The sequence below is a fragment of the Xiphophorus maculatus genome, chromosome 2 (genome assembly GCF_002775205.1).
Source record: "Xiphophorus maculatus strain JP 163 A chromosome 2, X_maculatus-5.0-male, whole genome shotgun sequence".
Taxonomy (NCBI): Eukaryota; Metazoa; Chordata; class Actinopteri; order Cyprinodontiformes; family Poeciliidae; genus Xiphophorus; species Xiphophorus maculatus.
The window spans coordinates 24,697,006-24,769,094 of NC_036444.1; the positions used below are offsets into that span (position 1 = coordinate 24,697,006).

The 72,089-nt window shown below is 39.6% G+C and overlaps 2 protein-coding genes across 2 annotated transcripts; both read left to right on the top strand.

Annotated features, from left to right (window-relative positions):
- The first annotated feature begins 8,669 nt into the window (after positions 1-8,669).
- lrriq1 (leucine rich repeats and IQ motif containing 1) lies at positions 8,670-49,452 on the top strand. Its single transcript, XM_023347476.1, has 24 exons — positions 8,670-8,887; positions 9,667-9,757; positions 11,047-11,207; positions 11,370-11,444; positions 11,709-13,193; positions 13,317-13,469; positions 13,557-13,707; positions 13,839-14,032; positions 15,241-15,368; positions 15,530-15,603; positions 17,282-17,375; positions 22,745-22,900; positions 26,587-27,003; positions 30,078-30,240; positions 32,049-32,174; positions 33,210-33,299; positions 34,293-34,381; positions 35,658-35,729; positions 35,840-35,928; positions 36,833-36,931; positions 44,958-45,063; positions 46,228-46,288; positions 46,426-46,522; positions 49,319-49,452. Exons 1-24 carry the CDS (start codon positions 8,792-8,794, stop codon positions 49,450-49,452), a joined length of 4,401 nt encoding a protein of 1,466 aa, XP_023203244.1. The 5' UTR covers positions 8,670-8,791.
- Positions 49,453-57,892: 8,440 nt separating this feature from the next.
- alx1 (ALX homeobox 1) lies at positions 57,893-63,804 on the top strand. Its single transcript, XM_005810328.3, has 4 exons — positions 57,893-58,082; positions 58,274-58,578; positions 58,797-58,925; positions 62,836-63,804. Exons 1-4 carry the CDS (start codon positions 57,893-57,895, stop codon positions 63,181-63,183), a joined length of 972 nt encoding a protein of 323 aa, XP_005810385.2. The 3' UTR covers positions 63,184-63,804.
- Positions 63,805-72,089: the final 8,285 nt, after the last annotated feature.

Consider the following 72,089-nt stretch of genomic DNA (forward strand, 5'->3'; position numbering starts at 1 on the left):
AGCCTTCAGGATGAAACGTCTTAAAATTCATTGCATGTCGTGCCCAAGACCTGCTTTGAAAACGAGAGAACACTGTGGTCTGTGAAAGGCAATGCGCAGCTCCAACCTGATTTGATTAAACAAAAGAAAACAGTGGATGCTGTGGTAACAGTGACGTTGGCTGTTGTGTATTCAGAGTGAGACCCCAAGGCCACGCAGAGTGCTGCTAGATTTGTGACGTGCAAAAGGAGGGAAACACTGCTTGATGATTTATCTCCTTCTACCTTCGTGGAGCCTTGTTGTTCTGGTTTATTCTGACTTTTTTTTTTTTCTTATTTAAAAATTAATTTCTCTTTTGAAAAAGAAAAAGGAAAAATCTCCAATCAGGGGTTTTTCTGATGGGTGGTTTATCATTTCTCGCAATACATTTCTTATCGTGATAAAATTTTTATTTATCCTTGTCAAAATAAATTCCAATTATGTTTAAAAACCACTAAAACTGTCTCATATAAACAAGATTCTTCAAATGTCTCAGACTTCTTGAAGCTGGTGAGAGCTGTGGGAAGGATCTGCTGTAGTGGTCTGTATTACAGCGACTTTGAAAAAACATCTGACTGAAGACTCTTGTCAATGTTCTACGGTCATGAAATGAACCAACTAACAATCCTGAGGTCATGACACTGAAACTTTGTGTTGGTGTTTTTGTGACAGCTGGCTGACTTAGGGTTCTAAAGTACGATTTTATTATCTGTTGCTCCGGTCGGCGCTTTTCTGTAAGAGTTCGATGCTGCTGCGGCTGTTGTGGGAGAGCTGGGTCTCCGCAGTTTGCCTCGGCTCACTGACACCCATTCCCATTCTGTACAGTGGATTTTCTGTTCACTGGGTCGCCACACAAACACCCTGTAGAGCTTGTGACATTATCTGAAGACTTGCAGAACTCAGTCCTTTTGTGAAGAATGCGAACAAGGCCACATTTAATTTGGCCCCTGGTGATCAGTGTTACCATTGATAGGCTGAGTTCGGCGGGCTGGGTGTGGGGGTCGGGAGTCCTGCATATGATTATGGACTGAGGCATAAAATTAAGCAAATATTATGGTACAAAGAATAAAAATGTTTCCAAAACATTACCGTCAATCAGTTTGTTCATATCATATGGTACATAGAGTAATGCTTTGTCCTCACTGCATGTCAGTAGATGACTGAAAAGCTTCTTTTGCTGTTTTGCAATCTCCATTCATACATTTTTTGTTGATTGTTTCAAGTTGCAACATTGGGTATTAATTAACTTTTACATGTAAATACATGAGATTTTAGCCATGTGGCTAATTTCCATCTCCTTTGGCAGGTTGATGAGTGTGATATTTAATAATAATGATGGAAAAAAAAAGACAGACAACTTAAAAAAACAACAACTTTTCATCAAGAAGAAGAGAGGGTAATTAAACTGCAATTTGTAGTCTATAATTGCAGCCAAAACAGAACCGTATACAGTTAAACTACACTAACAGCATGGCGTACAGTCATTAGGCAGTGTACAGTTAGCGTATAGTTAGTTAAGTTAGCCAACAGTTAGCTAACAGTATGCTAGCTGACAGGTGTTTTATTGTAAACAAGGAACCTACATGAACAAAATAGAACACTAAAAATTAACACCACAAATACAATTTCCAAAGGCCTTACATTACAGAACATAGAACAATAGTTTACAGTGTAAATATCAAACTGGTGCTTGAGGGTTGCAGTTCTTCAAGGGGTAGTTATTATTTGAGTTGCTGTAGCATTTGAGCATAGTTTTATAACTTCAATGTAAATATTAATAGAAGATAATAAAATCTGGAAATTAGATTTTTGTTGTAAGTATTTGGTGGTGTGAATATAATATTTACCATAAATGCTAAAAAGTTAACATATCGAAATTCTATTTTAACATGTTTACATCCATCCCAAATGACACAGCATTTTCTGTCAAAGCAATATTCATATTCTTTTGATGGAAAAAAAGAAAAATTGACATATCCTTCCAGAATATTTTGGTGTAGCAACAATCTAATGCTAACAGGTAGAGTACAGTGAGTTTAGCTGGGTGACACAATTAGCTGAACATGCTAAATGTGTGACTAGTAAAATGATCCTGTGGCCTAAGTCACTACAACAAACAAATCTGCTGTATCACTTTGCATGTTAAACAGATTCACGTGCTTCTTTGAGGGTTAAATAAATAGTTTTGGCCCATTGTTCATTGTAATCTATGACTGCAGTGCATTTAGACGACATTGTGTCCCACCCTTCTACAATCTGTGCCCCTGCTTGCCCTCCCGCTAAGTGAAAATAAAAATCTAGACACTCCCTCTGAAGAGAACCTCTAGCCGCAGCAATCCCACAGTCATTTAAATCAGATTTAGATGTTCTAAGAGCAATCTAGCAGCTTAGCGCTAACTTTATAAGACAATCCAAATCTGCATTCATGTCCAGCTGAGTAACTGCTTCGGTCAGCCCACTGTGGGGCCAGTAATCTCACTGGAGACGTTGAAGGTGAACTGGATGAACCATACGACATATGAGTCTGATCTAAAGCTTTGGAAAGTTTTAAAGAGTGAATCAAAACCATGGAGAAAATGCAAGAAGTGATCTGGCTAATTAAACAAATAATGTGATTCATGCACCGCTTCCCCAGGTTCTGCCCTTCTCATCTCATGCACGTAATGTGTGTAAATACGTGTTGTGTGCGATCTCTTTTGTTCTCAGAAGCATGTAATGTGGATCAGAGCATTGAGAGTTTAAAATGCCAGCTTGTAATTACAATCACCTACTTGACTGACTGAATCAGACTGAGGTTGCAAAAGAGACTAGCACCGTGCAAAACCATCCATGCCCTCTGAACTGCTTCACTTTTTTTTAAATTATTTTAGTGGGCTTTTCCGTGACAGACCAACAAAGTTATGTATAATGGTGATGTGGAAGAAATCAAATTTTTAATTTTTATGAAAGTTCAGAAGGCTGTCGGTTGTTTTTTTTAGGGGTATTAAATTACAAGGGGCCAGACTTTTCATCTCCACTAAACTGATTTAACTAATACAAATAGTTTGCATTAGTTATCACCTAAAATACAATAAAATACAGTGAAGTTTGTAGTTGCAAGCGTGACAAAAACTATGAAAGCATTCCAGGCACTCTAGATGTCAAGGCATTCAATTTTTGGTAATTACTTTTATGGATCATTGACATCTGCACACTTTGCATCCACAGAGCATGCAAAGTCCTGCGCATTGTGCAGAAACCCAAAGCTGGAGGTATACATTCTAGTAAAATTTTGACTCCCCTCTTTCGTCAAGCCCTTCAGATGGAAATGATGGGCTTAATATGCCCAATGAAAGTGGCTACAGAAGAGTAACAGAAAATCCTTGGTAGAGTCAACACACGGCTGCTGTCCAAACCACCGCTGCCTTTCGGCTCGAGAGGTCATTGACTGGTGTAATCTGCTGTCTAAATCTGCAGTTTGGCCCTGTCTGGTCGCTGTCTGGGTCCTGTGCACTTGGACAAAAGTGACGGACACCTTGCTCACCGACAAAGGCCCCGGCTCTAATTGGAGCAGACAAGGCTTGCTGATGGAGGCTTTTTAGGCAACTGAACTTGTTCAATAATTCTTAGAGGAGCTGATGAAACATAAGAGACACACAGTTGGTACTCCAACAACAGCAGCAGCGCCGAACTGTCCTGTATCTGCACATCAACTGCAGGACAGAAGTTGTGCTTTGACCCGTACCGCCCTTTAGCAAAAATAATGCCTCTACTGAACCTTTGAAGACTCTGAAAGTGTTGACATTGAGGGGACATAAGGATTGGTTGATGCTCCTCTTGCTGTCATAGAGAATTGTGGCTCAGGCTTTGAAGGCAAACGCGAGTTTGAGCTTTCGACTCTCTTCTGCTGTGGTGCTTTCATCCAGGAATGTCACAAGCCCAGGAAAAGGGCTTTTTTTGTTTCCAGACCAAACGCTCCGGGAAGAACAATCTGTTCTTTTTTTCTTTTTTTTAACTCTGAGAAAGGAGACTGAGTCCCTTTTAGAGAGCCACGACAACTGTGTATGGTATAACCTGTGTGGGCCGATGGAATCGCCTCAAAGTGAATGACTGGGGAATCAGCGCAGAGCTCTCACCACAGGGGAGCACCAGGTCTTTGTGATCACAAATACCATGGAAAAAACGTCCGCATTGTTCCCACTCTACTGGATTTTTGTTCTTCTGTTCCTGTGATTCACCCACAAAGACTTAGCCTCTCTGACCTTCCTCGAGCCTCACAAAAATGCCCACACAAGTCGCTGACACTGCATTTTATTGTCACTAAGTAACTTGACCAAGTCACATTGCATGTTTCGCCAGAATACAGCGTCCTCAATGTAATACTTATAGCAATTTTCTATAGTCACACATACAACTCAAAGTACTTTATAGTCACATTACCCAATTGCATTCACTAACACGCACATTCATTAGGCAACTTTGGGTTAAGTGCTTTGCTTAAGGACGCATCAAGATGGGAAGGACGCTGGAATACAACCAACAAACTTCCGACTGCAAGACTACTTCTCTGCCTACTGATTCACACTAGTGCCCAGCACAAAAATCTCGTGTAGTAAAATTAGCAATTTGTTTCTCTCAATATTTACAGTCATAGAAATAGTGAGAAGTAAGACTGAATGAGAACCAAAGTTTGTTTAGCCACCATGCTTAGCAAGCATGGTAAGGAATGGCAGAAAAATGTAGCAAAGACTGCCATCTTGGGGTCACTGAAGTAGCCGCCCATTTATCCAGTCGGCTATTGTCTATACCCGGTTATCACTGCAGAGTCGTGGGGAGGAGAGATGTGGGGATGGCTGGTGCCAATCTCCAGCAAACAGTAGGAGAGAGGCAGTGTACTGTGGATGGTACAACCTGTGTGGGCCGATGGAATCGCCTCAAAGTGAATGACTGGAAAATCAGCTCAGAGTTCTCAGCACAGGAGAGCACCAGGTCTCTCCAGAAAATCCTTGGTAGAGGATACAAAGAAATGCAAAGCTAAAGTAATGTTATGAAACCCTGACCTAGTTCAGTTAAAATGAATAATTCTACCGGCCTCTAAAAATGTTAATGTTCCAGATGTACACAAACTTACACAGATTGCCAGCCCACCCCAGGGCAACACAGCGACACTCAGGACAAACAACCATGCATCTACTCATACCTAAGGAGAATTTGGAGTGTGTAACCTAACAGTTATGTTTTTTGGACTGTAGGAGGAAGCTGGAGTACCTTGAGAGAACCCACATGTACACATGGTGAACCTGCAAACTCTATGCAGAAAGATCCTAGGCTGGGATTCCCATTGCTAGTGGAGCTTCTTGCTGCAAGCCAACAGTCCTACTAACTGCGTAACCATGCAGCTGTCCATAGCAACTATTAGACACTATCTACACACCAAGCTGTTTTTTTGGGGAGGCATGCCAAGAAAACGCATTTTCTGTACTTCTGTCACAAACATAACCATGTCCTGTTTACTAAACACCAATACTGGACGAATATGTGGCAAGGCAGCCCATGTCCTCTGTTCAGTATTGGGGCAGAATCTCAGATGACCAAACATACACAGGCAACCGCTTGCGATGACTGTCAGACCTAGGTCCATCAGGAACTTGTGGGGTGAGCTGAAGAGAATAAAGCTTAAGAGAGAACCTAAGACTGAATGATCCACAGAAAATGACCCCTCTCTCTGTATGCTCCAACTTTATGGGATGTTAGAAAAGTAGCTGTTGTACTGGCATAAAAAGGCTGTATGATCAAAGTATTAACAACTGCAGTGCCAGTAGTTGTGCCATGAGTGATTTTGTAAGGATTCTGGGACCGTAAAAAAAAATGTAATTAACAAAATGTAAGAGAATGCTATTAGAGTTAAAGAGTGTATCTTAATCAGGAGTTGAAAACTGAGGAATGATTACAATCTTCTGCTGACATTCAGCCTGGAGAATGTTTACCACATATATCCTTTTACATTTTATATTTAATGATCAATAACTATTAAACAAAGAAATACAAAGCTAAAATAATATTGTGAAACCCTGACCTAGTTCAGTTAAAATTAATAATTCTACTGTTCTCTAAAAAAATGTATGTTCCAGATGTACACAAATCAGTGATAATATACAATAAGTAGCAAGTAGGAGGAGTGTGTGTGTGAACCCAAACAGCAGTTTCTCCACTAACTGTATGTTCTGTCTTTCACTTAAATTATCTCTGGAAAATGTGATTTTACCTCAATCAGCTTCCAAAATCATTTGTTTTCTCACTAATGTGACCCTGAAACAATTATTTCCGCCACACGGTGAAGACATTTGGTTTGCACTGAAACTCTCCAAACATCAAGTAACCAGAGGTAGTCAAACCACTACCTCTATTGTTGATAAATGGAGTCACACTTTCGAGCTCCTTTGTGGTCAGTCCACATAACATTCAAAGTACAAAATTAAAATATTAAAAATGTTAATCACCAAGCTTTGGCAGTTTGATTCCCCTAAAAATATTACAGCTAAAAACCCCCCCCAAAACTTTTATGCTTAATGCAATTCTTGTTGCCAGGAAGCAATAAAAGAAAAAAACAAAAACAAAAAACAATGCGAAAATCAAAATCACTGGATGGAAAGGGAAACAAGCAAGAAAACATCAATAAAACAATACGCCTCAAATCCCACCTGGGTAAGTAATTGGACTATATACTAAAGCAGCTGCATGTTCACATATTTGTTGCAGGACAAGTACATTTCCCCCAAACTGTTTTCAAGACCATTTCCACTTTTTTCTTTTTTCTTACTCTTTTTTTTTTTAATTTTTTCATTGCAAACAAAGAACATATGTGAACAACATAGAACAGTAATAATTACAAACAAATACAACATAAATGGGCTTTACAGAACATAGAACAATTATTTTACAATGTCAACATCAAATCGGTGCTCGAAGGTTGCAGTTCTTTAAGGGCAGTTATGATTTGAATGGTTTTAGCATGTGAGCTGATTTTCACGGATTCTAAATAGATATTAATAGAAGATAATAAAATCTGGAAATGAGGTTTTCGTTGTAAATGTTTGGAGGTGTGAATATGATATTTACCATAAATAATAAAAAAGTTGACAACATATAAAAATTCTGTTTTGACAAGTTCACATTTCTCCATCCCAAACAAAATATCCTTATCTGTTAAAGTAATATTGAGTTTTTCTTGATGAAAAAAAAATTGACATATCTCTCCAGAATATTTTGGTATAATTACAATCCCAAAAAAGATGAACAAGCTTTTCCTCATTACTTTTACAAAAAGTACACATAGGGTCCAAATCCCATTTATATCTTTTTATCAAAAATGCTTTAACAGGATAAACATTGTGAATAATTTTATAAGAAATTTCTCTTCCTTTATTGTTTATTAAGTATGTTTTTAGGAGTAACCAAGTCCACTTCCAATTTATATTTTCAAAAATGCTGGACCAATAAAATATACAAGCTGGTGAAAAAACAACATCTCGTAATAGAATATTTCTTAACATTTTGTTGGTTGTTTTTTTACTTTAAAAAGGGCAATCATAATCAACATAAATGGAGTTTGGATCAAAATTTGGCACTGAGTGAATTGGATCTGGAGGTAAAGATGATAAAAGCTTTAATGACCCAATGGGGATTGCGTCAAACACCACAGCATATTCTTTAGGGGTGACAGGAAATTGGAAATGTAACATAAAATCAGAATAAGACAATAAATGACCATTTGGATTTAATAATTGGCTTACAAGTAATATTCCCCTATCAAACCATTTTCTATAAAAGATTGTCTTATTTTTGTATTTAATGTCTTCATTATTCCAGATATAGTATTTATAGGGAGAAAAATTGTGTTTGTACAAAAGTGACCAGCTTAAGAGCATTTGTTTATGAAACGTAGATAGTTTTAGGGGTATTTTGGGTATACTGTAATTGCATCTAAGAAGAAAGGGTAATCCTCCAATTTTGTCAAAGTTGTAAATGGGAATAGGATTCCATATAGAGTTTGGGTTTTTTAGAAGATTTTTTTAATATTTAATTTTAAATGAATTGTTTAAAGATGTGAAATCAAGGGCTTCAGTTCCACCTTTTTCAACTTTATTCATTAGAATATTTTTTTTTGATAAGATGGCATTTCTTTTTCCATATAAAATTAAAGTTTATTTTATTAATATTGGTACTGGTTTGTTTGGGGACATCAAGAGCAAGGGCCGGATAAACGAGTCTAGAAATGCCTTCAGCTTTGATTAATAATGAACGTCCTAAAAGAGAGAGATCTCGCTGGAGCCATAGATTAAATCTTTGTTCAACTATTTTAATTATGGGGTTAAAATTGTCTATTGACCTTATATTTTGATCTTTAATTATTGTGATTCCAAGATATTTAACTTTGTCTTTTATAGAAATATTGAGGAATGTGCCTTTTAAATTAGATTTAATGGAAAGTAATTCACATTTATTTAGATTTAGAGTTAAACCAGAAGCTTTGGAAAAGGTGTTGATGATTTCAATAGAGTTTTTTATTTAAGACCATTTCCACTTCCACTTTGGACCGTAAGGTGAAGTGACGTAGCGTAGGTCGTGGCGTAGCGTCATTTCCATGGAAACCGCTTCAACACATGAAAGAAGGTCATGTTCGTTCAGCTATATTCTTCGTATTATAGCTGGGGACTATTTATTGATAACTTGCTACTTATTGTACACAAGACACGTACGGAAATTGGTAATTACGTAAGGCCATTTTACTACTATGACAGAGAACAAGGACGTACGTGAAGCTAACTTACTAAGGCTTAATACAAATAAAACTAAAGGAAACCCGGGCAGCTTCTACAACAGCGAGCTGGTGAGTCTAATTAATATGGACACAGCTGGTTTGATGAATGTTTAACTCGCTAAAGTATTCACACCCCTTGAAATTGTTCGCATTTCTTCTATTACACAGATTTCATGTGATAGACTATCTATCTATCTATCTATCTATCTATCTATCTATCTATCTATCTATCTATCTATCTATCTATCTATCTATCTATCTATCTATCTATCTATCTATCTATCTATCTATCTATCTATCTATCTGTCTGTCTGTCTGTCTGTCTGTCTGTCTGTCTGTCTGTCTGTCTGTCTGTCTGTCTGTCTGTCTGTCTGTCTGTCTGTCTGTCTATGTATATATATAGTTATAGATAGCATAGATAGATAGTTATATATAGTTATAGATAGCATATATATATATATATATATATATATATATATATATATATATATATATATATATATATATATATATATATATATATATATATATATATATATGCCAGAAAGTTAATACTGCCCATGCCACCACTCTCTTCAGATTTTAATTTATAAGAAAGAAAACTCTAAACCATTTGTTACTTTCCTTACACTTCATTATTAGTCATTCATTGTTAATCAGTTACAGTTCAAATGAGTTGAACTTAAACTGGGATAACAAAACATCAGTACTGAAGTCATGCAGAAGTTTTCAACGGCAGATGAATTTTTGTTAGAAATATCTATCAAGTTGACTTTGAACCCAGTCAGATTTGCAGATTGTGAAGAGGAGACAGCGTGTGACTAAACAAGATGACTATTTGATTCCAGGATGATTTTCCACCTTCTCTGATCAGCTACTTTGAGATCTCAAAAAGCCGAGCAGCCGCCTGTGAGAAGCTGATCCTCGGGGAACTCGAAGGTATAGTTAGAAAGAAATTCATTAATGGTCTTTTTTGGGAACACTTTACTGTGAAGCCATGGCAGAAATGGATTTTCAGTTTATATTTATTAAATATAAACCCTCATACTTAATATATTTCAGATGAGGTATTATTCCTGATCAAACTACAATGTACATTTTTGGTTCAGTTAACAATCTTGTGAACGATTAACACAAATGTCCACAAGGGGTCGCTGATGTCCTTTTTTAGCTACCTTACAGACGGCAGGCTGCACAGAATCAGGAAGCCTAAAACGAAGATCGAATCTTTATCAGAGCATCCAGATATTTCGGAAATGTGCATATTACATATGATATATATTTGAGCTGATTATTGCAAACCATTAATCTACACCATCTGCAGACAGACATTTTACTAAACTGGATAAAGTGCAGTGCAATTCCTAGGTGAAGGTGTATATTCCCTATGCACAGAAGAGGATTAGTCCCCCAAAAAGTTTAACCATTTTCTTCTCAGGATTCTGAGAAAAAAGTTTGAATTTTCAAGCAAACAAACAAAAATAAAAAGATTAGCGTCAGAATGTTGTGATTAAAGTCAAGTTTATTTTATCCTCAGTGGCCCTAATCCTTTTCCGTACTTATATGTTGTTTTCAAGGAGGTTTGCAGTGAAAGTTTACTCAAAGCAAAATGTAAATAAGAATGTCTATATAGATTGATCCAGTTGATCATGGGAACAATATTTTACAAGCTAGATTACTATTTTTGATTGTTGCCATGCCCGTTAGAAGCAAGAAATCCCACAAACAGAGCTTCTCTGAGAGCAAATAGGCTGAAGCATCTCAGAAAGCGGCACATCTACAAATATTCAAAAGCAGATGATAAATAAAGGGATTGACAAAAGGAAAGAATTCCTACTGCATTTCTTAGGTTTTGGTTTTGTTTGGCCCTGTGGGAAATTCATTCAATGCTGCTGAATTACAACAATTCAGCACAGAAAACTAGAAGTTCCTCTTGTACAAGACTGTTGGTCAAGTTACTGTGGCACAGCCAGTTATTAGGCTTAGGGGGCAAGTTGGTTTGGTTTTCACCATTTAATCCCTGCATATGTAAAAACAAACAAGCAAACCCTGATTTCACAGATTATGCAGAGGTTTTTTTGTGATGTGATCTTTGATTTAAAATCTTTGCTGTGATGAACTGAAACATGTACACGTGACAACAAAAAAAAAGCACAAAGGGATCTATTACTTTATTTAATTAATTTTTTTATTTTTACAATACTGAACATTTAATGGACTTTTCACAGACCATAAAACAGAGACTGAGAAAGATTTTCCGTTGAACGTCGGCGACCGTCGGCCAGAGCGGGAGAAACCTCACCATGAGCAGCTGCAGAAAACAGAGCAACGGCAGCAGAGAGAGACAGACTTCCAGGAAGAGCTGAGGAGGATCACAGAGGCTGAAAAGGTGAGCCACAGCGGACGCGCTCAGCTTCAGTCTCATCATGCAGAGTAAAGATGGATGTTGGTAACACTGCCAGTGTAGAAGATCTGTAACCTGATGCAGATTGTTGGTTTTTGACTTTGACATTAGCCAACGGATGGTTTGATATTTTTAAATAATCCACAGTTTCAGCAGATGGAACTTGAGCTCAGGAAGAGAACCGCTCAGGAGAAACTTGAACAGGAGCTGCAGCTTCAGCAGGTAGGTCTGCAGGTCGCATATGCTCCTGTTATGAAGATTATATTTTAAGTTTTTTTACATGTGTATACCGAGGCGCCAAAGTATGTGGAGTTTAATTCAACTAACCTAAACCTCACCACTCTTTTTTTTTTGCAATTAGTGGGGGTTTTTCCCCATTGTTGCCAAGCAGAAATTGTTTACCCTTTCAATGTAGTTTGTAACATGATGAACCAATCTACTGCTCTACTGACTTTGCAAATTGAATAACCTCTACTTCTTTACCAGGAGCTCCTCTGTAACTTCAAAAAGCAAGTGGAGAAAGAGAGGATGATGATTGAAGAGGAGGAAAGAAGAAAATCGGAGGAGGAAGCGAAGGTAAGGGAGAAGGAAGAGAGGAGAAAAAAGGAAGAGGAGAACCAAAGGAAAAGACGGGAGGAAAACCAAAGAGGCATCGAAGTGAGGCTTCAAAAAGAAAGCGAGAGGAGAGTGGCGGAAGAGACGAGGAAACAAGAGGGAGCTGAAAAGAGAAAACGCAAACAGGAAAAAAACACTGAGGAAGACGGAATAAGGAGGGAGAAGGAAGAAGTGAGACGACTGGCAGCACAGGGACAGTGGAAAAAGAAGGAAGAGGAAACAAAAATGGAAGAGAAGAGATGTTTTATGATAACTGGAAAGAAGGTGATGGAGGATGAAGTGAGAAAAAGGGATCAGGTAACGCTTAAGGATGAACTGAACACAATGCAAGAGAAGGATGATGAAGAAAAGAAACTAGAGGAAGATTTAAGATTTAGTTCCCTTTGTGAGGTTAGGGTGAATCAAGAAGAGATGAGGAAGGAAGAGGAAGATGAAGAAAGAGAAGACAGGAAGACTTTAGAGAAGGAAATGCAACACAGAGAAAGTGAAGATAGGAGAAAGATGGATAACTGGAAGAGTCTTTGTTTTGAAAGTGAGCGCCGTATAAGAAAGAAAGAGGAGACGGGAAGAGGCAAAGAGATCAGACAGAGGTTAGAGATTGTTACACAGAGAGGAGGAGAGGAACGAAGAAACACAAAACAAGAAACCAAAGTTCAGCAAGAAATGAAGGGAAGTAAAGGATATGAACGAGAGAATAGAGAACGAGAAGATTTGGAAAAAACAGAGGATGAAGAGAAGATACAGGAAGAGTTGAAGGATCCTGTGGAGAAAGATGACCACCAGATGAAAGACAATGGGACAAAAGGTGAGGAAGTGGACAGAGCTGAAAAAGACGAACAGGTAGATACAGCTGAAGACAGAGGAGATGTGGAAGCAAAAACAGATCTGCAGCCGATTAATGGCAATAATCTGGAAGAGAACAAGGGAGAAAATGACGTTTCAGAATCACAGAATTCAGGCAGAACTGGTCAGCGGGCCTCCCTAATGCCTGATCCAACACCTAGTGAGGCCACAGCAAAACGCAGCATCTGTGAAACCCCCCCGCTCCGTCACCCAGACAACAACATCTCAGACACCTCCACATTACAAACTGTTGGCCAAATACATCCAGAGTCACAGCCTTCTGCCTCTTCCTGCTCTCTGCCCGCTTCCCTTCCTGAGTGCACGGAGCTGAAGAGGTTGTCCTGGATGGAACACTGTGTGTCCTGGTCTGAATTGTCCCTCCAGAACAAGAGGAAGGAGAGGGGTTCCTTCCAGAGCCAGAGGAGGACGAGGAGGGCAGGTGGACTTAGCGCTCTGGTCCCTCTTAGTCCACGCACCCTGCTTGAGTCCACAGACACAAAGTCCCTGCAAGAGGTAACAGTGATGCTGACACCAAATAGGACCAATTTATATCCAAGTGCGTGTTTCAGGTTTTAGCAAATGTGTGCTGAAGTTTATGCTAGCTAAATCCCTGCAATGTGTCATCCTCTCTGTCAGGTCACCACAGTGGTTTTAGAAGACCTGGCGCCCTGCAGCCTGTCCACTCTTTCCCAATGTGACCGACTGCAGTCCCTCACCCTCTGTCGCTGCGGCCTCCGGTCTTTGGAGGGCATCAGCCAGTTGCAGGAGCTCTGCTACATGGATTTAGGCGTGAGCGTAGACTCCAGTCATTAGAATTCACACCAAATGAGTCAAGTGTTTTTAGTAAAAGCTGTGTTTGATCATTTGATATTCCAGGAAAATGAGATCTCCTTCTTGGACTGTGAACACATGGGCAGTTTGAGAGTTCTCCGGCTCGCCCACAACAAGCTGACGTCCATCCACGGTTTAAACGGCGCTCATAGTTTGGATGTTCTCGACCTGTCTCACAACTCCATCACTCGCATCGGTGAGAAGAAGAGAAACTTCCACAAGAGGGCAGGATTTCCCTTCTTTTACACTGAGAAGGGATCGTCAGGCTCTATTTGCTCTTCCTGAGCTTCTGTCTGCACAATTAGCTTCTAATTTTCTTTTTTCTAGCTGGTCTGGAGTCTATGAGGAGGCTGCAGAAGCTGTTAGTGGCTCACAACCAGCTGATTAGTACCAAAGGCCTTAAGGATGTTTATACTCTCCACCACCTGGACTGCTCTCACAACCATCTGGCGAACGTTGAGGGTCTGGAGAACAGTGCTCTTCTCCACACTCTGGATCTAAGGTCCAACAGCCTTACTGAGGTATAAACAAGCCCTGGTGATCAAAATAAGTGATAAACAAATAAAATATAAAAGAAAATAATCTCAAGAGAAGGCACCTTTGAATAAAAATGTCCTCAGCTGCTTTTTTAAAAGGTCAAGATTTTGAAGATAACTTTAAAAAAGAGGAGGTCTGGAAAGAGCGACTTCCTCCGACTTTTAAACCAGTTCCTCGGGAGTATGAGTAGTTTTTTGCTTGTGGGGCAAGTCCACAAGACTTGCAGCTCAAGTCTTAGAATGTCTTTTTTAACCATTCAGTGACTTAGTGGGGGTTTGAATGTTAAAACCAGTATAGTCTTTAATATGGATTCTAAAATGAAAGGGTAAACAGTGCAAAGATGTTCAAACAAAAGTGTGTGCTCTTAAGTTTGTTCCGGTTTAGACTCTTGCTGCTGGGCTGTTGGACCAGCTGAAGGTGATCAAGGGCCTTTTTGTTTTTTTAATTTATACATGTGATACAGTAGAAGAGAGGAGTGGAAATAAATGCATAAATCAGCAACTAAAGTTCCAGTTTGAAACCAACCTTTTTAGTTTGGAAATAGTTCTTAACTGTTTTGGACAATTTTGTTTTAAATGACTTTCAAGAGAGACTGATTGTTTAAAAAAAAACTTAAATTTGGCTCGACAGCCAAGTTAAAGAGTCTGACCTGCTTGTTATTTCTTTTAGGTGCTGAAATAATTTATTTTGAAAAACAGAAAGGAGCAGTACAGCTGAATGTCATCTGCATAAAACTGAATCTGAAGTAAATGATCTGGCCAATTAGGCGAGTATACATGTACATATTCTCCTCCAATTGGCCACACTATATACATATATAAAATAAGTGGTGTACAGCTCAAGATTTTACAGGGAAGGTACTATTTCCCTTTGACTAGACATGAAAATTGGGGATGGGAAGCTTTTTCATTAACATGTGTTTTCTCTGTAAATGAGGTTAAATCCAGGGCAGTTACAGGAAAGTAAAGTGTCAAAATAAAGACCTAGCCTGCCTTTCAGCAGACTGACTAGGACAGCCTCCTCAGTTGGAGCCTGTGCCGATGACAGTAACCACAGCAGGACTAAAGCAACTGGCATTGATGGATGGGGTCGGCTAGTCGCTGCTGGATCAGCAGCAGCAGCAGCAGCAGTGTAAAGTTAGTCTAACCTCGCAGTGTGACTGGAGGGAACTGACAGCTTGTTTCTCTGTCAGCCTCCCAGCCTGAACAACCAGGTTCTCCTCAGAGAGCTGCTTCTGGACGATAACAGCATCTCTTCCCTGCACGGCCTCGCTGGCTGCTGGCTTCCTCTGCTGCTGCGTCTCTCTGTCGCACAAAACAGGTTCACGGTTTGTTTTCTTCATTTGTAACTCGTATTTGTTCTGCTGCGACTCCTTTGTCGACTCGTACGTAATATCTACACTGGACATGAAGCCTTTAAAGATACATGCACTTATGGAAGGAATCTGTTGTGAAATGACTGTAATTCTCTATGTTTTGTAGAATAACCCAGCTGCCATCCATGACTGACTTTGTGTCTCTGAAACATTTGGATCTGAGATTCAACTGCCTGTCAGGTAAAACCTTTTCCTGGGTAAACAGTGAGTGTGTTGTTTGTGTCATTTTTTTTAGTTTGGTTACTGTACTGATTTGATTATTTAAATATGATGGCATTGCAACCCTTGGTTGTTTTTCAAATATCTACTTTCTAAGTTGTTCTGGTGTGCTTGATCGGAGTCGGGAAGTTTCCTTGAGGATCTGCTAAATATTCAGAATTTCTTTCACTGATCCAAAGCTTTAGACTTCTATTTTACAGCTACTAAAGGCTCTAAAGTAAACCTTTAGTTTTCATTAACATGAGTCATAAAAGAAATATTGCGAAAAGAAGGAAGCATCATGTATTTTTGCATATTAAATAAAGCACTATTTAGTTATCTTCAGAATACAAAATAAAAAAATAGAATTTAATAGATGTAAAGTAATGTTGCTACACATTCATTTACAGTAGGTGGCAGTATGCGCCTTAAAGTTGCTTGCGATCCGCCATTATAGAAAAGAAGAAGAAGCAAACTTTTTCTTTTTTTGTGTGATTTTAATGGGCTCTTTGCACCTGCTGCGCTGACGTCACAAACGCATGCGCAAATGCGGCTCTCTTTTTTCCGCTTTGAGTTACCATGACAGCTAGAAAAGACAAAGTCTTATTTCAGACGCAAATAAAACAATACTATGAACATTGCTGTCTTCCTAATATAATGGGCTTTTAAGTTTTCATGGATTTCCAAACGATCCTGAATTAAGAAGACGGTGGCTTGTAAATATTCGTCGCACAGCAAAGTTTACAGCCTTCACTTCACTCCGGATCAACTTCTTCAGCCTAAAGCAGAAGGTAAAGGAGCCTCCTGTGTTATTTCCATGGAATCACTTCTGTATTCAGGATGAAAGAGAGTTTATGGGAACGAGAAAGCAGACCAGAGCCAGACAGCCGAGCAACTGATCCGCCTGTACAAACCGTCCTGCTCACAAGAAACATGCAAAACTAATAAAGCGAAATAACACGGAGACATTACGGAACACGGCCATATTTTTCTAAAAGCAACAACTCTGAACCTGAACAGTCAGCTGAACTAGAACTGTTAAGCTGTGGGCTCGTTGTGCTTCAGAAGCAAAAAGCCTGAACCGTAAAATCCCCGTTACTTGGTCTCTGACACTAACGACCATAAACCATGTAATATACTTGAAAACAAGGTAAAAACATTGTCCGTTAGAATGGATGACAAATGTTTAGACACTTAAATAGCACATTTTACAAGAAAAATGTCTAGCATAAGCTAAAGCTAATGTTAGCCACAAAGTTTAAAGAAAGTAAAACTCACCTTCGTATCTGTGTATAACGAGGCGAACATGTTAAAACTGCAATCAGTTGAATCAGGCACATTAAAGCAGGGAAACCTCTAAAACATGTAGGACAGTGGGCCTTGAGGACCAGGGTTGGGAAACACTGATTTAGACACCGCAATTGCGAAGTTGTGTTTTATCGACATCAGCGGAACAGTGACAGACTTTAGCACACATTTGTTTAGAAAACGTAGATACTGTTGCTTTGCAGTTTGCAGAGACCAAGGCTTCAAAACAGTCTTGGCATTATACCTGTAGAGACCCAGTAACAGGAAAAGAACTGGAAGTGAATTCCCATGATGTGTGTATGTAATCTTAATACTGTGTGTAAATTTAAATGTCCGTGTTTTTCCTCCTCAGAGTTACAAGATGTGTGTGGGAATCTGGAGAGATGTGTGTTTCTACAGGAAGTTCACCTGACAGGGAATCCTCTTCAGCAGGAGACTGATTGGAAGTAAGCTGAAGTTTTAATAGATGGATAGAAAGAGATATTGTTTTTTTTTTATGTAAGTATGTCTAATAGTTCGTACTTTATATTAAACACACCAACCACTGCTGGTCCCTTAATCTAAACTTACCAATAGCTGTTTTTGCTGCATACCGTGTCATATTTTTTAGCTCTCACATTTAAATGAATTCTTTGAGAAAAAGTTCCAGCTTCCTGTTCTCTGAAACACCAGTTGCCTTGAACGACGTTCAAAGAGCGTGCCACCAAAAAGCCGATATTTGTCTATCAAATTCTTCTATTGGCTGATTTAGTGTAAACATTCCTGGAGAACATAGGCCTTCCTGTTCCCTTCCCAGGATTAAACATGTGATCCTGCCTGCCCTATTAGATTACTGTGAGGTCCCCCCTCCCCACACACACTCACATCTGTGTGTACTGAAGCCCCACACCAAGTGTATATAATTCCCAAAATGTTGGTACAATAGACAGGGTAATTATCTTTGATCATTAATTTGTTAATTCATTTACAGCTGATAAATATTTTACAGATGTTTATAACAGTTGCAAGGAGTTGATTTAAAAAAAAAAGTCTTTGTGTCTCCTGATGAGTGAAGGAACCAGTCTGGTTTTAATTACTTATGAAGAGGTACACTGATGTGCCAAAATGATATGAATATTACTAATTAGAATATGTTTATTTTGGATATTTCCAAAAGTCTTCCAGTTCCTGTAAAATGTTAAATGTTCATTAAGGCTTTAGGTGCGTTTGATTTACTAGTCTGTGACCTTGTGGGCTGCTGGTTTATAATGGTCCTTAGCGATTTGTTTGCGTTAGCTTTAGCTTCTTAACAATGAGCAGACTAGCTACGTTTCCACTACAAATGTGTTTATTAAAAGATCCTCCCATTTTCTATTTATCCTCTGATTTTTCTAAATCAGCAAAACCTTTGTATAGATTGTCTAAGCCTAGAACAATCTACAAAAATCCTCAGTTATTTTAAGCCTAAAATAACCTACAAAAATTCTTTCAGAGCTAAGCCTAGACTCTGAATACTGTTTTGGATTTCCTACGCCCAGGAGAATCCTTCAAAAACCTTTTACTTTAGATTTCCTACGCCTAGGAAAATCTAATTCTGAGGTGTTTTAATTTTAAAGTTCCAAACTAATCCCATGTGTAACAGTGACTGAGTTAAATCAGTTATATACCTCCCACAGCAGCAAGTAGTTCTAAAGGCCAGTTCAGTCCTCCTCTGTTTCAACTGAGTGTTCCACCATGGTTAGAACTACAGTGATGCGTATTTGTAGTCCTAACCAGCAGCCAATGTTCCTGTGTTCCGTTGCTATGGTAAATAATCCTCTGTGCCAACTGTCAGCTGAGTGAGACATGCAGGGGAGACAATTCTCTGTTTGAGCCAGTCAGTTTGACTGAAAAAAAGCATTCGGAACAACTCTTTCCTGTTCGGGAACCGCAATACATATTCGAAAACCGTTTGAAGCGTATGAGAGGGCTATTTGTCGTCTCCGATAGTCCCGCGATTCATATCTCTACCTCACTCACAGTATTAGCAGCGATGAGAGAAAGAAGGTGTGTGCCGAGGCCTGAAATTTTTGAGAAATATATGGAAATACATGGGTGAGAACCTGAGTGAGCGTGAAAAATCCTGTCGCATGACTTTGCTCTGAAGCACCTTGACAGAAAACCGTAAGCCCTAGATAAATTTTGAAAATATTTTACCGGAGCAGACATGCGTAGCAATGTCATGACCGAGTTCGCAAGTCAGTCACTGCTCTCCTTATGCATTGCTGTGGGCAGGCCCCAATAAAGAACTTCCTGTCATGTTTATTGGACCTTTTGTCTAATTAACTCGCTACATGCCATCTTTCTCATTATGCTGTAATTTATCTCCTGCTCAGTGTCGCATCCCCCAAAAAAATTTACATAGGGGTGGCAAAGCAAAAAAGAAAAAAAAGTATAATTTATAAAATATATAAAATAATCTTTAAAATGTTTTGAGTCAGAGGAGAGAAGAAAGTCGTCAAAACAGTTTACGGTGTAGTAAACGGACAAAATGATCACAAGAACTATTAACAAGGAATATCAATAATAAAGTAAAGAGCACTTTCATATTATTTGACACATTGTGAATAATTTAAAGCACTTCATGGCAACTGAACAGCTGAACTCTTAACCTACAGCAATCCAGTATTATTGACTGACTCAGACAGACTACAGACTAGACTTGGTCTTTGTGTGAAAGACTTGAAACTTGACTTGAATTTAATAAAAAGGACATGAACATGTTAAAATGTACTTTAGTATTTGTTGTTTATACTTCAGTATTTCTCTGACCAGAGTAACCCTCAAAGCTTTTCCTTCTTAACACCTAACTTAAGCTTTACATTAATGTTTTACTGAACTTTACTTGACCTTACCTGCCATCTAAGATAGTAAACCTCAGTATTTCCTCTCCCAAGCCCTCACCCTTTCATCGCAAGCCAGTGATAACACTAGCTAAATTGAAGCAGCAAAAGGCAGGCGCTAAGAATTACAGACCCTGTTGGCGGCCCAGGGTGCAGGAGATATAGATGATGATGAAAACACTGATTAACCAGCAGCACTTTAAGAAACCTTTGGAGGAAGTCTTCACTGAATGAAGTACAGTCTTGTTGCCCATATGTGCTGAGGAAGAACTGCGAAAGAGAGCAAACTGCTTTAGAACTTACAGTCTCTTCCATATTTTTCTCACCAGTGTGAAACAGAGGTGTACATTTCAGATCAATTTACAATCCCTTACCCTAATGAGGTCATGAAACAACTCAAAAGGTCATATTTTAGGTTTGGGGCTTCGTTTGATGACAACGGGCCAGACTACATGCCCGCAGGGCTGGAATCTAATCCCCATTTTTACGAAGAGAGAGACCCAGCGGACCTCATACAGACTGGAACTTCCCTGACAGTAAACACACATCTCGTCTTCTGCGGTCGGGTCTTTCTGTCAGAGTGGTGTGGGAGCGTTGCTAAAATAGTGCATGCTCACTGTCTGTGCTTGAGCCTAAAATGTCAAGATCATAGAATCTCCTGCTGATGTACTCTACTGTTAGGCCTGTAATTATTTACACCCCTGGCAGATTTATGTTTTGATTTGCCTTTTACTTTTACTAACATATTTCTAATGTCATATTAACATTTAGAAATGGCCCGGCCAGAATCCTGACTTGAACCTGACAAATAATGTGTAGAGGAAGGTAAAGGTTAGTTCAGGGATTTCCAAACTTTTCCATGCCATGGCAACACCAAACAGCATTAGCTTCTGGGTTTAGGACCCCCTTAGCAAACCCACAGATAATGTTACAAAATATATGCAACACTGACTATTTGAATGTTTGTTTTTTCTTACTTTAATTCACTATTCAATAATTATTACATTTGTTTAGCATAAATACTGCCTCATATCTTAGTTGGTCATGAGTTCGTAAAGTTCCAGTATGTAACTTTTGTTTTTAATTTAAAAAAAAAAATTGTTAAAACCGTCACCATGTCATGACGGTGTGTGAGAGAGATTATTTGTAAAAAGATCGATTTCCTCCACCTTCTTCCCGAGCTGCTATTGCCATCTCCTGACCAAAAACAACCAATCAGAGCCAGGAGGAGGATCTTGGCTGTCAATCAACCTCATGTACACTCTGCTAAATGTGCTAATGGCAAAAAAGCAACTTCCTGCTTCAGGAAAACCAGTAATTTATAGGCCGTAAGAAGCTATGTCGTAGCAGAGAAGAAGGTGGGGGAGAGAAGAGGGCAGGATTGTGAGCAGTTTTGTTTTCAGAGCTGGCCTTCTTTAAAGACAGTAGACATCCACTTTACTCTCGGCTCCTCTCAGAGCAGGTGTGAGCTTCAGCAGCCTGCTAATCTGGATTAATGTTAAATAAAAGCACCAACAAAGTCATCTACTGCAGGCAACTTACTGTGCACTAAGAACTCAAAAAATCCCTTTAAGCATGATGCACCATAAAATTCAACCGCTGATATCATTCAGGACATGTTGCTGTCTCTGCTACACACAGCAGCAGTCTTCAGTCAGAGGCCTATTCAGATTCGTTGCAAGACTGACTGCAACTTGCATGTGATTGCCTACAGCATCACCACCCATAGCAACTTTTTTGAAAATACTTGGATGGCATGAGTTATGATAACATTTATTTGCCCGTTGGCATAAACTCATCTACACGTCTAAACATGTAGATCAAGTATTTTGTCATCTGTCACTGAGAGACGAGGGGAGATGTAAAGATGTGTGGTGCTGTAGATAATCATGTTGGCAAGAGCTCAAGTCCTGATGCAGTAAAATATTTTAGTGCATTTTTTTGCAGGTTTTATTGTTGCTATTCCCCGGTGTCCTGCAGCGTTCCCAGCTCTGTATTTTCCCACTGATCACTGACCACATTTGGTCAGTTTTTAGTTGCTTTGAGCTCTGAGTCTACTTCTGGGGCAGATTCTAGAGATTTCTCTTCTGCCTGCACATCCTTAGCCTCAGGCTACAGTTACCTCTTTCACAGAGCCTCAGTCCTCCCTCTAGTCTAAGGACAATGCTACATGCTTATGTAATTCATATAGAATTTTTTCAAATCTGGAAAGAGAAAAGCGTATAAACCCAAGCTTAACTGTTTGTGAGGGAGCAATCACATACAAAAGATTTTTCAGATGTTTGACTCTGTCTGCCTCTCTTCTGTGAGGTTCATTACAAACTCCAAAATGTCAGCACAACAGTAGATTCTTTTCAATTGACCATTCCAAAAATAGATTTGCCAAATGGAAACAGGCCAATTCAATTCATTTTTTTTCAATAAAACCTTTTGGCTCTTGCATGAGGTGTTTTTTCAGCCGTATCGAAATTAGTGTTATTTCGCAAAACTGCAACATAAACGCTTGTTTTGCATCACATGAGTCACATGATCAACAACTAGATGTTACTACTGGCAGAAAAGACAAAGAAGATGACAGGAAGTAGTTGGAGGATCACGGTGTGGAATGTTTTTCGCGTGAACCAACTTAATCAGGTGCAACTTTAATTGCGTTTATTATTTAATGGAAATGCCACAATTGCAAAAAATTTAGTTTTTTTTTTACATTAGCGGAATATCGGAAAAGTTTTGCACACACTTGTAATGGAAACGCAGCTTCTTATACTTTTCACTCGCATGATTTGGTGCTTCTTTTGTCCCTTTCATTGCTGCCACTTGACCAGGACTTCCTTGAAAAAAGAGAATGTTTTTTTTTTCTTGGTCAATCAAATATAAAAATAATATTAAAAATCTTCCTAATGAACGTAGAAGCTGAAAGCAGAGTAAAGCTGACGTGTGTTTTGTTTTTCTGCCAGGTTCAAATTACAGAAAGCAGTGGCTGGCCTGAAGGCTGCGGACGGCCAGCAGACACACTCCTCTCTCAGCTTGGCCACAGACAGTTTCCTCATGCTCTGTCAAGTGCAGCTTCAGCAGACTCAGGATTTACAACAGCGACTCAGCAGGGAGCTCAGGTAAGAGCAGTCAAGACCATTTGACACAAAGTTGACACGGTTCATGTGAAGCTACAACCCATTTTCCATCAGTTATCCTTTTGCTGTTTTGATGCAGATTTTTAGCTAAACAATTCAAAATAGAAATTGCTTGTTTGTTTTTAATAGTGCTGGATTGTCAGAATACAGCTGGAAGCTGTTTATAGGAATGAAGTTATGGTTTAAAAGAAAGTACACCCTAAATGTATTCAAGGCCTTCTTTGATTTATGAAGAATTTGACCTCAGGACTTTGTAAGATGCAAAGTTGGGTCTGAATAAACCACGAGACCTCTACAACAATGTCCTTTTTTTATTAGTGATGTATTTTGGTGTACATCTCCTCTACACCAAAGTAGAAGTGATGTTTTGGCCGTGTTTTAAGGACTAACAACTCCTTAAAGTTGTATTATGTTCCAGTTCAGTCCCAGTCCCAAATCCAGCATATACCTTTCTTTATCAGCCAGAACATTTAGTTTGAATGGTCATATGCAAATAGAATTAAAGTGGAAGAAAATGATCAAATAACAAAAGGTAATACACAACAGTAGTTGTCTTGTCTGTTGACAGGCAAGACAAGACAGGCGACTAGCACGCCACTTTGTTTTATGTTGAGCCGATCAACCCGCCTGACATCAAGCAGCGAGGAATGCTTCCTCTCTCCTTGTTATGTCTGATACACAAGGCGCGGTGAGCCTAAAGACAACGTCCATCTATTTTCACAAGTCCTTCAGTGTCGAAGCCCCTTGCGCTTCGAGGACCACCAGCGCTTAAAGCGGCGGTCATCGTTCTGCTTATCTTCCTGACCTCTCCAAATTATGTCGCTCAAAAGATGAAACGTGGCAGCGACCACTGGAATGGGTCACGCTGAGGACTCCTATGGCTTGGGGGGGCAGTGTGGTTCTCCCCCCACAGATCCACCCCTCACTGGGTACCCTCTACCCCTCTGGCCTCTGAACAATGAGCCATTTTGGGGGGCTTTGCATGAGCCGACACAGCCATTTAACCCCTGACCTGACCTTGTGTCAGACTGAAGCTTAGGGGAGGTGAGAGCGGTGCCACACGCCAGTTCAATGGTGACTGTAAGGTATGAAACTGTGGTATGTCTTCGATTGAGTTAAATACAGCTTGTGTTACGATGTTGAGTTTGTAATAATAATAGTTTCAGCAGTGCTAAAAAAATTTTTGTAATTCACAAACAACACAGTATGGTTCAAAATGTGAGTCCTTGTTTGCAGGGATTTATTTCAAAGTTCAAGCTTGGAACAGTTACTGAAAGATTTATATATATATATTATTATTTTTTGGTTTGTTTAATATTTGCTACTTCTTGTGTGCCCCACCCCTTTTTCATGCCACCATGGGCAACTGCAATATATAGCCCATATCAAAAACCGCCTCTGTATGGACGTTTTTAAAAAAACGTTTTACTGTCTCAAACCAAACTTGTCTGAATAGTTTCTGTTTTCCAGGTTTTTATATTCAGGAAAGTTTAAAGGAATATTTTTTTTTTATAAATGTTCATTTAGAAACGGCCCTTTCCATTAAATTTTTAACTTGTATGATGAGGCAACAGTTGCTTGTCCTCATCCAACCGAGTGACTGGCAGAATTTGTGCGTGTAAAACTTGGAGCTCGTACAAGTTCAAATGCAACAAAAGTTGCGTCTAACTTTCTTGTGTTAGACGTAACACAAGAAAATTGAAAATTGTTCAACTTTTGTTGCTGTCTGCTGTCGTGGAAAACTTCCACCTTTCTCTGTCATTTGTTGCTCCCAGTGTGCCATAAAGCACTGCTGGGAACTGGTTAACAGTCCGCTGGAGAGAAGCTTTTAGGTCAAAATAGGAAGTGTGATTAATCTGTGTTTTGTAATATTAAAGCGTTAAAACTTTCAGATACATTTCAAGCTCTCTCTAGTTTTGTAGCATAGCAACACATGGAAAAGCGGTATGAATAATGTTGCAAGGCGCTGTCAAGTGTAAGGTATCTACATACCTGCAAGCTAAACAACTGGAATTTCTTTTTAATATACAGCTCTGGAAAAAAATTAAGGGACCACTGCACTGAAGCCCATTGAAAACCTCATATTTATTCGACCAAATATTAATATCTGAACTCTTCTTGAGTTAAAACATTAGTATTGTTATTTTTAGCTGGAGATGAACTTGTTTTCTTTGCATTATTTGAAGTCTGAAAGCGCTGCATCTCCATTTCTTTATTTTGACCATTTCTCATTTTCTGAAAATAAATACTACAATTTTGCTTGGAATTTCAGAGACATGTTGTCAGTAGTTCACAGAACAAAAGAACAATATTCATTTTACTCAAACATGTACCTGTAAAAAGTAAGATCAGATAAACTCATTTTCCAGTGGTCTCTCAATTTCTTCCTGGGCTGAATGTACCAGTATTCTGCTTTCTTGCTATCCATTTTGTGTGTCTCCACTGGTGACCTTGGAGTGAACCAGCAGGTACAAGGAAGAAGGCTCATTGGGGTCACAGTCTTCCACGACCCCCTGACTCTGTTCTCGCTTGTCCAACTGGGAATGAAGAGCCGGACCTTTGTGGAGAAGGAGCTATCCGCCTTAAGACTAGCGACCTTCCAGACAGAGAGTGTGTCTGCCGCCTCGGGGTTGAATTCAGGGGAGGGGAGTAGAGCAACAGAGCAAAGCATTGCTAATAGATTCATTACGTTTCCATTGAGGAGGCTTTGTAGAAGGTTAATCCTCTCAATGAAAGAAACACTTTTAACCCGGAACTCATGCAGAGCAGGCAGGCAAATCTTTTGTCTTCTCTGAAATACACCCACACTTACCTGTGAGTGTGATCACACATTTAACCTCTCATCATGGCGAAAGAAGCTTTTTAAAGAGTCATTTACATGACACTACAATGCTAAAAACATGTAATAAATTCATTACTGGATTTATTCTGTATCAAATTTTTTTATGTGGGTCTAAAATAAGCACGGTGGATTCCAACATTCATTACACTGAAGTGAGTGGCCCTTCACTAGCGCAGAAAGAGGGTCTGTATAATGTAGTACATTATTGTTAGGTCATATGATGGTACAGTGATGGGGTGGCAGATTGAGGACCAAAATGGCTACATTTGTTACATTTTCAGCCAATGTTGTTCTCTTTCTTACTGCACTGAGGCAAATGATCCAAACTAATTGAAAAAACTGTTTCCCTCCTTGCCTGTGCTGGCGCTTTACCAAGAACTACTGAATAAAATGACATGAAAACCTCTGAAGAAGACACTTCATAAAATGTAAACAAAAATGGAATGGCATCAGATTTTAGCGGTTGCAGGGTTTCTCTTTTGTCTTTGGAAAAGTCCACAAGCCATTTCTCCCGCTAGTGCTAGGCTCACACGTTTGCTTTGGTTCTATCGACCCAGAATGCATTGCGCTATAATCCGCTTCCTGCTTCTGGAGCAGTCTCTGGTACACTTGCATCCACTAAATCATGCTAAATCAAAAATAGCGATGGACTGCTTTAAATGCAATAAAAGGCAGATAAGCTTATGTTTTTACACTTTAATAAATGACATGAGCAATGAGATTTACTAAAATATCTCAGTGAAATTCAGATGCTAAAATAAACATATCCTAGTATACATTTTAAAATGTTTTCCTTTGTTTATGTGTTTTGTTTTGTTTTTTACAGAAATGCTTCATCTTCTCTGGATGCTATGAAAAGCTGTGGCCATCACTTTACTCAGGCTTTGCAGCTAGCTGAGGACCAGAGATTTGCTCATGAATATGGTGACATCACTCTGTCTGCAGTCCAAGCAAGGCCCGAGAAACCCCCGGACATGGACGGTAGAAGTCTGGGAAAGCTCACAGATTCCTTGAAAACCGAGTCTGCTACCATACGACCTCCTGACAGCAGAAACCAGCCCGGACGTTCTGAGGGCACGCCAGATGAAAAGAACCCACAGGATACATTTGGAAGTGTTACAACAGGTCAGAGGTCGACAACGGAGTCAAATGTTGCCAGAGGTTTTGTTGACTTTCTCTCTTCATATGGAGAAAGAAGCTCCACCAGTTTGGACATGGAACCAGACGACTTGGACAGTAAAAAGTAATTAACCTAATGTTTACATCTGTTTAAGGAAGTTCTACCCAGTTGACCAAAAACCATCTGATTTAAAGCTGCAGTATGTAACATTTATAAAAAGAAAATTTTTTTTTTTACATAATTGTTAACATGTAACAAAAATGTCACTATATTGTTACACCATAATACAAGACAGATAATCTGAGCTATTATTTCCGTCTTTAAAAAAGCACTGATCATGGTCAGAAACAACCAATCAGAGCCAGGAGAATGGCCTTTATGCTGTCAATCAGTCTTGGGTTACGTGCTGCTAAGTGTGCTAATGGTGGAGAAACAGCTTACCGTTCCAGGAAAACTGTTTATCCACTGTCATTGCTAACTAGCTTTAGCATTCACGTCAGACTATGCTGACTGGGAGAAGCTGTACCATAGCAGAGAGGAAGGGAGAGGCGATGATCAGCAGGTATGAGTGTGATTGGCAGCACTAAGACCCTCCCCTGGCTCTGATTAGTTGTTTCTGACAGCGCTGTGTATTTGCCTTTAGCAGAAATACACAGATTATCTGTCTCATCTGATTCTGTCACATCATAGTAACAGTTTTAACAGATATATAAAAAACATATATATATATACAGTATATATATGTTTTTACAAAAGTTGCATACCCCAAATGTAAAAAAGTGAAAGAATCAGGACATCAGATCAACTCTTTATGAAGAAATCTTCTGTTCTCGTGTTTTTAAATGACTTAGAAGAACCTGTTTCTAATAGTTAATCTTAATCATTTTGTCAGAAATAACTCCAGTTAGGTGAATCTTGTAGCCGTCTACCATCTCTGACATCAGTCTGAGGAAGTGTTGTCCCTCTCCTCACTTTCAACAATGTTTCACATGTTTGAGGAGTTTCTTGCATGTGCAGGCTGTTCCAAGACAACATAACATCTTCATGAAAATCAAGATCTGGGCTTTGACTCAGCCTACAATGTTCAGTTTTGTCATTCTCAGCCAGTCCTTGGTGAATATACTTTTATGTTTCGGGTTATTGTCATGTGGGGTACAGTACTCCTTCAGATTGAATTTGTTTGGTGGAGATTGTCTCAATTTTCCTCAAGAACACTGTAAAACACAATAGTTTTGATTGAGTGTTCTACCAAATGGTGAGATGGCCACAAAGCTTCCCCAATCCATGACACTTCCAGCTTTGTGCTTGGCAGTTAGTATAGGGTTCTTTTACATGGAATTTAGTTGTAGTTATTTAGTATTTAGTTTATGGCAAATATGCCATCATCTCTGATGTCCATCTTGCACATCAGACCCATGACAGTGTATGCCTTAGTAGGCATACACTTTTGTATCGACAGTTCCAAGAATGCTTTTGGAGAATTCCTCCGACATCTTGTGGTCTGCTTTCATGATCTACCTTTTATGTAACGCTCCAGCTGAAAGTTTTTTGAGACATCTTGAAATTCCTTACCAGTCATATGCTGCTACAATCTCCTCTCTAAAGGCTTAAGAAAACTCGTTCCGTTTTACCATGGTGAAATTGAGAGAGTTTTCCATCAGTCTTGCCATTCCTACATCGACAGCCAAGAGCAGACCAAAAGTCTGAGGGCAAAACTCCATCAAAAATAATGAGTAACCGACATGTTCTTATTATGTGTTCCTCGTCTGAATTCCAGTATGTAATTTCTGCTACTTTGAGTGGAAAATTAAAATGGGTGTTAATCCAAACTTGAAAAGAAATATATAAATAATAAATATATATATTTTAAAGGGGAACTGTTAAACAAAATTTACTTTTTAAACGTGTTTGTACTTCAGTTTGGGTCTCTGTTGCCTCTAGAAACAATCCAAGAGCTAAAAATATGTATCCAGCCATTTTGTGGCCATAAGTCAATGTATTTTGGTGTCTGGAAATCGAGCTGTTTCAAAAACCTCCCGATTATGACATCACAACTACTGGGCTGGTTTCATCGCCGTATTATGTACAATGGCTGCTGGAAAAGACAAAGCACTCGTCTTTATTATTAGTACATTTTGACTCCGGGTCAAAGATGTGCAGTTACATCAATTGTGCATCCACCTGCTGCTATTTGATGTGTATAAAGTAGAAATATTGAGTTGGGGGGGCGTGGCCAGCAACACTTTGTTTGCATAAAAGTGACAGAATCTTAAAAGGACTCATTCTGAAAGAAGCTCAAAATAGGAAGAACTGATAATGAAAATCTCATTATCTGAGAATGATTTTGTGTAAAAAAAATTTTGGAACAAATTTTGTGTAAAAGGTAAAGGTAATTTTATTTATATAGCACATTTGCAGCTACAAGGCAATACAAAGTGCTTTACAAGAATTAAAAGGAAGCACAAACAAAATAACAAACCAGAGGAAAGAGCAAAAGAAGAAAAAGAAAAAAATCTAATGTGGATCCTCTGGTCTAATTCCTTTTCTGGGTTGGAAGAATAGGAGTCTAAAAGTAGTTGCTAAGGTAGTGTAGCCCACAGACCCACCCTAACCTTTTAAAAAGGAACCACAAAGGGGCCCCTTTGAAATATATTTCCTTCTGTTTTTGCCGTTCATCTAAATGACTTACTTTCATGACATTTCAGTGTCGCTAAAGTCTAACTTAAATATCCATATGTTCAAAAATGTGAATAAAACCACACAGGCTGCTGCGGGGTGTTTGCATTTTTTCACATGACCGTATGTGATTTACTTTAATGGTACAAAACTGAACACAGCTGGAACAAAGCAAACACGTCACATTTTATCTCATTTGCTTCATAGCAGCTGAACCTTTTTATTAGTTTCTGCTGCAGACCATTTGTCATCATTGGAGCCTCTTCTAGTTGATTTACAGTGAGAGATGTTGAAGATCTCCTTCATTTTAACACATCGCCTTATCATTAAACCTCTGCTATCTTTGCGAGGGTAATAGATCTTTGGTATGAGCCCTAGCTCAGGACAAGCCTAGTCTCTCATGAGTTGTTCACTCCATATTTCTGCTTCAAACCAAAAGAAAAATCAGTTTTGAAAGGTGGTCAGTGTGACATTACTTACCGTGTGTGTTTGTCTATGTGTGTGAATTGTCACTTGAGCAGTGCAGCGGCCACTGTGCTTCAGAGGATGCAGAGGACATCCGGGGAGAAACGTGGACATGCTGAAGCCTCGGATATTAGAGGAGACGCAGACAAGCCGTTGTTTGAGATTTCCGTTAATAACATGAACGCCGCTGGTGAAAACCACGCAGCAACTGTTATACAGGTAAAACCTTCCTGTCCAAGACTCAAAGTCTAGTTTCACGGAATCATTTTTAAGCTTTAGGACCACAAACCAAATGTTTGTCCACCTGAAGATTTTGTAATGTCAGCCTCATTTGAGAAAGTGAGCAGTGCCATGCATAAGTATCCTTGATTCTTGCACTCAATATTTGTACTCAAACTTCAACTGAGTTAAGTGAAACTGCCCACCAATAGCTAAAACATTAACCATCATTCAGCTCCTTGGCAACTACCAGGATGTGGAGGTGTAACCACCGTTCACAAGCCTCAGCAGATAGACGTAGCTATCTAGACGCAGTATGGTAGGAAGATCTGACAAGGTAGGGCAGATCATCAGGACACCGGCAGAATGTTCTTTACATACAAAACTGTTGACTTGTTCCTTCAGCCCTGGTCTTCTCAATTTCAATCCATGTTTAGCTTTTCTCACGTTTAGTCCTTGGTTCATGTTTGCCAGTATGAATTAATTGTTAATGTATCACGAGGAGGGAAAAATAACATGCGTAAGTCCCACAATTCCATCCATCTTCCCAAAAGGTCTGTCCCTGCCGAAGAAAACCTCCACAAACCTTGACGTTTTCTGCACAACGTCAGTGTTGGTCCCTTCTGAGCAGAGAGCCCCATATTCCACCCGCTAGTTTCAATTGACTTAAGTGATGTTTCTTAACATTTCTTCATTAGGACTAGATATTGACCTAGATATTGGTATTGATTGGTATTTATTGTGGATCTCTGCAGTTACTTTGTCCTTCTTGGCTCCTCCTCAGGTTAATGCGCTGCTCGCTCTGCCTGTAGGTCTACATGGATGATGGGTTAGCAGATGTGCCATAATTTCAGATGACGGATCGAACAGTGCTCGACATTGTGTTTTATAATGTATCTAGTTAGAACGTCTCCATAGCTTTATGTCCACCCCCAGTCTTCTTTGGTCAGCTTATAATTAAAACAGTGACAGCAATGACTGATTTTCCTTCTGCTTTGTGTTTGTCCACTACATAAAACTCCAAGAAAACACACTTCGAGTTCAATAAGTTTGTGGATATCCAAGGGACGCAAGCACTTTTGCGAGGCGATATATTTTCAATTAAACTCAACCAACCTGCAAAGCCTATGAAATGTTTTAGGAGGGTATAAAGAGACCTGTGGATTTGTAAATAATGGCCGGCTCTGAAGCCACTTTCACACTTTGGATTTATGAATCTATACGTGCACATCCTCAATCATCAATCTGCTGGCCCCCAGCGTGTTCGGGACGTTTACTTGGCTAATCCTCTTCACTTAGCCGAGCGCTGCCGCTCTGAAAAAACACGCTACTCGCCACCTCTCTGATATCCTCTCTCAGCACAAGAAGTGTTTGATGAGTCCTTTAGGATTCTCCAGAGGAGAAGGCGGGGGTAGGAGAGTTAAAGGAACAGTATTTTGGGGTGTGTGTGTGTTGGATGGGTACGGAGTGATTAATCAGATTCCAGCGACGTGCGGTAGTAAGAGCTCTAGAATTCCTGCGAGGTTCGGCTTAAAGCGGAGCTCCCCCCTCACCCACTCCACCCCCCTACAACCCTCTGCCTCCCCAGCTCCATTGGGAATTGGAGGATTTAGAGGCGCGTTGGAGCTCCATTTATCTCAGAGCAACATGGAGTCAAGCAGAGTTCAGAAAGCAGAACGTTCAGCAATTAAAATAGGGTCTAACATGTTTTATCTCTCTAATGGGATAACATGCAGTATTTACGTTTGGAGCCGTGATTCATAGACGGTGTTCAGACTCCTTTTTTTCCTTTCTGCGCGTACCTCTAGGCATTTTGGAAGGGCTGCGCTCTAAGGAGGAGGCTCGCATCCGCCCTTGCTGCCTTCACGTGCCCGGAGGCAGGAGAGGACAACACCTTTGAGGAGCTGGACGTGGAGGAATTTGTCGTCGATGAGGTACTCAAGTTTGTGTTTACCTCTGGCCTATGGAAAATGTACACAGAGTATGAACCGTGCTTAAGAATTCAGGTCTGATGTCTGGTAAAAACCCCAGCCACATTCACACCATAAGGTACACCGATTTTGTTAAATATTGGAGATTGGTGACAGCCGATACTAAGGTTCGGCGATATGTCAGATTTTTCCCAACTGATATTTGTCAGTTCAACAAATGATGATATATTCGCTCAGGTATCGTTTTTATTTTTTTGTGTTTTGGACGAAACAATGTAAACGTGCATGTACTGATTTGCCAGTTTAGAACACAAATGTCCAAAAATGTAGGAACAAGTTGCCAAAAACTACAAAGTTGCATATTTGGGATTACTTGGGTGGATGAAGAGGTAAACCACAGGCTGCTGCAAAGGACTCAAACCATCTGGTTGATTATGTTACGCAATCACTGCGTGCTGCAGCTCCATCAACAAGCTGAAATACGGTTAAATACGAAAACGACAGCCCCAGATAGACACAGTGAAGCTTGGTTGGAAATCTCTCAAAGCAAAAGGCACAAGAAACATTTCCCATTGATGTCACAAATGGAAGGAAAATATACATACAATTCTTTGTATGTATATTTGTTTTGCATGTCATGCCACTATTTCCAACTCAACAATTTTGTTGCTATGTTTAGCGACTTTTCAGACAAAAAAAATGGGAATCAGCAGGTCAGGCTTCCTAAAGATCGGTGATCAGCCAGAAAATCGCAATCGGTGCTCCCTTAGCTGCATACTTACTAAGTTTGTATTTAACTTGTAGGTGTATTTTGAACTTGTGTAGACAAGAAAAAAAAATTGCATTAAATTCAAGTGCAAGCTTTCAAATTGAGTTAAATATTTAATTTCTCTATTGATTCACCAGCTTTCCTCCATGGGAAAAAAACCTATTTAAAAGTTCCAAATTGATAGAACCTACACTACAGATAGGCAAGTTAGGTTTAGTACTATGTACAACATTATGCATATATATTTGTTTACCATTTTCTGCTCAAAGTCAGCACTGGAGGAACACTGGACAATGACCTTCTCTGAGGATTCCTCTTCTATGCGTCATCCTGTGACAGAGCAACACTTACCTCCACAGGTAAACTCCTCCTGTCGTGTTCTTAAATCCACTTTAATTGTGAAAATGGCCAGTTGTGTTTTGCAGCCGATGGGTATTGATTTACCAGCCTATATTATCTGTCAATGAAAATTTAAAAGCCACTTTCTTAGACCTGTTCCTTTTACATCTTACTTAACCTACGACTACCTTTCCCCCTCCTCCCCTTTTCCTCAGAGCTTACACTCCCCCTCCCTGATTGATCTTTAAATTTATTCTTTTAAAAAACAGGATTATTTCCCTGAGGGGCTGAAGGTTGCTCAGCACCAGCAGATGTCATTTATCACACTGGCTGAAATGTCGTCCTGTTTTTTTCTTTTCTCCCCCCCCCTTCTCTTACCTCTCGTTGGATCTTTTCTTTGGAGCATGCTCAGCACAGTACATCATGGTAGCCCACTCGGGCCAGCTGATGTGCTGCAGCTGCCGGTGTGGTCGGCTCCAGTCTGTGGACGCTGAGCTGAGGTGCACATCAAAAGGCGATGATGAACAATTCCGCACTCGGCCGGAGAGAAAACGGGACCTGGAGAGCGATTAAGCTGTTCGTCTGAGTTACAGTTGAGAGTTTCATGAGTAGGAAAACTTACTTGCGGTGAAATGTATCCATTAAATATTTAACATGAAAACAAACTTTTGATTTAAATGTAATTGCCTGTTATTGTGTGTAATGTAAGGTAACAGTGCAGCAGCTTAAAGTTCCTACCACAATTATTTAGACCTCCGGCCAAGATCTGCAAAAACCTTGTTGATGCGTGTGTGTGTGTATCTGCCACACAATTAGAGTGGTGAGAAGGGTGAAAACTTCTGAGGCAAAACACAAAGGGCCCAGAGTCCCCCTGAACCCAGCAGTCCAGGAACCTATCCTGGCAATTACCAGAACATATTCATGTTGGCGTCCTCGCTCCCGCACCGACAACTGGCAGTAAGATCGCCTAAGAACGTGATAAACTCATGTAATGTTGGTAATATCACTCCTAGGTTGTATTTCAGCCAATGCAGGCCTGGGTGACTGACGAGAAAGAAGAAGAAGTGGAAGAAGAAGAAGATTCAGTATGGAGTTCTACTAGGTAATAAAGTGCAATGACTCATTCCATTGACTATATAATTGCGCAATTGCACATTTCTAAAATAAATTTGTTAAATGGAAATGTGGCAATTTTGAAAAAAACAAATCCTTTTATGATAAAAAAAATTTGGTGCTAGGGTGAGGTGGGGCTTTTTGCCATATCGTAATTGTTTTTTTTCTACAAAACTGCAATGGAAACACTTTTTTTTGTAACACACGGGTCGCATTATCAACAATTGGATGTTGCCACTGCTGCAAACTACAAAGAGGACGACAACCGGAAGTAGTTGGAGGATGATGGTGCGGCATGATTTTGAATGACTTATCGCGTGAACAAGTTTATTCACATGTGATTTTAGTCACGCTTCTTATTTAATGGAAACACTGTTATTGAGACATGGTGTTTTTTCGACATTATCGGAATATTGACAAAGTTTTACCCACATTTGCAGCTACTATTGATCTAATGGGTTGAATTGCCTAATCTCCAAATCAGGAAATTTTGATCATTGAACTTGGCACAGAGATCCAAGCCAGTTGCACTAAAAAAGGAAATAAACCATAGTTTATTTCACATCAAAGTGAAGTTAGATTCTTTCTGAACATTTCAGGAATATGTTTGTTATGAAAGAAATGTATGATTTTCTGTAAAACTACCTTACGCTAACTGTGAAATTTCCCAAATAATGCCAACATTTCTGAATCTGTTCCTTTGTTTTAAAAAGTCTTAGACTTTGTGGAAATTTCTGTTTAAATTAGGTGGCAGCTTGAAAAAACCTGACATAGATGTATATAAAAAAAATTTTGCTTACAGCTTTTGCACTTCCTTTAACTTCTTTTATACACACTCAATTTGCTACTGAAAGTAGTAAATTCTAACTATTATTCCGAGTAATATTGTTAGCATGATCTGGTCGCATGCTACCTGCTAGCATGCGACCAGATCATGCTAACAACTGACCATATTGGGCTGTTTCCCAAGTGAAAAACTTGGGAGTTTCAGTTCCTATCTAGTTTCTGATGCATCTCTGATAGTATTGATTCATTTTGATAATGTGTATGTTTTAAAAAAATAATTTAAAACATTAACTTCTAACATCAATTAGGTTACCAAATCTCGACATTATGGCACAATTAAGCTAGAAATAGCCATATGTGTTAAAGTAAGCAAAAATGTATATTAAAATATTATGACATGTTCCCTTTTTTGTAATAATGAAAATAAAAAAAAATTTAACGTGGAAATTTTTAAAATATTGTTAATTTTTTGTTTTCAGAAGCAAGACTCCAGTTTCAACCTGGATTCAGAGTGGTCTGTCTGAAAGATCAGAAAAAATTCTACAAGAATGGTAACTTGTCATTATGTCTCATACGCTGTTGCATTGTCCTTTATCAGTATGGTGTGTGAATTCAATACAGCAGAAGTTTTAGATAATCGTCTCTGTCTCGCCGTCTGCAGGGGCTTTACCAATAGCCGCACAGCTTTTCTTATGCTGAAAAGAGCTCAGAAGATGAAGGCGACCAAAAAGCAGCAGAAAAAACACAGAAGTAAGTGTGTAGTCCAACACACTATAGAGACTGTGACTGCAGCTAAAGTTTGTTAGTTTCTTCCACTTCACAACTATTTATTTCACTACAAATAAGTTGAAGTTGGCATTTCTAATGCAAGAAAACTTGGACAAATCCCAATGGGATGTGACTACCACTCTACCCGTAGTCCCCGTTTTGTTCGCTGGTTTTGTTCACTGGTTGAAGAAATTGATGGCTGGATTGTTTTGTAAAAATGCTCTTGTGTTATAATGAAGATCTGCTTCCTATACAACTTATTTTGTTAAATTGAAACAAAAACAAAAAATCACACACAAATACCTCTGTTTTTTTTTTCCTCCCCATTCTCATGTGTTTTCTTCCAGTCTTGCCTCAGCAGCGGTGACCCTTTCCAGCCAATGTACACTAATGAGCCATAACAGGCAGCAGAAGCGGGGCCTGTCGCCTCTCATTGGCCCGTTTTTTTAAAAGCCAGCAAAATAAATAATAATTGTCAGGCGAGCTTCTGGCGAGTCGTCTCGTGACGACTTTCAGTCCACCTCGTCGTAACGGCTCAGCGTAGCCGCGGTGAAAGTTGACCTCACCTCTGCTCTGCTCTGCTCCGAGACACGCTGCTCCTGACACGGATATCGTGCATGTAGGTCATGTACAGGGAGGCTGCTCTTTGATCATAATTGCAAATGCATGACTGAAATTGCGGCTCTCTTGTCATCTTGTGCCACCAACACACAGGTCTATGTCGGCTGTAACTCCTAATGGCATGTCCCTCAGTGGAACCAGAGCTCTGCTCTAATACTTTCCAAATCTTTCATCTTTTTTTTTTTCTTTCTTGTTTTTCTTGTTCTTGCTTCTGGCTTTAAGCCTTCTATATCCCTCCTTGATGCTCTCTTTTGGTTCCTCTTAGATCCCTTTGTCAGTGTTGCCTTCAGTGGGTGCAATTACCAAATAAACTCAGCGGAGGCGAGGAGCAGGACTTCACGATGCGGCAGACAAACTTTAGGAGGTAGGACTTAAGATATGTTACAGTCCAGATTTTTAAGTCTTTGTTGTGTTTTCTTATGTTTGTTAAAAAACTTATATGTCTTCCATTTTTCCCATACTAAGCCATTTACAGATCAAAGATTTTTTTTATTTTACCCAAGGGTATGGCAAAATGTAGTTTCATGTAATGGCATGCAACGTAATGTATTACACATGCAATACACATATTACCCTGCAGGGCATAAACCAAACTCCAGCTCGGTGGTTTTAAAACCTTTCAGCTATCGAGAAGAGCTTGTAGCATTTTCTGTGGACGCCTGGTATTCACAGGGGTTCAGGACCACAGCCACCTATGAATAGCTAAAATCCAGAAATACTTGGGACGCCCTCTAATATTTATAGCTGCCTATCTTATTAGTTCAAACACCAAATTCACCTTCATATGCATTAATATGCACATAGGAAACCATCTTAGCACTACAGCAGAAACTATTTTCTACAGGCAAGGAAAATAAATGGCGTTCCCGCTGATTTGCAAACAACAGCTAGTAGCTTGTCAAGAAGCATTGCATCTAGTTATCTCTCCTTCCCAAGCTGCCTTTTCTTTAGAATATGATCTATGAAAAAATCTGCAAATAGGTGAATTTATCTGCAAATAATTTGGAGTTACGTTCCACAGAAAAATCTGTGAATACTAAACCACAAATAGGCAGGAATCCACTGTTGCAGTTATAATAAAAGTGGTCAAAGTTTTAAAATTATTTGGTTCCACATTTATATTTGCAACCTCACAGTCGGAAGAGCCTCACAACAATAAACAATGAACCAAAGCTAATTATCCAAAGTAGTACTTCACTTGAGCAGTCGAGGAACTATTCTGCCAAACGGGAGACAGTTTTTAACAACATTTCAAAATGTAAATGCAGCATTTATTGGTGATTAACGGTAGAAAAATAGTTCAAACAGCAAAAGGAAGAATCAACTATCAAACCAGCCAGTTGTCTTACACTTTGCTTCCTCTAGAGGGTCTGGACCCTCAGCACTTGAGGAACATGTGCTTCCTGAAGCCATGTTGAAGTTTGAAATAATTGGATCTGATTTTACCCAATTGCTAACGTTTAAATGTGACGTTATTTAATGCCCCAAATCAATGAAGCTTACCGGTCACTGTGTAGGTTCTACACAACAGCTCATGGGGAATAGTGCCACAACATCTTTACCAATGAAATGTCTTGAACATTCCTGTTGCTCAGACTTCATTTGCTTAATGTCTGGAAGCAAGGCCAACAGAGACTGAAAAGCTTTGTTCACTTCTTTCGCTGCCATTGCCAAATACAAACCCTAAAGCAGCGCAGAAAATCAACATCATTGTTCACAACTCCTCGTTCTGTTCACCGATTGGCCCAGTTGAAGTTCAACTCGGAGAAGTCAAGCTGAATGGGAGAAATCCCAGTTGGAGCACTGAATGGAGATGAGAATTGAGTGGAATTGCATAATAAGGCAATGGCAATGCCAAAGAATTTCAATCATACTGTAAGTTTGAGTCAATGAGAGTCCAAAGTCAAGTTTATTATTGTTGTATCTCCTTCTAAATATCTGTTTTCATGTCTATCATACAAGCATTCATAGTGCCATGAAATAAACTATAAAGACAACACAAAAGATGTCAATTTCAAGTTGACATTGTTGTTGTAAATTGGAAGGTTTATAGCAAGAGAATGTTTTTACAAGTATCAGTTGTGTTATTTACCTTCATCACCATAAAGAGCTTTAAGGCTCCAGTGTTGTAGGTTTGTGATCCCAATGAGCTCCCAATCCCAACTTTTGAAGACCGTAATCTCAGCATGAGCTCATTTTTCTTTGTAAGCAGCCAGACTAGGTGGTCATTGCAAGTAAACTCCACAAACTTTGCAAAAAAAAAAAAAAAAAAAAAAATCTAATATTTTATTGATTGCCTTTCCTACATTGGACTGGTTATTTATGGTCCATTGGTCTGAGCTTTACTATGTTAGCCTCATTATGTCATTATGAGCTTTTGTTGAATTATATCAACTTTTCAATGCTGACACTGGAATCATATCTGAGTGCAACACCTCTGTTGATATGTTCTCAGCCAACTGGCAGAAGAAGACTGAAGGATGTATTACACCACAACAATATTTCCAGCTCTGTTTATTATCTGTCCTTCCTACCCTTGTTTACGTAAGCCATCTAAATGAACTGGCGTTTTCCAGTTCATCTTAAGCTGTTGAATCAATTTAAACAGCTCCATTAGCTGGTCGTATCACCAGGCCTTCATGGCTAGTTCACAAGTGATTTTTTGCAAGTCCAAGTCAACTCAACTTTTGATCTCAGGTCCAAGTCTTTGATCTCAATTCTTTGATCACAAGTCCAGGTCAACTCAAGTCTTTGTTGGCCTGTTGTTGTTGTCTCAACCTTCCACACCACTCAGGTCTTGTGGTTCTGACCTACTCTACATCCGCAAAATGGCCAAAACACTGAGTTCCGTTAAATCAAAACTAAAGACCCACCTGTTTAGTGTTGCCTTTGTCCCATGGTCACTGAAACATTGACCAACATACTTGATGTGAATTGATGATTTTGATGTTGGCACTTGAGAGAATGTAATGTTTCTTTCTGGTGACTGTATGATGATGCCTTGTTGCTGAAAAGTGCTCTGCCAGTAAACTTGATTGATTTAAGAGATGACCATGAGTTGATATAAATGATAGAGGTGGTAGATTTCCCTTGACGAGTCGTGGCTACACTCCTCTCCTGACCTGTGGAAGGCTCCCCCCACCTCCTCCGGATCCTTCCCCAATGCCCGGGGCCTCGGCAGCCCCAACCCAACCCGGCCCAGCCAGCACTCCCCGGCAGGGGCTAACGTTTCAGGCTTTTGACTCCCCTTCTGGAGGTGATTAGCCCCAAACCCATGACAGATTCTTTCCGAGATATCTGACGCGGCATGTTTATTTTATCCGGGCTCGTTGTGTGGATGTGCTGGACATGAGTAACCCACTTGAAATGGGTATCGGCTTACACGTGCAAAGAGAGACACAAGAGAGACGACTGTGCAAAGACTTTGAGAAATCTTCTTTATTAAGAGCAGAAAAGCGAGATATACATTTCCCCGTTTTATTTAATTTGTATCTTTCAGTGCGAGAATGCTCGGTGGGACGGAGATGTTTCATGCCTCCGAACGCTTCTGCTAATTTCCACTCTTACTTTTCCACCGACACCTTCCACTCGTCGCCTGGAGGCACACACTACCACTCTGTTCCAGTCGAACTTCAACTTCATCAAACATCTGTCCTCAAGTCACAGCGCCTGACAGATCTGTGTTTTTATTTCAGCCGCAGACCCCTACCTCTTGAACACTTAACTCGGTTTCACACTTCATGTCATCAACAAAGTCGAGCTGAAACTCAACCACTGTGTTTATCTCCAATCCTCCAAAATACCTCAATCTTATAACATTTGCTGCCTCTCATGTGCATTCAGTTCACAAGCTCCTATATACACTGTCTGAGGGAGAAAATCTTTTCTCTGTTTAGGAAGTGCTGGCACACTTAAGAGGCGAGCAGAGCAGTTGGAGCAGTCTGAGCTACTAAAATGGATAGACATCCAACTGAAAACACTAAGTCAGTCATGTCTCAGACATGCTCTAATTCATCTTCCACTTTGCACATGCCATTTAAACTTTAAACACTGCTTGTAATGCGCTTTGAAATGTCTCAATTTCAGCGGGGTGTACAGGCAGGACCACATTTAGATTTTTAGATGTAGTTGGAGGTCATTCTTTCCTGGTTTATCTCAGGCGAGATTTCGCAAAAAAGACTGTGATGTATTTTGATTTCGGTGAGCAGAATGTACCCACTCCACTCCTCTTAGTTGTGGATGTTGAAAGATTTTTTTTTTTGTCATAACTGTGCTTTTTTTCAGAGTATAACAGGATTAAAAACACAAAAAACAAGAATGCCTGACAGAAAATGAAACAAAATGCAGATTTGGTATAAAACTTTTGATCAGCTGATTGTCAGTCTATTTTAAGTTAATACAGTTTTCACTCATATTATTTTTGGAAAAATTTTGCAACATTCTTCAAAACCTCAGGATAAGGTACTGACTTTGTTTGGTCCATTACACCTTATTTTTTTAAGGCATTCTGTTGTAGATCAACTGCATTGTTTGGGACTTATCTTCCCACTTTATGCAACGTTTGGCTAAGCTTTAGCTTCAGATTTGACTCTGGAATATGTTCGTTTACTGAGCAGTTCAGGGTTGAATCAATGACTACAGGTCCTGTGGCTGCAGAAAACCCTGAAACATACACCTGCTTTCAAAATGCTTGAGCGTTAAAATGAGGTCTTTGTTCTGGTATGTTAATCGATTTCTGCCAAACCTGATTAAAGTATACCCAAATACCTCTATTTTGAGCCAGATGACATGCTTGGGTTTTTGTAAATTCTATGGATATTGACTGTTCTGTTCCTGGCTCTCTTAAAGGGACAGTATTATGTAAAATTGACTTTTTCAAGCTTTACATCATGTTGTGATGTTGTTCCCTCATCAAAAACATACCTGGAGTGTTGCTTTGATTATTTCATGCATGTCTGAGAAATCTTTTAATCTCCCGTGGCAACCATTCAGCTGTGCAAAACGCCTCATTGGACCTTGCTCTGCCTTCAAGGACAAAGTTCCTCCTCAGGGCAGCAGTTTCCAAGCTTCTGCCTCACAGAGCAGCCCTCCCCCACTGCTGAGTGGGAGGCGCTCTCCCGCTCAGCTCCTTTAGACTAGCCAGCAGCAATTAGCAAACACCTGGTGGAACTGAGCATCTGCTGAACTGATTAAATGTGCTGCTTCTCAGTGAAACACTGGTGAAGTCGTTGCTAAAGGGCTAATAGGAGAGCCATGTTCTGATGACTTCCTGAAGACGGAACGTAGGAAAGAGCAAGAGTTTCTTAAAGGGACAGAGGCCCAATTTGAATGTGTAAATTATAATTTTAAGACTTTAAAGTCATTTTTGATATACTAAATGAAGGTAACATAGTTACTTCATTGTGCTATGACATGATTCCATATGGCTGGAAAAAGCATAATACTGCCTCTTTAATTGTCTTCAATGATGTTTAACTTGTGAATAATCTTTTTCACTGTTGAATGCTGGACTCTAGAATTGGTTTTCTAACAATTTCTTCTTAAAGACTTCTTCTGATGTTTTTTCTCCTAGGGATTGACCCAACATTGCCTCTGTTCCAGAACAGCAAACTGCCAAAACCCCTGCATTTTTCAGGGTGGTCGGACTTGATGATGATAAATTAAATCAATTGCTACTTTCCCTCCTAGAACTTCTGAAAGCAGCAATTTTGTTTCCAGTGTTCTGTGTACTGTTTTTTCCATTTTATTTAGTTGAGTAAAGAGAAAATCATTTCTATTAAATCCTGATAGGTGGAAATGAAAAAGAGTTTAACTTGGCTTTACGACGTGTGACTGTATTCGCTTTAGATATCCAAATGTATGAATGCCAAGCACAATGATGTTTTGTTAATTTGACCTATTTTTTCTTTTTTTTAGTGACAACAGGTTTATGATGTGCAAAACTCTATGGTACCATTTGATTTACTGTTTCGTAGAATTGCACAAATTCCATTTTCCCTGGCAGATACTGAGCTTGGACCTGCCAGTTCTGATTCCTGACAAATTCTGATTCAAGAATCATAAAACATTAAAGACAAACAAATATTTGGCAGGTTATTTCATAGAGGTAGTGGTTTGGAATGTATGGTTTACGGTCAGATTCAGGGTTACAATTACCTAAACTAACAGAGAATTATGGAGTTATAAGGTGAGCATAAAGCTTTTTCTTTCTTTTTTGTTAAACAAACAAAAAATGTTGTCGGTACATGTGCTTATAGACCAAAAATGACGAGATTTTATTTTTCATTTTTTTTGTTTTGATTCATTTGATGAACAGGGACAAATGGACTTGGGAAATATAATGCTTTGATTATAAATTTCTAACAAATATCATCACCTTCCTAAAATAATGGCCAGTCATTTTTTGCCCAAAAGTAATTTAGGCAAAAAAATGACCATTATTTCAGGAAGGTGATGACATGGAAAATGAAAGCTGTTTAAGTAATTGACCTTCTGACCCCAGCTCAGCAATCAGAGCAAATCAGAGGAAAATAGTTTATTATGTGAACTTTTTCTGATCCATTTGTCCCAGCGTTTGTTTCTGCCATGAGGACAAATCGGACGAGGCTCTGCGGTATCTAACCAGTTCCTTAAAGGGGCAGCGTTATGTAAAATTCACGTTTTTGAGCTGTATGCCATGTTGTAATGTTACTCCCTCATCAAAAACACACCTGGAGCGTTGCTTTGATTCCATCACGCCAGCTCCGCCTTTAGACGCTGCTCCTCCTCAGCATTGCAGTTCCCAAGCTTCTGACTGAGTGGGGAAGTTTCCTCAGCTCCTTCAGACTAGCCAACAGCAATTAGCAAGCACATGGGGGAACTGCACATCTGCTGAGCTCATTATAGGAGCTATTTCTCACTGCAACGCTGGTGAAAATGTTGTTAAAAGGTTAATAGAGGAGTCATGTTATGACGACTTCCTGGAGGCGGGGTCTCAGAAAGAACAGGAGTTTCTTAAAGAGACAGAGACCCAATGTCAAGGTGTTAAATATCAAAGTCAAATTTCTTTTAAGTCATATTTAAAATGTATAGCATTTCTATAACAACTGAAGTTAACATACTGTAGTTACTTGATTGTGCTACAGATAGGCAGCATATGCCTGGAAAGCGCATAATGCTGCCCTTTTAATTGGCTTTGGTTAGCCAGGGGGGCTAAAGCTTCCAATTTCCTCCCTAACTTTCTGATTCAGAGTTATTTTAGTAGACACTAGATCACTCAATGTGCCTATGAGCCCCGTTAAATAGGCGTGACTCCTACAGGCCCTGCCTTGATCTTGATGTCCAGCGGGGGAGTAGACAGGGATTCAGGAGGTTGGAGGAGGTCAGGAAGGAGCTCTGGGTCTTCTGAAGGTAAAAGGAAAAGAGAGACAGACAGGACGGGAGTTGGTTTGGGAGCGTGAATGCTACACGAGAGTAGCATTAATGCAGACTGTATATCACCGAATTCATCTTGGATTACCTCCACACAATGAGAATCACAGTGATTGTAAATTGTCATTAGCTGCTTTAAAACCATCCATATAAAACCCTGATATAATTAGTGCGTATAAAACAGTTTATGGGCAATGTTTGAGTCATTCAGTGAGTTATTGGTAATTATTTAATTACTTTAATTGTCCGGTTTTAAGAGAAAGCAGCTGCAAAGTAAAAATAAGTAAATAAAAGAAGAATCTGTAGCAATTTGGGCTGCAAATGCTGCGTTTCTCTCTCAACTTTCGGAACTGCATACAGCCATTTCCTGGCCTTTGTTGCCCCGGGGGGAGGCATCCATCACTTGACATTTTTAGTGGGGCCTTTCAATTAACCCATGAAAACTGTAAAGCCTTTCTCCTCTTTTCTTTTCGGGTTTTTTTCCTCTTTCTTTTTTACAGCTCCACAAAAGCGAGTAAATCGCTTAAATAAATGCGTCATTAGTTCCAGCGCCGGACTGTCAAAATTCATTATCAGTTTACACCCATCCACTGCGGCTTTACTGTCACTGCAGCGTAAATGTTTACTTTGAATTATGGCCTTATTATGGGATTTCAGCACAACTCGTAAATCAGGCGCCCTTTCAGATTTCCCTCCGCAACAAACTGCTACGTGTTGCTTTGATTGGGTTTCACAAAAGGCTGCAGGCCCTCACAAGAGCTGCGAGACAAATCACAAAGAGGCTTTCGTTGGCATCATTTGGATATTTTATGATGATCAAATTAACGGAACACACATGTTGAGTGGACAAACCTGGCTCACTGTTACTGTCATTTCCTATGATGAGCTTGCTCTGTGTATGCAATTTAGATCGTCTCCTAAATAAGAGCGAACAAAATTCAGGCTTTTCACGTTTATTTTCTGGGTTTTGTCGGGTGCAGTTGGCGAGGCCCAGTTGGGTCTTCGGTGGGCAGAGCAACCGGAGCAGACGAGGAGGCAGCAACAGCTGAAGACGCAGGTCGCTCTGCGTGAGCGGCGCTCAGAGAGGTGAGGGGCTTCATGCTGCTGCTGGATGTGTTTCATAAAACCTTCAAATAAATTCATCTTTTATTATAGCAATATAATCTCACGAGAGAAAAAAAGGATTTTTTTTTGTTTTTATAAAATCCCTTTTTTTTTTTTACCAGACTTACTGTTATACCTGATCATTTCTGTAACATAATCCAACTTGAGATTTTTTTGTATGTCTTTATGTATGTTGATCTTATTAGCTGCGTTTCCATTACCAATGTGTAAAAATCTTCGTCTATGTTCTTCAGATCTTGAAAAACACAATTTCACAATTGCAGCATTTCCATTAAATAAGAAATTAAATTAAAATCACACATTAATAAGCTTGTTCACGCCATAAGTCATTAAAAATCATGGAAGCGGCGGATGGAACATGAATATATTCATATTTCAGCCATGGTACTAGAGCTCATCATCTATTAGCCATCAGTGGCCATGTACGAGGTGTTTCGGGAAGATTGTAGTCAGCGAATTTACAGAAGAACAAATTTTTATGAACTGTGTGATGCTGTGAGGGAGAGTTCGGGTGGAGCCACCTGCACATTGTTCGAAAAACCCCCCAAAACAAACCATCTTCCTCCTACTACTTCCTGTTGCCTCCTTAGTTGTTTCTGCCAGTAGCAACATCCTCGTGTGATGAGAAAGAAGTGCTTCCATTGCAGCTTCGCAAAATACATTTATTTTGACACAGTCAAAAGCTCACTTCGTCCTAGCGCAACAACGTTTTTTGCAGAAAACGTGAGTTTTTTTTTAAATTTCCACGTTCCCATTAAAGAAATGTATTTTTGTGATTTCAGTTTTCACAATTTTATAGTTAATGGAAATGCAGCTAGTAAATACGACATGGAAAAGAGCCCCATATCTCCTACGATTCAATATTCCCATATTGAAGGCGGTTGGCTACAAATAAGACTCTCCTTGCTGAACCTCTACATTACATTATCTACATTCAGAACTAAAAGTTTTAAACAAGTGGAACTGTGAAAATCAAGGCTGGAAGCAGAGCTACCGCCTTCCTACCTGTCCTCATATGGATTTTGTTTCTGCTGCAGTTGGACCTGGAGAGAACTCTTCAGAGTGAGTTCTGTCGAGCTCCAAGTTTCGATGAATGATCTAAACTTTTGTTATTTTTATCCCCAGGGGACAATTTTTACCAGAGATAAAATCATCCATTCTCAGCAGAGGCACAGTTCAGGCTGCGGTGAGTATTGTCGCATCCTGTCTCCTGGATCCTGCATGGTTGACCGTGAATTGTTAATCAGCACAGATTCTTTAGGATTTTTTTAAGTCAGAAACGGACACAAACTTTGTTAGTTAGCGATTTTATGGTGTTTGCAGGCATGTGGAGCTCAACCCAACGCCACAAGACTCTGCTCCAACAGCAGTTTGATCGCCCCACTCGGCATTGTGAACAGAAGCAACGTGACTTGTGCTGGTCAGTTTTAGGCACGTTTTTCTCATTCATAATGTGTCTGAGGGAATTCTTATTATTTCAGTACCGATTATTAAAGTGATTTACTTTAAAGGAGACATGTTACAAAATGTGTTAGAACAACAATTACTTCAAAAGTGACGACAAATAAATTGTTTAGACGGAAAAGGATGTGCCAATATGAAAAAAATAAGCTTTTTATTTGAAATAATGTGTGTTATTACACACATTTTTCTCTATTAATTGAGCGTTACTCGAGTGTTATGAAGGCAGGTTTAGTGCAGCTACAGTCCCAGCTTGCTTTTTTGGCATGTATGTGGTGATATTGATGGGGTGGTAGGGGAGGCGGGGGGCACAGGGTCGGCCTTGGGACAAGGTGCCGTGAAATCTGTCCTGAGAGGAAGTGGCCAGACACAGACGGAGGCAAAAAAAAAAAAAAAAAGACAGTCCTTTCAGTGAGGAATGACTGGCCCTTATGTCAGGACAAGTGAGGGACTCAGGAGTTGGAGTGACAAAGATGCTACTGACAGACTGACAGCAGATGACCGCTTTAAACAAGCCCAGGAATTCAAGTGAAGGAGAGCCCTGTCCCCTCCTCTAACGAAGCCAAATTGAATTGGGCTGATGGTTTCAGAATCATGTCCACGAGGTGCAGCGGCTGCTCAGCAGACACAGACGCTGCTTCCCGCAGGAGAAAGAAGACTCTCTCTTTGTCCGAACTGACAAAGACGGCACTTACAGAAGCTGTCCAGGGCAAATTGAAATATGAATGTGTGTTTAAGGCAATAGCATTTCTAAATAAAAAAAAACCAACAACAAACAATTACTTATTTCATAAACTGAGCAGGGTATGAAATGGGCTCAGTAAGCAGTAGAGATGCGACTCTTTCATTCCCATTTTTAGGGCCAAGATATGATTCAGGAGCGATATTTAATTCATAAATTAATTTTTCTGTTCAGGCGTACAGTAGGGGACGCTCTGAGGCAGTGGTTGGTTGAGTTGAATGAGTCGCTTGGTGCCGTTTGACCAGCGCACGTTCGGGTTGGGACGGTGTCAGCTGGACTTTACGAGTGTTTGGCAGCGGCAGGCGATCCTTTGAGCAAGCAGACCCACCAACTCTGAGCTCACTCCAACACCTAGTGGAGGATTTGTTTTGTTTTCAAAGTCATTGAAAACACACGATTGGACATTACCTAACACAATGAGTCTTTAATAAATCACTCTCAGCCCGCCTGGCTGTTGCCAGGTTTCGGCTCAGAACAACACGGTGCTGTCCCTTTAAACTATTTCAAACAGGACTAATAACGCCAAACTGACACAAACACAGTCCAAAACGAAAGAGATTTTATTGGGTTTGACTTGTGAGCATAGATACTTCATACTTTGCTTTTTGGAGTTGGATCAATGTCCCCCCCTTCTAAATATGACCCCAACACCCCCCCCCCCCCCCCCCCCTCCCCACCTTTAAATGTTTGTCTCCCTGGGTGGGGAAGCTGTGGAGACCCGGGGCCTGAGCTCTACACGTGGAACGCATCATATGCTGTAAAAACTCAGCCTTTGTTCTGTGTGTATGAAAAGCTTTGTGCTGATCCTGCGCTGAGATGGAGCGGCCTCTGATGCAGCTTTACCCAGGTTCTGCAGGGCCGAGTAGAAAAACACCGGATCTTACTTCGGCGTCAAATTCTGTCAGCTTCTGTCAATTACAGTGAATTTTCATTTTGTTATTAATTTAGTTTTATAATTATTTGTGATAGACCACATGGGAAAAAAAATTTTAATTTGCAAAAAGCTTGCTTGTTCAAAAAAAAAAAAAGTTCGGTACCGAATATGTCACCAGATTTATCACTTAAAACAGGGGTGTCCAAACTGAGGCCCGTGGACCATTTGGAGCCCTCAGAATAATTTCTGGCGGTCCGTGGTCACAGTTCAAAAACAGCCTGTTCTTTCACTCGATGTTGAGGTGAAATTTTACAGATGCCGGGCTGTTCAGAAACAATACAATTACAATGTAAAATGTAAGGGGCAACACAAAGTAGTCATCCAGATTTTTACTTTTAGTATCAGGGACCAAAAACATCCAGTGGCTTTTCAGAAAGTGCAGTTTTGGTCATTTAATAAACTTAGCAAAATAAAGGAAGAGTTAACCACTTACAGTTTTTGCTGCTTAAAAGATACCAAAAAAATAAATAAATTCAGAAAAAAAATGAAAAATTTAGGCCATGGTTTGTTGTTTTGTTTGACAGACTTGCAAAACCTTCCCTCCTTCCTTTTGTTTTTTATCTAATGATTTGGACATCGCTTGTCTGAAGAAATCTTATTTCTTTGCTTCTTAAAATGTTCTGTTTACATTGCTGTTTGTTTAGCAAGTAAAATAGAAAAATATGTGTATATTTTTCTATAATTAGGAAGAAAAAATACAAAAATTATAAGTTGTGGCCCTAAGTAGTTTCAAATTGACATTTTTGGTTAGTGATGGCTTATGGCTCTTTGAAGGGAACTGAATCTTCATTATTCGTTCACTTCAAAGGGCCCTGCAAATTATTCCTTTTAAGAAAATGTAACTTTTCCTATGAACAAGAAATGTTACCCGTAGTATAGTTTTACGTTGACAAAGTGTTTGAAAGAAAGACTCAAGTCCTGTCGTTCAGGTTAAAGAGCCTTTGAAAAGCATCGGATCGTCCTTGAACGTCCCGTCGCTGTTTTTGACCCCCATGCCAAAACGTTTAGACACCACTGGCCTAAATCCTACAAATTTTTCATGTTAAATGTTGATATTTTCCTTTTCCACTTTTCCCCAGGTAAAGACGCTCTACCCCCCAGACGAGTCGCTTCCCCTGTGGTAAAAAAGGAGCGCATCTCTTTCCGGGACAACCCCGTCCAGCTGAGCGGCGGCTGGGGCGGAGGCAGGAAGAGGGACAGATTGCCTAAGTAAATACCTGAAAATATCTCTTTACTTCATGTTTTCTAAAGCTTTTAAATGTGTGTATTCCTCTTAAAGATTGACAGATGTTAAGATTACAGTTGATGTCAATAGACATAAGAATAAATTGGTAGAAAATGGCCTGTTCCTTTGTATTTTGCTTTTGTAAAAGTCTCCCCCTTCCCCTCCCAACTCAAACAGAAATTAACGGGGCCTCTTAGAAATGAAGACGGACAGGAACCTGAAGCAGCCCAAATACCTCGAGGCGTTTCCAGAGCTATCAGTGCCTTCGCTCGGCGGCGGCCAACTCGCATCAAAACACGTGGAGGAAAGCCACAAAACTCTGGGAAATTACTCGCTTCACATGCAGATGATGGCAGGAAATGGAAACCAGGATCCTTCAGTACCTGTGGGTTCAAAACGCTGGACTGTTATTGTTATTTTGTTCCTGTGATGTTTTATAAATACGAACCTCGACAGAGAAAAAAACTCCTTCTCGTTCATCTCACAAGAATGAACTCAAATAAAACTCTCTGTTTTATTTAAAGGTGCAGTATGTAAATATTGTAAAAAGTCTGTTTTTTCTGTATTTATAAAAATTGTCATCATGTCTTGACGGTTTGAGACATAATCTGACAAAAAATTGAACTCCTCCATCTTTTCCCTGAGCTACTACTACTGCAGTCTGGGGACATGCAGCGCTCCCGGTCAAAAACAACCAATAAGAGCCAGGAGGCGGGTTTTAGCGCTGCCAGTCAACCTTCTGTACGGGTTGCTAAATGTGCTAATGGTGGAGAAACAATTTACCGTTACAGTAAAACCATCATCAGTGGCAATGCTAAATAGCTTTAGCATTTTTTGCAGGCTTTGTTGAAGTGCAAAGCAGAGAGCAAGAGAGTGATTGACAGCGCTAAAACCCTCCTCCTGGCTCTGATTGGTTGTTTTTGACTGAGTGGTTTATTTCTGTAGTTTGTTCTGAGAGAAGGCAGAGGAGCTTAATTTGTTTTACAGATCATTTGTTTTATAGTCTCTGGACATAATGATAATTTTAAAAAATATGTTAAAAAAATTACATTTTGTTATATCAAAGTTACATACTGTTTCAACTCTCCATATAAATGTGGATTTGAAATTTGATGGATCATAATTGGCCTGTGTGTGTCAAGGTAACTAAAAATAATGAAAACAAACAGAACATTTTTGTGAACAGAAATAAATAAAAGCGGTAATTATGGGGGAAAAAAACTAGCTAACTAAAACCCTATCATGCATTTATGAAACATACTGAAATTATATATATAATATCCCTTGATTACGTGTTTACAAATCTATTTCTTAGTCTTTTGAACTGATGTGAAAATTGTTTTTTCCCCCACACATGCAGTTTAGGTCAACTATCAGCAGATTATGGCGCTCCACTTCTGCTGCTCCACAAAATGGGGACAGCAAAAATTGGGAGAAACGCCAGTTAGTTTGATTGCTCAATAATTGAAAATATTTTTTCTTCTGCTGAGTACTCATTACCAAACCGATGTGTACGAAATCGCAATACAATACTTTGACCTTTTTTTAAATTCTGCACCTAAAATTGAACCAAAGTATAAAAAAACTAAAGCTACTGCTACAACTAATAAAAACTATATTTAACTAATAAAACTAGCAAACACACTGTAAAAACCAATTCAAACCAACTGAATTAGACAAACATAAAGTCACAACAACTTAAAACCAAACTGAAATGTATCACCCTGGTAACCCTGGTGTGTATTTGTGTTCAGAATCCTCGGTGTAAGCGCACGCCGCCCCGCTGTAGGCGTCTCACCTCAGGCGTTTGGGTTTCTCGCCTGAGCTGTTGTCTGAAAAAAAAAATATTAAAAAATCATACGTTAATGAACGTCAAAACAAACAGCGAGGTCTTAGGAGTGGCTCCTTGGCAGGAAATGCGTGCCTGTCTGCTTATTTTCCTTCTATCTCCCAGCGTCTGCGGGGAGGGCTTGGGCCGTGAGCTGGAGGGGATTTTCGGCACACGCCAGAGATGTGGTGGTCCTGTTTTTGGAAACATAAGAGCTCTGAATTCTGACTGGGGGAGGACGGGTTTGAAGTCCCGAGCCGTCTTCACACGTTGTTGTGCTGGAGCCGGATACATTTTCGTCAACCGTAGCGGATCGGTGAAAGAAGAGGGCAGTTTATGTTCAAAACCAGCTCAGAAACGCTACGCTTTGCTTCTGTCCCCAGAATTATGTTTTGAATCCATCATCCGCTGCACTCCATAATATTTTTAAGTGTAGCTCCTCAAGCCTTTGCATTCAAATTACTCAAAGTTACACCTCCAAATGTATAAAAAGACTTCTCAATGTGGTTTTAAGTTCAGCTGCAAATTTGTTCCATTCTTCTTTTTTTTTTTTGTAGTGTCCAGAAACATTCCTGGAAACCTTTTTTTTTTTTTTTTTTTTAACAAAACTTGTGTTCTGTCCTTGGATTCTTGGATATAACCCTGAAATAAATCTAATGACTTTTGACACTATCTTCTTATTTGTGTACTTACAGCTGCTGAATTAATGCTGAAATTTTAAGTTATCACACTTTTATCGAATGACAACACACTCTAGTGTATCGTGTTGAGGATAAGTGGGCAACTCTGATATATGCATACAGGATTATGTATGACATACAGATGTTCTGTCATCTAAATAGTCGGGATGTTCTAGATATAAAGCCTTTTCATGCACCATAGTTTTCAAATTTTACTCTTGTGGTTTTATTTTGCTTAACGGTACCAGTGAAATCATTGAAACGGGAAAACTCATTGATTCTGAAACTAACTCAGTTGGAGGTGGCCTTGGTCCTTTCAGGCTCATGACATCAGAAGTTTTTCAAATTAATACAAAAAATATTTTAAAAAAACAACTAAATATGAACCTGTCTTACAATAACAGTCTCAGAAGAAAATATTAAGTTTTTTTATTATTTAATTTTTTTTTTTTAGCATATAAGCTTTTTACTGCCAGAAATGTCCACCTGCCCATGAAATGAAAACAAATGCAACAGTGTACAATGTTTTAAAGTGAAGAGATTTATATCACTGCACGTTTATTGGCTCCTCAGGGTCAGGATGAATGAACAATAAATACATTTTCCAATTATATTTTGCTCATCATCTCACACGAAAACAAAAATCCTACTTTGAATTTCATTAGTTTAATTTTATATTTAAACTAATGTTTAAATATAAACATGAAGTATGTTTATATAACAGCCCAACAGAGAGCTCTGATAACATTTCCCAAGTTTGGAGCATCTTCCCTCTCCTCTCTCGCTCACTCTACAGGATTTCCTCAGAGTTTAGTTCTGGTGGTTCTCTTTTAATTTAAATGTTCACTTCTAAAACTCATGGTGGCATGCACACTCGCACATTGAGCAGCACTGATTGACAGCGCTAAGTCCCTCCTCCTGGCTCTGATTGGTTGTTTTTTGGTCCGAGCGATGCCTTTCTTCAGGCAGTAGCAGCTCAGGGAGGAGTTGGAGGAGTTTGATCTTTTCACTCATGAGAGTTTTAACTAATATGGGGATAAAACCAACATATTTTTGTAAAAGCTAAATACTGGATTTGTTTTAGGCTTTTGAATCATGACTGTTGATATGAGCAAGATGAGACAATTAGCATTTTCTTTTAGCTTTTTCTTCTTCTGAGGCTCGGCACATATCTGAATGTTGTTTCCTTGTCTTTTCTGTTTTGAACACTGGGTAAGAAAATTTGGTTTCTGAGTCAATTTATGGACACACCCACGGTTTACTAATAAAATGTTAGAGTTTAGGATCTCTATTTTTTTTTTTTTTTAATTTTTAAAGCTTCAGTATTTGATTGAAATATTGTGATGCCAACCAGTGTGGCACAAATGATTTTCTTAAGGGGTCAGAAAAACAGTCAGAGGCCTTTCTGGACTCGCTGCAGTACAGACTGCTGCAGGAGAACGTTCCTGCCCACCGCCATCAGCATCTACTGTAAGTCTTTGAAGAGTCTTGAATTAACATGAGATACAGCAACATTTTATTTCCCTTTGGGATCAATAAAGTCTTTTTGAATTAGATTATTTTTTAAACTGAACATTCCAAAATATGTCAACATTACATCAACGTTGTCCTCCTTCGCCCGGGGTTGAGTCGGTTTTCTGTGGCCCGTGCTGTGTATTAACACCAACCCAGATGGCGACGGGGACGAGAGATGATGATAGTTGGCAACGAGCATCGCTCGATTCCTGGAAGAGCGGCAGACAAACAAAACGAAAAGAGCGTTCAAAGCGCCAAAGTGCTGCTTTCACTTTTTTTTTTTTTTTTTTGAAACTCCTTCTCCCGGAGTCAAATGTTCCCGCCGTCTCTCAAGCAGCATTTGTAAACTCTGCACAGTTTGGGCTGTAGGGGCAAAACAAACTCTGGTTTGATTTTTGTGTTTTTGTGGCGAGCCAACGTTTGAAGGCATTTCAGAAGATTCAATTAGAGCTTAAAAGCGGTTTGGGGCGCAGTGATGTCATGCTCGCGCGCTCTCCCTCTCTCTGTCCGCACGCGGGGTTCGGTCAGGCTGAACTGTGTTGGGTCACAGTAGAACCGACAGCACTGGTCATTCATTATCTGGAGTTTGATGTTGAGCGCAGTAGGACTCGATAAGTTGCTGCGTTTCCACTACAAATGTCCGCAGATCTTTGTCTACATTCTGCTAACGTCGAAAAAAAATCGCAATTGAGGTATTTCTATTAAAAAATTAATAAATTAATATTACTGAATCAGCTTGTTCACTGGCTAAGTCATTAAAAACCATGGCAGCAATGGGATGTAAACAATTACAGATATAAAGAGAGAGATTTGTGTCATTCGGGAGCTCAAGTCTCTACATGAGAGCAGCTTATGGAGCCTTTTGGGGAATTTGTAGTGGAAGATTTTACATTAAAGCTGTGAATTCAACTCGTTTGAATGACACAACTTTTTTTTATAAAGTGTGTGATGCTGCGAGAGCTCTGGTGGAACCAGCTGCTTCGAAAAAAACAAAAAAACAACAATCCATTATGCTTCAACTACTTCCTGTCGTCTTCTTCGTCGTTTATACCAGCAGTAAAGTCTGGTTGTTGGTCACGTGAACGGTATGAGGAAATAGTGTTTCTGTCGCAGTTTTTTTTTTCCGAACTATACATCTACTTTGAAACTGACGAAAAACCTAACGGGAAAACTTTTCCTCGAAAAATGTGTGTGTGTGTGTGTGGGTGTGTGTGTGTGTGTTTTAAGTTGCCGTGTTTCCATTAAGCAAATTTATTTTTCGTAATTTCACTTTACGCAATTTTATGGTTAGTGGAAACGTTACTGTTTTTATTTTTATTAAATTTTTTTCCACCAAGTTTAGCCTTTCCGGTGGCTGGCGTGACTTACTTACCGCCTGCAGCACTTAGAGAATTAGTCCAACTGATAAACCTGCTGGACCAAAGTCAACCACAGACTTGTTCTCTGTTATGGCTGGCCTCTCCAGACACAGGGCCCATAGCTAACCACAGTGAACTTTTCACATCTTCTCCTCAGCATGGGCGAGTGCGCGGGGTCACCGTAGAAGGCCGTTGTGACAGATGCCCTCCCGCTACTTAAGAGCGCCTCGTATTTGTTGTGAAATCTTCTGCTGTGGCACCGAGCGGCCCCAGGTAACCGCCACTGACCCCACAGCGAACCGAAGCGGCGCCCGCTGGGCTTCGCGGGGCGGAGACGTGGAGCCGGGAGATGCACTGCGGCGCTGGTGCCGGCGGTAACATAATTCCTCCAATAAGGAGAGAATTTTAGACGGACTCTTCCTGCCGCTTCGGACAAACTCCCCGCAGAGCCCGGAGCGCGTGCGCTGCTCCTGTCAGGGGATTCGGCGGAATCTGACTTTCCCGCATGAAGGAGGAGGAAGTTTGATCTTTAACTCAATCAGTTTATGGAACCGTCGAATTTCAGGCAGAACCTGAATTTGACGCCGTGTTCGGTAATTTGCTCCAAAAGGGAAAAGGGATTCCCACAGATTAGAATTGGTGTTTTTTTCATAATTCAACAAGTCAGCGATGATTATTGCAGTCATTTAAGTTAATAATAATAATAATAATAATTATATATATATATAAGTTTCCAAATCACGAAGTTTGAATTAAAAGTCGCAATTATCAATTATAAGGCATTCCTCTGAATAAAATGTTATTAATCATTGTCACCAATATTATTTTTATAAGATTTTTTTAAAAATGGTTCAGCTTTTTCCTTTTCACTGAGCACAAAATGCTTAAAAACATGTTTTTCAACAAATACATTAATGCACTAATTGATTTCTGCTGGGTGATATTGCGTCACGAGAAATCAAGAGCAAATGAACTTTGTTCAGTAAGAACGAAGTTGGCTAGAATAATTGACAAAATGATCATAAAAAAAAAACCAGAGAGAAAATAAACGTCGTTTTTAAAAAAAGAAAAAAAAAGAAATATAAGCTTTGAAAGGATAAAACTGTCAAAACTTACTTTAAAAAGCGGAAGGAAGGAAACACGACAGCATCAGAGACCGAATGTGTCTCAGGCGGAATTCACTGCAAAAACTGCGACCTTTGCTTCAGTAAAAATAAAACAGAAGACAGATCAATTTACATTAACACCCGTTGCATTTTAAAAGATTGAATAATACTGTGACCCGACCCTAAAAAAAAAAAGAAAAAAAAAGTTCAGGGCAGGAGCAGCTAGAAAGAAAAAAAAACCCCAAAATATTAAAGACCTCAAGTTACAAATAATTGACTTTAATCGTCAACATTACGAAACGCACTCAGCCACGCGCTTTATCTTTTAACTGTAAACTTTCGATTTATTCCATTTTCTAATGTAACCCCCCCTCCGGCCCCCCTCAATATTTAGACCTATTTCGATAATGAACTGCAAGGCTGGATGAGTTAAATCTCTCTGACGAGGATAAAGCAGCGCTCGTGTCCCATACGTCTTCATATTAATCAGAACATTTTCCTGTCGGCTTCATTTGGTTTGGGTTTCAATCCTCCTCCTCCGACGTGAAACCGATTAACCGCAGCGATCATCGGGGTCCCGACCGAGCCTCGTTTTCTAGCCTCAACCTGCAGCGTCGGATAAATGATTGCCTCATTTCGGCTGTCTAAACATGCTGTAAATTAAAGTCACTTTTGATTGCTTCCTCGGAGCGGCTCCGGAGTCGCATCGAACCGCTGTTTGCCTTGGATTCGGGCCGCATATAGGAGGAGTTGCGCTCTGCTTTCCTGCACTGTAAAAAAAAAAAAAAAAAAAAAAAAAAGACACTTTGGAGGTTGGTGAGGTTTAGTCGTCACAACTTTAAATCGTATTCAGGCACATTAATTATTAATATCTGAGTTCTAAAACTGAATTGTTTCATGTTTAAATATTTTTAATCGGCATCGTACTGAAGACTTTACTGGTTTGTCATGTGCTGTCCAACAGAATATAGTAATGGCGATATGTTGATATAAACTGAAATGTGACTATTTCAAGTTTATGTGAAAAAGTCCCAGGAGTCCATGATAAACGAGGTATCGGAGTCAATCTCGATCATTTTATCCAATTCTTAAAATATATATTTTTTAATCCAAGAGGGAAAATTAAATAGTGTAGCTCACATGATCCAAGTTCCTCGATTGATTTGTTGAGGATCTCCTGTATCAGTCTGTGTTACAGTGGTACCGTGAAAAGCCTCTGACTGAAGACTCTCACTCAGATGACACGTTTATGCTGAATCTGAGTGAATATTAACTAATAAAATCATAACATCAACACTTGTGACTTAGAAAATGTCACTGTTGGAACAAGAATCTAAGACCAGAATCCAGCATTAGCTTAGCAATAGATTAGCAGTAGCACTAATGTTAATGTCAAACTTGCTAGCCAGTTAGCTTTTTAAGCACTGGTTGGCAGAGAACAAATTTAAATGGTTTGATTCTGTTTCACTATTTTAATGCCAGTTAGAACAAACAAGATTAGCAAAATCATTTTTTGAGTGATTAGTTACAAGTTACATAATTGAATTACTTAGCTACATATTTTTTCTTAACCAGTTAAATTATTCTAATACTGTTTTAATTTCTCATCAGAAATACTGAGTAAAGTAGATCCCAAAAATCTTTTTACAAATTGCATGGCCAAATTTATTGATAAAACTCTAACCGTTTGTTTTGTCAGTGTATTCAGGAGGAGGAGGTTCTGCGTCGGGACCTTTAAGGATCTCATAGCTGCTCTTCGGGTCTGTTAGACGTCGGGGCTTCGCCGCACAGCAAATTAAAACTCCATTGGCGCTTTATTGCATTACAGGACACATCTCCACTCCTCTGTTTACGTTTTCCCCCTCCCCACACTCTTTTTTTTTTAAATATATATATTTATAGATGCTGACATTTAATTAGAGGGAGCACTTTATTGGAATGATGATGGAGTACATAGAGGATAAGTTCGCCTTGAAAAGCCAGGCGATGAAGGCCAGCGAGTACTACATGGACCAAGTCATGGAGAGCTTGGACAGCGCGCAGTACTTCAACAAGCCGTCCCCGAAGTGCGCGCAGGCCTTCGGACTGCAGGGCGCCGAGCACCGCTCATCGCCCTGCGGAGACCAGAGCGGTGAGTCGGAACTTTTGTTGTGCTCCTGTGAACGGCGTGGTGCGCATCTGTGTGCACATTAGAGAGAAAATGTTTATTTTCCCCAATTTTATTTTTTGTTAATATAATATAATATAATATAATATAATATAATATAATATAATATAATATAATATAATATAATATAATATAATAATTTTCTCTCCTATCAGCCAGTTACGGCATACCGAAAACGGACGAGGACTCCCTGCGCTCGGATCTCGCGAGGTCCATCGACAGCTGCTGCTCCCTGCGGGCGTCTCCGGTCACGAGCGGCCCGGAAAAGACCGAGCTGGAGGACGCGGGGGACAAATGCGACAGCAACGTGTCCAGCAGCAAGAAGAGGAGGCACCGGACCACCTTCACCAGCGCGCAGCTGGAGGAGCTGGAGAAGGTGTTCCAGAAAACCCACTACCCAGATGTTTATGTGCGGGAGCAGCTGGCCATGAGGACGGAGCTAACGGAGGCCAGGGTACAGGTACGGTGCAACCTAGCTTACCTTTGTTTTTTTTTTGTTGTTGCTGCTGTTTTTCTTTTTAAGAACATTTTTCAAGATACGTTAATTTTCAAAACAAAGCAACAAGCAGAAACATTAAATTTGTTAGTGAACTTAAAGCTAGTCATTTTTCTAACCAAAACAGTTTAGTTTCTGGGTTTAAACTGCGTTATGTTTAGTTTTTTTTTTCTTTCTACTAGGTTTGGTTCCAGAACAGAAGGGCAAAGTGGAGGAAAAGGGAGCGCTATGGACAGATCCAACAGGCCAAGAGTCACTTCGCGGCCACATACGATCTATCAGTGTTACCTCGGTCCGACAGCTACACACAGGCGAGTTTCTTCTTTTATATCAGGTGTTTTTATTTATTTCTTATTTTTGTTAATTTTATGTTTCGGACTGGAAGTGAAATAAATGCTGTAAAACCAACTTTTACAATTTAAGACGTTTGCAGACGGTTTTTTCCGTCTCGGGTTAAATTTTAATCTTTATTTCCGAGCCGAAATTATATCAGTATCCTATACCACGTAAAATATATTTAATCGATTTGAACCCACGTTCTTAAAATTCACTGCAGCTAATTTGAACTTTCTCTACTGCAAAATGAATGACAGTTCCTACCTTGTATGAACTCGATATATTAATTCATAATCCAACTCATATGAATCAATCTTCATGTTCTCTGTCAGACAGAAACATGATGCTTGTCTGAGCCCAATTTTAAATAATTAAATTCTAATGAGAGATGTAGGGAACAAAATTCATACTTAATGTTTTAGTGAACATTGAATGTACAAACTAATATCCTTAATCAAAGTAATAATAATAATAATAATAAAAAGATTAAAGTTTAATTATCTCCAAAACTCGTGTTTTTCTGCCCTGGACCTATTTTGTGTGTAATCCTCCTACTTGGCCTCCGATCTTTCCTGGGTCCGCTCACTTTTGACAAAAATGCACAACAACTTGAGCCAACGGCTCGTTCGCCATGAATCACTTCCTGTGAAAGCCATCTTCAGATAAGAGCCCCGGAACGCTGATTAGAGCCCCCGCGAGGTGTCACGTCGGAATGAATGGCCCTCATATCAGATTTCATGTCGGCCGACCATTAATCTTTCAGTTTGAGCAAAGGTCAGGTACAAGATGAGGTGAGAGGAGACGCGGGATGTCAGTCTGTCCTTTGGTTAGGCGTTCCCCTCTCACAAACTGACACCGAGTCTCCAAAAGGAGTTCCAAGTGTTGTGGAGCTTTTTTTTCCTCTCTCTCTCTTTTTTTTTTTAGTTTTTCTAAGAAAGAAATAGAAGCTCCATGCTACGGGTTTTTCAAATGAAGATGCTCTGAAATGAAACTGGAAAAGAAGAAGCGTTTCGTTCAAAACTCTGCCTGGGCTGCCTCGCATTTTCTTCCCAAATGTACCTGAAGGGCTTCCTTACATACCAGCCTTCCTAGCACAGCTGAAGCCAATTATGGATCTGCTTTTAAAAACCCATCCTGAGTTCTTGTAGCTTTTAGACGTTAGTCCGGTCTTCTGTTGGTGCTTTTTTTCCACCAAATGTGACGCATGTTTTCAACTGGCCTCTTTAGAAGACTTTTAACTATCCAGGATTATTCCTCTGGTGCGACCACATATTGTTCCTGCAGAAACAAGTTAGTCTCACTGTCAAAGTGGACTTTCACTCTGTCCCAAACAGTGGTTATCTCGTGTTCTCTGTTTTCTGAAAGCCACACTCGGGCAGACGGTATTAAGTAAACAACCTTCAGTTTAGGTGTTTCTTTACATCCATTTTCGTCTTCGCCGTAAGAAAGTTTACGTATTTAAAATACCTTATTTAGACTCAATGTAACCAGGAACAAATGCATGATTGTGTCATCTTATTTCGGCCGTCATCTCATCGGATCGGGCAGAGTAACATCGAATAGGTACGTCCAAGCTGCCTCGAGTCGGAGATCCTGCCTGAGTTCTCGCTAAATGTCTTCTTTGTCCTCTGTGCTAAACTTAGAAATGGTCACTGAACGATTAACTTTTCTGCAACCTTAGATTTCCAAATGAGTTTGTCTTATGCTTTTTTCCCCTGTAACACCTTTAAACCGTAGACTGTAGGCGTGTTAACCCAGAAATGGAAGGTATTTCACTTCCTGTTCAGCTTGTCTGGTCAATGAACTGGACATAGGAGGAAGTCATGGAGGTAGATTTCATTCATCAAACCGTTACTCCATTGGTTCAGGCTAAAAGTCGTTGCAAGTCAGGCTCAGTTTGCTCATCTGATCAACACCAACCTTCCAGTTCACTCAGGCATCGGTAGAAGTCTTTATCTGGGTCTATGTTCACATTTCACTCTTTAGCTGATATCTTTTTTATAGTTCAAATTTGTACTTTTATATTTATAATGTATTTATTTATTTATTAGGCTTCTTAAACCTGGACCTGGGTCCGAATTTTGTACCGTAAACACACAAATGTGAGCTGGTCTGACAGTAAAAATCAGCCTTGTCTTTTAATTCAATTCAGTTTATTTCTATAACGTCAGTTCACAACAAATGTCGTCTCAAGGTACTTTACAAAAAAGAAAATCATTTCAATTCAATCACACACACAGTTGATCCCATTTATCAGACAGTACTTTATGTTCAGTTAATTATTGAGAGTAGCTTAAAAAAGTCGAGTTTTTATCTCTGTTGAATGGCGAACAGGTTGCTCAGTTGCAAGCTTCTGGAATGTGATAACTTGTATTTTTAATTACAGCATGCTCCACATTTATCGGTACACCTGGTGAACATATGTAAAAACAAAAAAATATAATACTAATTTCAGATGTTATTGCAGTAGCAGAATCACACATACAGCTGTGTTTATATCCATGAATGTTTTTAACTACTGATGTTTTAACTCCTTTTTTTTTGCAGTTTTTTATGTGAGGCTAATTTCTCTTAGCTTCTCATCTTTCTGCAGATAAAGAAGCAGGTGCTTTAGCTAAATAGCATATTCTTGTGAATTTCCAATTTTAAAACATGGCTAGATTAAATCACCCTCAGAGTTGTATCTTATATTTATACTTTAGGATGTCACTGATTACTTATTGAAACTCCTCAACACTGATCAACTTCTGTCAAGCATGGGTTTAAAAATGCTGCGGATTCTTTTGTCTCATAGGATTTAAAGAAATCTGAAAATTTATTTTAAAAATAGATATGCTGAGCATAGATTTTTGTTCCCTTTCTTAATAAATGTTCTCAAATAAATATTTTCTTACATCGTGAGATTGAGCTGCTGCCATATTATGTGAGTTTACTTTAAGACTATCAACGCATCCGCTAGAATTCATCTTCATAGATTTCATTATGCTGGCCCATAGTGACCAGATTTAAAACATATCTTCACAGTTTTGTGAAAATACAAGGATTCAATCATTCTATTTCTCATCGCATTTCTACAAAATAAATAAGTAAATGTTGGGACTCAACAAAGATAATAAAAAAAAATACCACAACTTTTCATTTAAACAGCATTTTTGTGGTAAATTCACACATATTGAGTGGAAAATGTAAATAAATCAATAGCATTTTAAAACTTTAAGATTTTTCTGTTTGTATTAGGAAATGTGAAATAAAAATGAGGAAAGTCAACATCAAACTTGGACCAAAGGACCAAATATTACTGTTTTTCTTAATGAATACCTCTTGGTTTTTCTAAGAGGTGCACCGATTGCAGATTTTTGGCCGATCTCTGATCACTGATCTTTAAAAAGCCTGACCTGCTGATTCCGATTCTAGCCAATACCAATTTGTTTTTGTTTTTTTTTGTCTGAAATGTTGCTAAATAAAGCAAGACAATCGCTGAGTTCGTAACAGTGGGGTGACTTTTGTTAACTGCAAATGTGCAGACATGACGGCAGGGCTAACGGCCAGACATCCGTCAACGCAGAGCAGCCGAGGACAGTGCTTGATTTTTAGACTTTAGCTAAGGTAGAAAAGATTGGCTCCCAAAATGAAGGAAATCAGGTCCGACTTATCGGTGCCTCCCTAGTTCTTCTTTAACATCAAAAGTCTCAGACTTCATCATTGAACATGTTTTTTTATTGCAGTGTGGATTTTGATATGTGAAGATCTCAGATTAAAATAAAATAAAAATCTAGTTTGTGTTTTTTAAACTTTATGCTGTAATTTCCCCAGTTCAGCTGTTTCTGTTGTCCTTAGAAAAAATGTCAACATTGAGTGGATTTAATGTGAAAATATTCCCATCAGATCCCCAACAACCTGTGGCCGAGCGCGGCCCCCGGCGGCTCCGTGGTGTCCTCCTGCATGCTGCCCCGGGGGTCCCCTCCGTGCGTCACCTCCTACTCCCACTCCCCCCGCGCCGCCGCCGCCTCCACCGCCGCCGACCACGGCTACGTGGGCTTCGCCGGCCAGCAGAACCAGTTCGGACACGTCTCCCTCAACAACTTCTTCGGCGCCGACTCCCTCCTCACGCCGGCCACCAACGGCCACCCTGCCTTCGAGGCCAAGCCCGAGTTTGAGAGGCGCTCGTCTAGCATCGCCGTGCTGCGCATGAAGGCCAAGGAGCACGCGGCCAACATCTCCTGGGCCATGTGAACCCGCCAGAGGTTCTGAAACCGGAACGCCTTGCAGAGGCAGGGTACGGACTTGTTTCTGGAGTTTCCAGCTTCCCGAAGAACATAGGTAGGTAGACGTGGCAAATATGCCTTAACTCATGGGTCCACACGGCTTCGGGAGAAACTTCAGCCCAAGTTTGACTGAAGAGGAAATGGCATCGAGGAAAGTTGTTAGCAAACGACAGAAGGACGGATTAAAGGGGTAGTATTATGTAACATTGACTTTTTTGAGATTTACATCATGTTATAGTGACATACCTGGAGTGTTGCTTTGATTCTTTCATGTGTGTTTGAGGAATTCTTTAGTCACCGTAGCAACCACTGAACTATGCAGAATGTCTGGGTGGATCTAGCGACGCCTTCTAGACCAAGCTGCTCCTCTGAGCCGCAGTTTTCCGAGCTTCTGCCTCTCAGATCAGCCCTCCCTCACTCAGCTCCTTCAGACTAGCCAGCAGTAATTAGTAAACACTTGATGGAACTGGGCATCTACTGAGCTCATTATACAAGCTTCCTCTCAGCGCAATGCTGGTAAAATCATTGTTTGACAGATTAATAGAGGAGTGATGAGGCGATGACTTTCTGAAGGCGGAGCTTCAGAAAGAGCTGGAGTTTTTAAAGAGACAGAAGCCCAATTTCAAGGCATTAATATATAATGTCAAATTTCAAGTCATATTTGATGTATATAGCATTTTTATGACAACTGAAGGCAAGATAGTTACTTGATTGTGCTATAAAATGGGACAATGTGCCTGGAAAACACATAATGCTGCCCCTTTAAAGAGTCCATACATACACAACCTTGTACGTCTTGATCTTTTTCACATTTTCTTCCACCTTAAACTCTGATGTTTAAGGTATTTTACAATAATTCCATGTGATAGATCAACACCAAGTCATGCATTGGCTAAAGTGGAGAGATAATGACTTATTAAAGAAAATATTAGGATGTTTATGTAAGCAGCAGTAACGCTTAGTATAATGGAGGGTTGGGAAAACAGTGGCAGACGTGACATTGGGTCACTGAATGTTCACACTGCAGCAAAAAACACAACAAAAACAAATTCTGACATATTATAAATACAATTTATTATTATTATTTAAAGTTTATGCGTTCATCTCGATTTTGCAGTAAATCTAACCATAAACATCCAGCAAGTTTTACTGTAGATTTGGGCGAAGGAAAGTTAGAACACCACTATCTTATCTGATGCTATTTTCATATCTGTTGTTGTGGTTATGGTTTTCATATAATTATTAATTCCACATTTGATTAAACCATATAAAACAGTCTTGGCTTTTTATGAGGAATGGTGTGGTGTGAGGAGACCTTTGATTTGAAAATTATGTTTTCTTCAAGACTTTAATAATAAGACAGGTGAGTATAAAAGGCCAATAATTTGATAAATATTTATAATTCTTCACAGTTTGGGTGTTATAATATAATGGTTCATTGTAGATCTAAAACTTTAAAAAATGATTTTGCGTGTTGCGAGTTTCAGTTTCATTTTACCACAACATCCTCTTTGATGTTACTGCATCTGCAGGTTTTGTTACCACTTTCTTTTGTTTCTTCAGGTCTTCTTAACATTGGTTGCACTGGATTTTATTTAGGGTTATGAAGTTAAAGGGGCAGAACACAAACACACACCTTTCCGATCTTTTTATTTGGGAAAAATGTGGAGACAGTCTACGGACACATCGCCACTTTGTGTTGGTCTATTACATAAAACCCCCAGTGGAAAACATCGAAGTTTGTTGATGTTTTTGTGGGAAAAGAAATGTGAAAAAGCTCAACAGGCATGAATATTTTTTCTTTCTTTTTCAATGATTCCCGTGTTAATGTTCTGTGCGTGTTCGAGTTCCCGGTCAGAACAAACATTTCTTGACCTCTCGTGATCTGCGGAGGTGAGAGCCGCCGTGAAGTCTTCCTCCGCCGAGGTCATGGAGTCACTTCCTCACCGACCGAGACGTAAAGAAGGACGACAGGAAGAAGTAAAAAAAAAAAGAGAGAGAAAGAAACAAAATCCCAAAGGCTCTTTAAAGAATTTGTGAGCATTCGGCCGCTTTTTGGACCCGGACTGGAAAAACTTTCCCGACGCTTTCCTACGTGTTGCTGTTTGACTCTGAGGTCCAGACTGGGGGTGAAGCAAACCGACTGTTCGTACTAACGTGTATGTTTGCTTTGTAGCAAAGCTCTGAATCCCTATCGTCTGCCTTTGGTCTGCATGGCACAGTGCAGGCCACGCAGGCAGGTTCTGGAACTGTTTTTGTGTTTTAATATGTTTGTGGAGGTGTAATAAATGAATGTCACTTCATGTTGGAACTGTTCTTTTTTTGTTTTAAAGGATAAAGATTTCCACAAGCTGAAATTAAACCACAAAAAGGGACAGAAAAGGCTAAATAACATAAGAGCTTAAAAAAACAAACACATTTGTGTTTTTCTGGACTAAACAGGCTCAAGGTTTGACTGATATTAAAAATTACACACAGGTGATATACATTTTATAATGGGGGAAAATACCACATTAAGAAATAATCTGCTAATTAGTGGAATTTGGTAGGAATTTCTTGGCAATTGTGGCTAACATTAAGAAGAGTTAGCCACAGCTGCTATCACATAAAAGTAGCTGACATGTTTTCATAGCGCATTTCATTTTTAAATGATGGGATCAGTCAGACGTTTTGATTAGTGAGGATGAAAAAAGGTCAAACTGAAATAAAAGCTAAAAACTAACACGGGAACCAGAATCTAAATTAGCACACACAGAACCGGGCACAATCTGAATAAAGCAGGTCTACCGGGTACGGAACAACATTAATGACAAGAATCAGCAACACAAAATAATCCAGATACAAAACCAAGTGATGACCAAAGCCACATACCCTTGGATTATGTGATCAGGTCAAAAAAGGTGTTTGCTTTGTTAATAATAATAATATATATATATATTTTTTAAACCCTTATACCACGTGTCAAACTCAAGGCCTGGGGGCCAAATCCGGCCCGCTGTATGTTTTTATGTAGCCCTCTAAACAAATAAACAGACATTTCAAAATAACTTATAAAAATAAAATATCAATCAGATCAAAGGAGTTTTCAACTTGAAAATATGTTCAGTATTAATTAATTTAAAGGAGTACTCATGGAACCAAGAGGCAGATATATATTCATATCTTAACAGTTTATTATTGAGTAGTTTTGTCAGTACACACGGCACTGTTTGTAGTATTTTTTGAAGTTTTGTAAAAGTGTGCAGTGAAACCGTACAGACTCTCGCTGCCCGGCGGCAACATTGAAAAAACTGAACATATTGGAAATCGAAGCATTTAAACACAGTCAGTCTTATGAAGCGTCTCTGGTGGAAACTGCTGTTCGGGTCCTGCTAATCGATCACGTTGCCCTATAATTGACGTCTCCCTGCCTTGTCTCCTCTGACGTCAGGCTTTTGTCTCGGTCAGAGGGAAGCACTGTGAGGGAAGCCCTGTCCGTGGAAGCGTCGGGCTTGATTCAATTAGTTCCGTAACTCGGCTCAGATGCCTCGGGTTGGAAACGACCTTGTTTCCGTCGGTTCTTCCTGCTTGCTGCCATTTTAACCCGCAGCATTTAATATTATTTCCTGTGCAACTAGGCTACTGTAGCATCTTTGATTTTAAGAAGTTATATTTCTACCTGCAAGATTTAAAAAGAACAAATGTACTTTTCGCCCCTCCCTATTATGGCGCGTCTGGACAGCTGGCGCCCTCAGCATTTCCCTGTGCTGCCTATATACCAAGCATCCATGAATTATTTACTTTATGAAACTTTTTTAGCTAACTGTTCTTTGGGAATCACCTGGTTGCCACTAAAGTACCATGTTTTGTGCTACATTTTGTTCTGTTACCTCAGAGAGGGAGACACTCCAGCTTTCTCACCACTTCAGATCTCCTCAGTCTCTGACAAACAGCTGAAACTTTAAAGTTCGGTCTGATCTTCTCCTCCATGCATCACGTCTTCTCCTCCCGCCCTCTTCGTTCCTGCTCCCTGCTCCTCTGGACCATCCTTTATCTCTGCCCGGCCGGGATCATCGCAGTCCGACTGGTGATTGTACAGCCAGGTCTGCAATGTGTGTGTGTGTGTGTGGGTGTGTGTGTGTGTGTGTGTGTGCGTGTGTGTGTAAGAGAAAGGGAAAGAGTGAGAGCTCCTGCAGACCAGATCCATCAACAGCTCCAATGGGTTTGACCCCTCTAGGTTAACCTCGACCATTAATACAAGAGATTCTCTCCTTTGCCTCCTTCCTTCCCACACAACCTCACGCGGGGGAGTGGGAGAGCACGCACGCACGCAGGCACGCACGCACACACGGCCATTCACAGGGAAGAAACAGAGGTAGATCAAACGTCCTGCTGACCAGCAGGCTGAAAAATGGTGTCGACGGTCACGTGCGTTCCACGGCGGAAATCTACCCTCGGTGTCCGCGCGCCGTTGTTATTCTAATCACTCACCGCCGATGTTCCGCGTCTTCCTCTGCTCTGGAATGGACCCGGCAGCTATGAAAGCAGACATTTCTCATAAGCCTTCACCATTCCTCTCTGCTTCACAGGCACGTCACTTTCTTAAATGGCCGTCTATTACTGGACTTCTTCCCGCTTTGGCAAAGACACATTTATGAGCAACAGACCCGAGTAGCCAGTAAGCGATCAGATTTAGAATCTTATTTGCGAAAAACCGGGGAAAAAAGTGCGCAAAATTAGGAAATTGATGTTGAGGATGTAAAAACTTACAGAGTTCCCCAATATATGTCTAGGAAAGTTATTGGTGGCGGAGTAATGCTGCTTTCAGCGAATATTATTGTGTAAATATGAACCAGAAATTTTAGCAGGATTTTTTGTGTTGACATAACTACCTTTTTATTGGTCTTCAAAAACAGAACAGAGTTGTACCACACCCTCTTTTCTTTCTTTCTTTTTTAAACTAATCAATATGTTGATCAGTTTAATTAATTACCAGTTTTCATGGTAATTAGTGCAAAACAACAACGTTGAAAGTGTACTTCATTTGTCCCCAGGAACAGTCAAAAAGATCTATTACAGTTTAAATTATATATTAAATAATTTACATTTACTAATACCCAGTAAAAAAAATCCTGCTAGATTTGAACTGCAGATGAACAAGTGAACTCCAGAGTCTTTAAAAAAAAAAAAAAACACGAACTGGGATTTTAGTACCAATTGTCAGCTGCTGTCAGAGTCAGGTGATCAGAACTAAAATGGATCATATTGGTTCTGTTTGACCTTGACAAGTCATTGGAAATGACTTAAATCTGGAACAAACTTCCAGAAAACTGCAAAGATGCTGAAACACAGAGTTCCTTTAATTCAAGGCTAAAACCTCACCTGTTTGTAACTACCTTTGATTAGCAGTAAGTGGAACATTGATCAACATATTTGATTTATATTTGCTTGATAGTTTTGATGATGGCATTTAAAAATGTTTATTGCTTGCTTCATAATTGGTGACTGTATGATATTTCTACGATGCAAATCACTTTGAACTGCCTTGTTGTTTAAATATACAAATACAAATAAACTTCAGCTGGAAGAGAAAATGAAAATATATATCTTCATATCCCTACAGTTGAAAATACATTGAAAGCCCTCTAGTGGTGTAAGATGTAAACTGCTCATTTCAAACATCCTTTAAATGACGTGAGGAAATACAATTATGATGAAAACAAGGTTCGTTTTTGTTATTATAGTGTTTTGCAAGTTATGAAAAAGTAAAATGATCTGGTCCAAAAGGCTGGAAAATGATTGAAGTCAAATGTCAAGAAAGCCAAAGCAAACAGATTCCAAAACTCTTTTTTTGAGCAAAGATGAAGCCAAAATGAAAATCTACATTATATGTAAAAAAAAATATGCACACCATAGAATTTAAAAAAGAAAGTGATAGCTATATGTTAATTAATAAATGCAGTTGAATAATGGATTATAGAAGCTTTATGTCAAAGCTGGAGTTTAGTGCAGTTTGCTGCTCTGGAAAGATGCTAAGGGGTTAAACAAAGAAAAAAGAGACTCCCCTAGTGACAAAAATACTTTAGTATATTTCAAACATACTTACGTTTGCGTCAGTACATTTTACATATACTGAGTATTAAGTGTACTATATATAAATATATACAAAGTATACTAACAGTATGCTTGTAATTTTGGCATTATAACTTTAAACACACTTAAATATAATTGTACCACAATACCCTTTTCAGAAATATGTGAAATAAAAGTATTCTTTAAGTGAACAAAATATGTATTTGCTCAAGTGTACCAATGAAACAATATGCTTTTAAAGACATTTTGTGTGTGTTTTAAAATATATGCTCAAAATAGAATTTTTAAAAATTCACTTAAGCTTACTTTAAAAGTCAACTATTAAATATACTGAAATTTTGGTGTGTTTTAAATTACATCTCAGTATTTACTTTAGGCTAATGTAGGCCTTTTACATGCCTGAATAATCTTTTATTATTTAGTTTAAATGGCCAAGAATACAAAAACAAAACAATCCTGATAGTGGAACTTGATATAACACCAAAAAAACATTCAAACATTTCCCACACAAAGAAGAAAACATTCAGTCTGTTACAGTTTTGTGTTTTCAGACATGATGTTTAAAGTGATTGCTGGAACACTGTTGTGGTTGATTAGCTAATTTAAACACCTTATCTGTCAGAAAGTGGGTGTGTGGGTCGCCTTATTTTTTAACTGAACCAAAACACTAGATTCTGCAGCACATCTACATGTTAAGGTTGTCAAAGTCAAGCTAGCATAACTGACCTACTTCCTTCTCCCTTGCTATTGTTTTTTTTAATTAAAACTTTTTATCTAACTGTTATAGTGTTGACAGTTGGCAGCAAAGCACTGCATCCATTTTTTTTGTATATATCATGCTTACATTTAAGGTTTAGTGCTCAATGTTGACAATTTGACAGCCAAAACCAATGGTAGTCATCATCATCAAGCAGTTTATTGCCCTCCAGCAGGGAGCTGGGGGCAGAATCTTGTGAGTGTGACGTCAATCTGCAACATGTCTGTAAGTCTTTGTATGAACTGAACATGCCTGTGAAGAGGCCGGCATTTTACCAGGGGTGGCAATAGCCCCTTTCTATCCCCCGTTCAGGGGCACCACTGCTCTCCCTGTTTTTGGACTATGAATTATGTTAATTTCACAAAGTCCGAGTTGCCTGTTTCACTGCTAATCATATTCCCATCCTGTTTTCATTTTCCCTGCTTCCCTCAAACAAAAATTTTAACATAATTTTTGTGAAACATGCTTCATTGCAAAGCAGTTGTTGCTCTTTTCACTCCCTTTTTCATTCTGTGCTTAAATTTAAAGTGAAAGCCTGAGCAGCTTAAGGGGCTAAATAAATTCAGATCTAACACGATCTGAATTTAAAAGACTGGGAAGTTTCCCAGTCTTTTAAATGATAAACCCCTGTACCTAATTTGTCTCTGTTCTCTCTTTAATGTTGTGTCCTGTTGTTGTCACAACCCTTCAGAATCTACAAGTGCCTAATAGCCCTGAGGAGTCAGGGGACCCGCAACCAAGAATGCCTTTCAGTGTGTCCATGGGTCCCAGTGCAGGGAGGAAGTGGTCTGCCGCCGGCCTGAGGGGGGTGAGCGTTGCTTCACAAGAGGCCTATTAGAGGCCTGTGGCAGGATGCCTCACAAATCCAATTAGGAAGAACCGGGCCTGGATCTGGACTTCTACTGCAGGCTGTCAGTCATGGCAGGAGAGGGGGTGTCCGGTTACCAGAGACTGAAGTGTGCATCTTCGCCAGTCGATGTTTTTGTGAAAGAACCTGAGATTTTTTTTAATGTTCTGTCTGTAGAAATCCACACAAAGACCACATGCTAACATGGCCACTGTGGGAAAAGTGCAGGCCAGGCCCCTACAGGCCCCTGGTGAATGAAGCCCAATTCCACTGGAACCAATGAAGAATCTAGCTGACTGTTGCTCAAGCATGAAGTCATCTCCCTGCGGTACATCACAGTCGACTCCAGCTCCAACTTTCTCTCAGCCTTTTTAAAGGGGCAGCATTTTGTATTTTCCAGTTATTTTATAGCATAATCAATAAATGTTACTTTGAGTTGGTATAAACATGATGAATATATGAAATATGACTTAAAAGTAATTGGACAATGCAAACTAACGCCTTGAAATTGGGCCTCTGTCTCTTTAAGAAACTCTTTCTGAAACTTCACATTCAGGAAAACTTCACAACATGGCTCCTCTATTAACCCTTTAACAATGTTTTTATTACCATCATTACACTGATAAGTACCTCCTATAATGAGCTCAGCATATGCTCAGTTCCACCAGGTGTTTGCTTATTGATACTGGCTAGTCTGAAGGAGCTGGGCGAAGCCAGGGTGCTCTCTAAGGCAGAAGCTCCAAAGCTTGGAAAATCCAGCTCAGAGGAGGAGCCATGTCTCGAAGGCGGGGCTAGCTCCACTCAGGGTAATCAGCGATTGAATATGCATTCCACATTCTTTGATGAGAACCACCTTACATTTCTTCATTACCACAATTTGTTTTGTTGGTCTACCACTAAAAAAGACCAATAAAACACATTGACATTGTGTTTTATTGGTTTATTGTGTTTTATCCCTTCAGTGAAGTATGCCGTCAGGCTGAAGAAGGAGTCCTATCGGGCCATTTTGGCCTGTGGGACTCCAGAAGCAGCTGATGGGTATCGGCGGGCAAAGCAGCATGCGGCTCGGGTTGCTGAGGCAAAAACTCAGACGTGGGAGGATTTTGGCCATGGAGAAAGACTTCAGCACGGCTTTGAGGCGATTCTGTTCTACCATCCGGCGTCTCGGGAGGGGGAAGCAGAACAGCACCAATACTGT

Excerpts from the sequence above, each read along its gene's own strand:
- lrriq1 (XM_023347476.1), top strand. The coding sequence starts at position 8,792 with ATGACAGAGAACAAGGACGTACGTGAAGCTAACTTACTAAGGCTTAAT. Across the intron at positions 14,033-15,240 it reads GGTCCAACAGCCTTACTGAG|CCTCCCAGCCTGAACAACCA; the intron begins GTATAAACAAGC and ends TTTCTCTGTCAG. Across the intron at positions 27,004-30,077 it reads GACGACTTGGACAGTAAAAA|TGCAGCGGCCACTGTGCTTC; the intron begins GTAATTAACCTA and ends TCACTTGAGCAG.
- alx1 (XM_005810328.3), top strand. The coding sequence starts at position 57,893 with ATGATGGAGTACATAGAGGATAAGTTCGCCTTGAAAAGCCAGGCGATG. Across the intron at positions 58,083-58,273 it reads GCCCTGCGGAGACCAGAGCG|CCAGTTACGGCATACCGAAA; the intron begins GTGAGTCGGAAC and ends CTCTCCTATCAG. Across the intron at positions 58,579-58,796 it reads TAACGGAGGCCAGGGTACAG|GTTTGGTTCCAGAACAGAAG; the intron begins GTACGGTGCAAC and ends TCTTTCTACTAG.